The 72,089-nt window shown below is 39.9% G+C and overlaps 3 protein-coding genes across 4 annotated transcripts in view; 1 reads left to right on the forward strand and 2 right to left on the reverse strand.

Annotated features, from left to right (window-relative positions):
- Nucleotides 1-10,913: 10,913 nt before the first annotated feature.
- Nucleotides 10,914-46,852, reverse strand: LOC102158214 (butyrophilin subfamily 1 member A1-like). Its single transcript, XM_084970544.1, has 6 exons — nt 46,774-46,852; nt 22,761-22,781; nt 18,195-18,278; nt 17,156-17,176; nt 14,250-14,276; nt 10,914-14,076 (listed from the first exon to the last, which is right to left on the reverse strand). Exons 1-6 carry the CDS (start codon nt 46,850-46,852, stop codon nt 13,550-13,552), a joined length of 759 nt encoding a protein of 252 aa, XP_084826670.1. The 3' UTR covers nt 10,914-13,549.
- Nucleotides 46,853-51,354: 4,502 nt separating this feature from the next.
- On the reverse strand, nt 51,355-59,285 carry LOC100513868 (butyrophilin-like protein 1). Its single transcript, XM_013977688.3, has 9 exons — nt 59,144-59,285; nt 57,842-58,192; nt 56,751-57,032; nt 56,414-56,614; nt 55,536-55,556; nt 55,420-55,446; nt 55,215-55,241; nt 52,745-52,771; nt 51,355-52,037 (listed from the first exon to the last, which is right to left on the reverse strand). The coding sequence occupies exons 1-9, from the start codon at nt 59,271-59,273 to the stop codon at nt 51,535-51,537; spliced, it is 1,569 nt and encodes a 522-aa protein (XP_013833142.2). The 5' UTR covers nt 59,274-59,285; the 3' UTR covers nt 51,355-51,534.
- Nucleotides 59,286-65,113: 5,828 nt separating this feature from the next.
- Nucleotides 65,114-72,089, forward strand: part of LOC100513291 (butyrophilin, subfamily 1, member) — a 9,675-nt gene continuing 2,699 nt past the window's right edge. The window contains 9 exon segments of one of the 2 annotated variants that reach the window (NM_001244799.1): nt 65,115-65,377; nt 65,841-65,969; nt 66,533-66,880; nt 69,196-69,477; nt 69,885-70,052; nt 70,410-70,430; nt 70,522-70,548; nt 71,341-71,367; nt 71,577-71,603. In NM_001244799.1, coding sequence (NP_001231728.1) covers nt 65,891-65,969; nt 66,533-66,880; nt 69,196-69,477; nt 69,885-70,052; nt 70,410-70,430; nt 70,522-70,548; nt 71,341-71,367; nt 71,577-71,603 — 979 coding nt within the window. In that variant the 5' untranslated portion in view covers nt 65,115-65,377; nt 65,841-65,890. 2 annotated transcript variants of the gene reach the window in all.

A 72,089-nucleotide genomic window follows, 5' to 3' on the forward strand; every position in this document is an offset into this window, starting at 1 on the left:
GCTAGTCATGCTAGTTTTTTGGTTTCCCAGTGCATTAAAAGTTATATTTACACTGTATTGTAGTCTGTTAAGTATTAAATAGGATTATATCTAAATATATATATATATATATCTTAAGTTAAAAATACTTCATTGCTAAAATATACTTATCTGAGCCTTCAGCACATCTTAGTCTTTTTGCAATAGCGGTAACATTAATGATCGCTGATGACAAATCACCTTAATATGATTTGTTATGAATATGATCACAATGAAAACCTTTGAAATATTGCAGGAATTACCAAAATGTGACACAGAGACATGAAATGAGAAATGCTCTTGGAAAATGGCACTGATAGACTGACTCTGTGCAGGATTGCCACAAACCTTTAATTTGCAAAAAACAAACCAGCAAACAAACAAACAAACTGTGTCTATGAAGCACAATAAAGCAAAGCACAATAAAACCAGGTATGTGTGTACTTTAACTTCAGCGAATTTTACAGTCCTGCTTTAATAAAGTCGTTTGAAAATACTCTTTTTCAGTAAAGATTTTCTAATTAATGAAATATGAATTAAAAATGATCATTTGCTGTTGTTATTCTGCTTCTTTCTTTTCTCTGCCTTATTGTAACCCATGCCTACTTCTATTTGTTTTCAAGGCAGTTAAAAATGAGTAGTTGTGATCATGGTTAATGAACTTTTTTTGGAGTTCCCTGGTGGCTCAGTAGGTTAAGGACAGAGCATCATCTCTGCTCTGGCTCTGGTTACTGCTGTGGCATGGGTTTGACCCCTGGCCCAGGAATTTCCATATGTCTTGGGTGCATCAAAAAGATAAAAATAGGGAGTTCCCATTGTGGCTCAATGGTAATTAATCTGACTAGTATCCATGAGGATACAGGTTCTATCCCTGGCCTCGCTCAGTGGGTTAAGGATCCAGCAGCGTTGCTGTGAGCTGTGGTGTAGGCTGACAGCTGCAGCTCCGATTCTACCCCTAGCTTGGGAACTTCCATATGCCTCTAGTGTGGCCATAAAAAGCAAAAAGAAGTTACAACCTCTCTTTTCTCCCTCTCTCACTGTATTTCTCTTGCCTTTTCTTGCTTTCTTCCTGAAAAACATGAATGCTACTTTATATTTATAAAATAAAACATGTCAAGGTCATAATGAATTTTCAGAGGAAAGAGACTGTTTTTTTTTAAATGCTGTTCTTCTCTTTTTTAAAAAATAAATTTCATTGGAGTATAGTTGACTTACACAGTTGTGTTAGGTTATTTTCTTTACATAATTCTGTTAGATAGAAATAGTTGGCTGGTTGGATAAAAGGTCCTTGAACAATGCACTCCCTTCGTCCTCACCCAGCCTTGAGGCTCAGTAGGAGCTAACAGACAAAGGCCAGGAGGCATGGAGATGGCAGCCTAGTACTGTGCTTCTTAATCCTGGGTGCACTGCATAGTCACTTGAGACTGTCATTAAATTACTGATTCATAGCCCTGCCTTCTTTCCCTCCTCTCCCCCTCCCCATTCCCAAGGGGAAAAAAATCTTTTTAGGGCCACACCTGAGGCATACGGAGGTTCCCAGGCTAGGGGTCCAATTGGAGCTGTAGCCGCTGGCCTATGCCACAGCCACGGCAAGGCCAGATCTGAGACATGTCTGGGATCTTATCCAGCTCACGACAACGCCGGATCCTTAACCTACTGCGTGGGACTAGAGATCTAAGCTGTGTCCTCTTGGATACCAGTCAGATTTATTTCTGCTGAGCCACAACAGAATGTCCCCTCCCAAGAAATTTTTATCTCATCCAAGACAGGACCTGGATGAAGTCACTTTTTATAAACACTTAGGGTAATTTGGGGCAGGACTAGCCTGTGCTCCATTCACACATATTACATGTGAATGAATAATCAAAAGGACGGGAAGTTTTTAAGTCTTTTGACAATACTTGAAAAAAAAGGGAATTATTCCTCTTTTCTCTGAAGGTCTTCATAATCTGTTGATATAGAGGAAAAACTTGACCCAAAAGATTGTCTTCATTGGTGTTAATTTCCAAGAATGTTCACCCAAAGACTAACACATAACTTATCTGTGTGCCTGTCCCAATTCTCCTTAGGAAACGGCTACTGGAGAATTACCCTTTTTGAAAATTCTTACCTTTGCAGCTTTATGGAAGAAGGTTATGTATTCTCCTTATCTTCTCAACTTTGTAGAAAAATGAGAAGTAATACTAAGGCAGTCCCTATTATTTCCATGATTTTTTTTTTATTGAAGTATAGTTAATTTACAATAATACGTTAGTTTCAGGTGTTTGGTATAGTGATTCAATATGAAACTGAGCAGGGCCCTGTGGAGCTTCTGGACACAACAGCCTTTCCCTGTCCCCCATTTCCTGTCTGTAGGAAATAGGCCTTATTCAGCCTCCATGACCTCCCCTGAGTTCCAAAGGGCAGGTTCAAGCAGCTGTTAATTAGGGAAGGGAGGGGATGCAGAGACCAGGGAGGAAGAGTCAAGTGCCGCTTTGGGGCCGGGGTTCTGTTTCCTCTATCAAGGAATACATGGAACAATATCTTTGAGCTCTTCTGCAGAGCTAAAACCCCCAACACATGAATGATGCTAACTACTTGGTGAAGCATTCTTCATTCCAGAAAGGAGGACCCCAGGAACCAGTCCCAGGGCCACTAAACACCAGCTTTGAAGAAGGATGAAAACTTGCATCTACCCTGATCCTTATCTCCAGCCCTATTTTCTACTCTCAAACTGTAAAACCACTTCCTAATTTCTCCCAAGGGAGGGCATAGTCTTTAGGGCATTCGCCTGCTGTGCGCTCCTTTGCCTGGCAAAGCAATATTTTCTCCTAGGCCCCAAACTCTGTCTCTGAGTTTCTATTCAGCCCCGGTGGACAGAGGCCAAGTTTGAGTAACAGGACTTCCACCTTCCCTCTCCCTGTTGGTAACCACTGGTTTGTTTTCTATATCTGTGAGTCTGTTTCTGTTCTGTTATATACATTTGTTTGTTTTACTTTTAGACTTCCGCATGTAAGTGTTAATGTATTTTCCTTCTCTCTCTGAATTTTGTCACTAAGCATAATACTCTCTAGGTCTATCCATGTTGTTGCAAATGTCAGAATTTCATTATTTTATGGCTGAGTAATATTTCATTTTATACACACACACACACACATTGATACACATACACACATTTATATGCCATGTATATTCCAAATCTTCTCTTTTATTCATCTGTTGATAGACATTTAAGTTGCCTCCATATCTTGGCTATTGTAAATAACGCTGCTATGAATATTGGGGTATATTTTTTTTTTCAAATCAGTGTTTTTGTTCTCTTCAGATATATACCCAGAGTGGAATTGCTGGATCATATTGTAGTTGTTTTTTTTGTTTTTTGGCTGCCCCACAGCATATGGATTTCCCTGGCCAGGGATCAGATCTGAGGCACAGTCGCAAAACCTAAGCTGCAGCTGCAGCAACGCCAGATCATTAACCCACTCTGCCTGGTCAGGGATTAAACCTGTGTCCCAGGGCTCCCAAGATGCCGCAAGTCCCATTGTGCCACAGGGGGAAATCCCATCTTTAAGTTTCTGAGGAACGCCCATGCTGTTTCACATAGAGACTGCACCAATTTACATTCCTGCCAACAGTGTATAAGGGTTCCCTTTTCTCCATAGCCTCACCAATATTTGACTTGTAATAATCGCCATTCTATCAGGTATGAGGTGATATTCCACTGTGTTTTGATTTGCATTCTCTAATAATTAGTGATGCTGGGCATGTTTTCATGAGCCCGTTAGCCCTCTGCAGAGGGTGTCTTGACTTGGGCCATTTCGTAGCATCTCTTAGCCATCTTGGATGGAATGAGAAGACAGGGAATGAGGTTAGGAAAAGAACCACACAATTCTTCCATTTCATAGCCACCAAAAAGTATATAATTAATTTTAAACCATGCTTTGCAGGGATATAAAAATCTCATTTTTGGCCAGCCAACCAGCCTTGTGTCAATCTTTATTGTTATTGCTGAGAACCTCATATTCTGACTGTGCAGTCAATGTGTGTCAAGGCCCCTTTGGCTACTTGAATTGTTTAAAATATTAACCCTATTTCTAGATCAACTGATCTCAACCCCAGGTACCATTAGAACCAGCTAAGAGCTTTTAAAAAGAACCATTGCCTGGTTCCCACCTCAGACTAATTAAATAGAAATTTCTTGGGAATGGGAGGAAGAAAGAGAAGGCAGGGCTATGAATCAGTAACTTAAAATACATTCTCAGGGGATTATACTATGCAAGGCAGAATTAAGAAGCACAGTCCTACCTGTCTCCCATTCCTCCTATCCCTTATCTGAGAGCTCCTGCTGAGCCCTCAAGTCAGGGTGAAATGGAAGGGATTGTATTGTGCAAGGACCCTCTTATCAAACCAGCCACTTCTTATCAAAAGAAATATTTTGAACTCCCTTTCAACCACAATTAACCTAGTGTTCTTGACCCATAGCACTATCTTCATGGGTATAAAGATATTGTGGTGCCTCACCCAAAAGTGTTATGTGCCACTAAAACTCATGAGGGTAGTTAATGTTACTGAAACTCAACCTCTGCCTACTGTTGCCGAAGTTTTGGGTGAGTTTTGGGAGTTTTGGGTGAAGGAGAAAAGATAGCTTTATTGCTTTGTCAGACAAAGGGCGCCACACCAGACTAATGCCTTGAAGACTGTGCCTCCTTTGGAAGAGATTTGGAGGTGGTTTTTTGGTTTGAGAAGTGGAAAATAGGGCCACAGATAAAGATCAAGGTTGCAAGCTTGCATTGTCTTTCAAAGCTGGTGTTTTGTGGCCCCAGGACAGATTCTAGTGGTCCTTCTTCTTGCAGGAATGAAGAATGCTTCATCAAGTAGTTCTTCCATTTGTTGGAGGTTTCAGTTCTTCAGAAAGACTCAAGGAAATTATTATCCATAGTCTTTGAGGAGGAACCAGGACCTGCCCTAAGGCTGCACCACCTTGACTGCTCCTCCCTGGTCTCTGCAGGCCTTCCCTTCCCTGATTAGCAGCTGCCCTTTGGAATTCACAGAAGGTCATAGTGGCTGAGGCTTATTCCCTAAAAACAATAAATGGAAGACACAGAAACTCTTGTATGCCAAACAGGCTCGGTTACATTAACGTATAATTGACCTTTGATTAAAGGTAGGGCTGAGTTCTTTTGAGGCAGAATATTAACTCAGGGAGTCAGTGTAGGAGCATGGGCTCCCATGCATTCTTTGCTATGGCTATTGATTAACATTTGTAGCTTAAGGGCTCTAGGGAGTAACATCCCCACAGGCCTTGTTTACTATAGGCAGTGTACCTATGCCCAGATGGTCATTAATCTCTAACCCCCTGTAACTCAGTTTACAGGAAGAAAAGAGCAAAGAAACCCTGAGACATATGGGACATTTCCACCTCTAGACCCATATAGGACAGGAACTGATATAGGTAATTGGGCAAGGCCAATGGGAGAAAACCACATCTTTCTGGACCCCACGTTGGTACCCCTCCCCATCTTTAAGAGATAAAAACTCCTATAGGACAATAGAGAGGGGGGACACTTCTCCCCCCTCCCAGCTGTCCTGGGAGCTATTTGCTTTCCTGTAATAACGACTTTGCTTGCTTGCTACCTGTGTGTTCACAAAGTTCATTCTTCAGCTGTGTGAACAAGAACCTGATCCCAATAACATCTTTCCAGCATCAGTTTGACTTCATCTCAGATGTAATATTTCATTTTCCTTATTTTCTAAATACTCTGACTTCAAAGAATATATAAAGCAAGGGTGATCTTTGAAATAAGATTACAAGAATAAGAGCTCTCTTGTGAAGAAATTGAAGGTCATTACTCTGTGATTACACCAAGTAAGATTTAGTCACTTTATAAATACAAAGAAACCAGTCCAGAGTTCCCTGTATCTAGTCTATTTCATTTCACATTAAAAATTCATCATAATTTAATATGTCCTAATTGGAATTTAATCTAATTTTTATTTTAATGGTTGCCAATCCCAAACATAAAACTTACTCTTTTGCAATTCACAGAATAAAACAAGGCAAATCTATAAATGAGTGGAATATAAAAATGTATTCATTGTCCTGGCTCATTGTAAATATTTTGAATACTATCTTTGGCTGTGGTTCAAACAATTTCTTTTGTCTCATAGCTCTCAGTTATTTATGTAGTTCTATATTATATTTAGGCTCCATCTATGATACTTGGCAGTTCAGGCCTGAAGTCCTTCAATAATTCTCTTTTAGAAAATATTATTCTTTAAAATTATTTTAGTCATCCTAATCTGATGTATCTTTCTTATGTTGTCAGGAGTCATATATATGTTTGGCAAATCTGGAGTCAGATCTAGTATCCCCAAATGGAAACAATAACGTGTGCTCACACATGCACACACACATCACCTTTTAAAGTGTGCTTCATTAATGTGCTTTCATTTATGTACACCCCATTATAGTCTGAACAATTTTTAGGTACAGTTTTTAATCCTTGAATAGAACTTTTTGCCACACGAGAGAGAAAGAGACCATGTTAAAGAAAATAAATGAATGAATAGGAATGTTGTAGGTTAGGTTTTCTTATTAAAAATAATCCATATTATTTTAAAAGAGAAATATGGTGGCAAGAGTATGAAATATAAACAGGGGCTGGAAAGAAAAAGCTATAGAAAGTAACAATTTTTGGCAAAATATAAAATGTAAACATCTTGGAAACCTAGTACAGTTGCACAGGAGGTACACTGCACAACCCTATAGCTATCAATCCTGTAGACTAGAAGTCAGCATGTTTATTCTATAAAAGGTCAGAAACTAAATTGTTTTAGGCTCTGTAGTCTACATATAGTCTGTGTCATATATTTGTTCCCTACATCCCTCTAAAAATGTGAAAAATCTTCTTGGTTATATATTATACAAAAACAGACTATGGGCCAGGATAGGCTCAGGGACTGTGATTTGCAAAACTCTTCTATGGACTATGACATCTGGACTGGAGAGGTGGAACATGGTGACCCTTTAACATTAACATCAAGGTTAAGATTAGGAGAATTATTTAAGTCTATTTTTTTTTCCCCAAAAGCAGGCTAGCATTTATATCCATGTCAAACTTCTGCCTGTTTGGAAAATGCAAACCCAAATCTCTAATGAGATTATTAACACTTAAGCAATTTTCAAAGGAATACCAAACTGAACATAAACTTGGGGATCTATTTATAGAGACACAACTAGGAAAGACTTGATATTCCAAACACAGCAAAAGTTCTTGGTATAAAAGTGTATGTTATGTGTATAGAGGTCTGATTCTTCAGGGTACATTCAAAAGATTATTACTCACTTCTTCACATAGGCATGAATATATTTTTTTAATCATAAAGGTATAATAAGATAGATTGGAAAATATATCTAGGAATATGGAGCTTCTTCACCTCTTTTCCAACCAAAAAGGCTTTGAGTCTACAAACAATGTAATCTTCAGAAAGCATTTTCATATGTCAGCAACTGCTCTGTATTCCTTCCAGGTATACAAGGCAGAGGTGATACCTGTCACTGTAAAAGGATACTTATGGATATATTCAACACATGCATCATCTAGACTCAAAGGTTTTTATAAGAGCTCAGATCTCAATTAATTACCATAGATATTTTTCACATTTTTAAAAATAGCAATGCTTCAACATGTGGTTGTGAGATTGTACAATTTTAAATCTTTTTCCATTTATCCACTTATGAGGTTATTTCTTGCCCACAAATGACTTTTTTCTTTTTAGGGCTGCACTGGCAGCATATTACTATATCCAATCTTATACTATAGTAGTGTGCATATGCCAATCACAAAATCACATGAGGAGTTCCTGTTGTGGCTCAGTGGTTAATGAACCCGAACCCAACTAGTATCCATGAGGACGTGGACTTGATCCCTGGCCTCGCTCAGTGGGTTAAGTATCTGCTCAGTGGATTAAGGATCCGGCATTGCCATGAGCTGTGGTGTAGGTCACAGAAACAGCTCAGATCTGGCATTGCTGTGGCTGTGGCATAGGCCAGCAGCTACTGCTCTGATTCAACCCCTAGCCTGGGAACTTCCATGTGCTATGGGTGCAGCTCTAAAAAGACAAAAAAAAAATCATATAAGCTTTTAATGGTATTGCTGTTAATTAATTACACATCTTATGAGGATATTCACTCTCGACTTTCCTCCACACTTTCTCCCTATTGCCCACTCAAAAGTACTTGACTGTTCTTTACTCAGTTACACCACTTACACTTTTACTTCTATATTGTTAAATATATTAACACTGATATTTTTCCCTGTACACACAAGAGTCTATTCCTTTTGTTCATGGTTATCTCTAAAATCTTTCGAGTACTGACCGAAAACATCTATGATTATACAAATGTTGCTTGTTTTCCAAACTCAGTATACGTACTGGGTCACGTGAGGAAGTCTATTCCTAGTATCAGACTGGATTATTTATCTGTTCTTATACTTCAGCAATTGCTTAAACTCACACTTTATACTTCTTTAAAACACATCAATTTTTCTCATACTATGTTTTCTACTAAGTTCCCTGCTTCTACATATATTTGATCTAGGATCATTTTTCCTCTAATCTTCTACACCCACATCACAAACAAATGTCATTTGTGGCTTTGCACCCTTTTGAACACTGTCCCTGCTTATTTTTTTCCCACTTTAATAGGCTCTCCTCTCCAGGTAGAGTGCAGATAAAGGTGGTACATGGTGTTTTCAATAACAACTTCCATAATGGTTATAAGTTTTATTACTGTCCATGTTCATCAGAGTCTAGCAGAAATGTTTACCATGTACTCTGCATGGCCATGCAATATCCTTTATAAATTTATATTTATTTATTTATTTACTTACTTACTTATTTCCTTTTTATGGCCACACTTGCAGCATATGGAAGTTCCCAGGCTAGGGGTTGAATTGGAGTTGCAGCTGCTGGCCTATACCACAGCCATAGCAAGGCCAGATCTGAGCCATGTCTGCAACCTACACCACAGCTTGCAGCAATGCTGGATCCCTAACCCACTGAGTGAGGTCAGGGATCGAACCTGCATCCTCATGGATAATAGTCCGGTTCCTAATCCATGAAGCCCTAACAGAAACTCCAAAATGCCAGTGTTGACATGATGTTCTCCCTGTGTACATACCTGTGTCTAAATTTCCTTTTTTTTTTTTTTAAGGACACCCAGCACATTGGATTAAAGACTTTTATCTTTCCTAATTACATCTGAATGTCTCTACTCCCAAATTAGGTCATATCCTGAGTACTGGAGGTTAGGATTTTAATGGAGGACTTGCAAGGGGGCACAATACAACCCATAACATTGAGTATACTGAGAAGGAAATAGAAAACAGGGGAATGAAACTAGACTATTTAGATAAGTATCTTGAGAAGATTGATTATGGAAAGAACAATAGGAGTGTGTATAGGAGGATATATCATTCATGGTACATCACAAATTGTTCATAGTTATACAGTAATTTGATCGTGTGGTGACCTGAAGTATATGCTGATGTCGAAGTCACTATGCATTCATACTGAACACCAAAGAGTTGATGGAAAATTCTGTGGTTTTGATTTTAAGATGGGCAAGGTTTTGAAAACTTGAAGGCTCATGGGAAGAAGCTAGTACAAAAGCAGAGAGGAATAACTGATCCCAGGACCAGAGAGGGAGGTTTGAGATGGCTGGGGACGATCAATGGACTGGTGATCTCCGTAAAGGAAGAGGAATACCTCTCTCGATGTGACAGTGAGTGAGGAGTACTGGAGAAGTGCAGGTTTAAATATGTTTGTTATATTCATCACTGCAAAAATCAGGCAGTCCCCTGCTGTTGTATTTTAATTATTATAATTTTTTCAAAAGGAAAGACTGTTATATATTGAGAAGAAGGGAGCACTATAGTTAAAAATTTTTAAGAGGAGATTTTTATGAAAATGACAGTGCAAAAGTAAAAAAAAAAATGCAAATCACTGGAGAGACATGGGAGAATTACCAAGTAATGCTGGCCTCCAACTTGTGAGAAATGACTACACATGTATAGAAAAACCAATCTGCTGATATGTGTGGATTTTTATTTTATTTTATTTTTTATAATGAGTCTAAAGTATTAGTATTGATTTTTTCCAGTTTGATTGAGATATAACTGACATACAGCACTGTATCAGTTTGAAATGTGAGGCATAAGGATTTGACTTACATAAATCATGAATGATTATCACAAGTTTCATGAACATTTATCATCTCATATAGATACAAAATTTTTAAAATAGAAAAAGAATAGGGAGAAAATGTTTTTTTTTCCTTCTAATGAGAACTCAAGATTTACTCTTTTAACAAGCAGCAGTGTTAATTACATTTATCATGTTGTATATTACATCCCTAGTATTTATTTATTTTATAACTGGAAGTTTGAACCTTTTGACCACCTTATCCAATTCCCTCTACCCTACCCTCCACTTGGGATAATCACAAAGCTGATTTTTTTTTCTATGAGTCTGTTTGTTTTTTGAAGTATAATTGACACCATTTTGGTTCCTGTTACAAATGTAGTGATTTTTTACATTCTCCTCAGCTTTACATTTTTAAAGCATGTCAAGCAACTGATATGAGGAAGGATAATTAGATTAATCCATATTTGAAGTTTTGGCAAGTGGATGTGAAAGAAGGAAAATGACACATGGGATGTTTGTTTTTTAGTAAATTATGAGGGTACCTAAATAGGAAAGAGTAGAAAAAGAAGTCAAGAATAACTGATGGCTCAGAGGAAACTGAAGGACCCTAATGAGACTAACTCACTGGAGGAGGAGATAAATAATCAAGAACAGGACTTTAAACCACTGTTTTTACCTGCACAGTAAATGGTGGATGCCATCTGTCATATTTTTTTTGTATATGATTTTTATTTTTTTCCATTATAGCTGGTTTACTGTGTTCTGTCATTTTCTACTGTACAGCATGGTGACCCAGTTACACATACATGTACACATTCTTTTGGCTTACATTATCATGCTCCATCATAAGTGACTAGACAGAGTTCCCAGTGCTACACAGCAGGATCTCATTGCTAATCCAGTTCAAAGGCAATAGTTAGCATCCATTAACTTCAAGCTCCCCATCCACCCCACTCCCTCCCCTTTCTTCTTGGCAACCACAGGTCTATTCTGCAAGTCCATGATTTTCTTTTCTGCGGAAAGGTTCATTTGTGCCTTATATTAGATTCCAGATATAAGTGATATCATATGATATTTGTCTTTCTCTTTCTGACTTACTTCACTCAGTATGAGAGTCTCTAGTTCCATCCATGTTGCTGCAAATGGCATTATTTTGTTCTTTTTTATGGCTGACTAGTATTCCATTGTGTATATATACCACAACTCCCTAATCCAATCATCTGTCTATGGACATTTGGGTTGTTTCCATGTCTTGGCTATTGTGAATAGTGCTGCAATGAACATGCAGGTACATGTGTCTTTTTCAAGAAAGGTTTTGTCTGGATATATGCCCAAGAGTGGGGTTGCTGGGTCATATGGTAGTCCTATGTATAGTTTTTTAAGGTACTTCCATACTGTTCTCCATGTAGTTGTACCAGCTTATATTCCCACCAACAGTGCAGGAAGGTTCCCTTTCTCCACACCACCTCCAGCATTTGTTATCTGTCGACTTATTAATGATGGCCATTCTGACTGGTGTGAGGTGATATCTTGTGGTAGTTTTGACTTGCATTTTTCTAATAATCAGGGATGTTGATCATTTTTCCATGTGCTTGTTGGCCATTTGTGTATCTTCCTTGGAGAAATGTCTACTCAGGCCTTTTGCCCATTTTTCCATTGGGTTGTTGGCTCTTTTGATTTTGAGTTGTATAAGTTGCTTGTATATTTTAGAGATGAAGCCCTTGTCAGTTGCATCATTTGAAACTATTTTCTCCCATTCTGTAAGTTGTCTTTTTGTTTTCTTTTGGGTTTCCTTTGCTGTGCAAAAACTTGTCAGTTTGCTTAGGTTCCATTGGTTTATTTTTGCCTCTATTTCTGTTGTTTTGGGAGACTGACCTAAGAAAACATTTGTAAGGTTTATGTCAGAGAATGTTTTGCCTATGTTCTCTTCCAGGAGTTTGATGGTGTCTTGTCCTATATTTAAGTCTTTAAGCCATTATGAGTTTATTTTTGTGCATGGTGTTCCTGTGTGGCTCACAACATCCACCATCATTCTTAAAAGAAGAGTGCACCAATTAGGGTTAGATTCAATCACAAGTGACAGTTATCCAACATATAAATGACTTAAAGGTACAAAAGCTTATTTTTTCACAAAACATAACTTGGGAATTGTGCAATAGAGTAGTTCTCCAAAGCTGTCAAAAATTCAAGCTCTTTTTGATGATGGCCATTGTGGGTAGTATAATGTTGTACCTCATAGTAGTTTTGATTTGCATTTCTCTAATAATTAGCTATGTTGAGCATCTTATCATGTGTTTTTTGACCATCTGAATGTCTTCCTTGGAGATATGTCAATTTAGGTCTTCTCTGTTTTTTGATTGGGTAGTTTGGGGTTTTTTGATATTGAGCTGTCTGAATTTGTATGTTTTGGAGATTAATCTCTTGTCAGTTGCTTCATTTGCAAATATTTTCTCCCATTCTGTAGGTTGTCTTTTCATTTTGTTTATATTTTCCTTTGCTGTGCAAAAAATTTTTAGTAAAGTATAGTTGATTTACAATGTTTCTTCAATTTCTGTTATTCAGCAAAGTTACCCAGGCACACAGAGTTCCCTGTGCTATACAGTAGGACCCCACTGCCCATACATTACATGCAAAAACTTTTCAGTTTAATGAGGTCCCATTTGTTTATTTTGGTACATGGAATGACTGGGCAATGGAGACCTGCTGTATATAGCATGGGGAACTCTACTCAATATTCTGTGATGGTCTGTGTGGGAAAAGAATCTGAAAAAGAATGGATGTGCATACAAGAATGGTTGAACACTTTGTCGTTGTATAGCAGAAATTATCACAACATTGTAAATCAATTATACTTTAATAAAATTTAAACAAAACCTCAAGCACATTCTATCTTCTCTGCCTTCCATGTCATGGCACCTGATCTTAGATGTTCTTTGAGTTTCATCCATCATGACATATTCCAGCCAGCAGAGAAGTAAAAAAAGTAAAGAAAGGCACAATTTCCCTTTAAGGACACATCCCAGGAGTCATACAGAATAATTCAGCTTATAAAACACCAACCCTCCTTAGTCACATGTAGCAAGGGAGACTAGGAAATCTAGTATTTATATGAGACTCTCATAGGACAAGGTAATAGAAAGAAGTCTATAACTAATATAGGAGGGAGAACTGACATGAGAGGCATTCATCAATCCATGTCCCAGGGCTTCATTCTCAAAGAATGAGCCAGTAAGGGGGAGAAAAAAAATCAATTTGTATCTCACCAGGGAAAAATTGTGATCATCATTGGGAACCAAAGTAAATATTATTCATGGAAGGTTTGCATATAAATTACAACATTGGTCTATTCTTCACCTGGACAGATGGTTAGGAAGCCTGAGTCAGAGGACCAAAGCCTAAAAAAAGGCTTTAGGACACCAGAGAATTTGTTCTGGGAAAAGCTGAAAATGTGGGATCCATCTGTCATGTTATAGAAAGATACATATCCAGCCTCATAATCCAGGAATATCCCCACCTTAAGGGGTTTTTCTTTTAGAGTAAGAAGGGTTACTGAAGAGGTGAGGGCCCAGTAGTCCCCATCACAGAGCCTAATAACCCAGAAACCTTTCTGCGGGGACATGGTGAACTCCTCCTTCTTTGTTACATTATCTCTACAAATTCCCAGGTCCCAGCAACTCGCATTCCCAACCTCCACCTCCCAGTGGGACTTCCCTGAGCAGATGCTTAGGTGACCCAGCACATAGGGAATGGAGTTGAATCTCTGTGTGGATCTGGGTAGATCTTGACCTGTTCCTTTCCAGGTGACTCGTCTCCCATTCTTAGATAGGAGGAGGGCAGGATGGGCTGTGGCTGCATCCAGGATCACATTTACTGCAAAGACAAATGGACTATCATGTTTCTGGGGAGGGTCTCAGTAGACCAGGGTCAGAGGGCTCCCATTTTGTGAGGCCTCCTCTGGCCCTGAGTAGATCCAGCTCACTTCCACCCATCTTTCCCTGAAACTACCCTGCCAGAAGTAGGATCCTGGACCATTACAGACTCACCAGCTTTGAATTCTTCTTTCCTCCAATCTGTAAAAAACAAATAAAAATAAAAACCCATCATCTAAAAGATAAAGCTGCCTGTATGTCCAGAATACTAGAAGTATAAATTCCTCAGGACTAATTCAGGAATAATAGCAACCAAAGAAAATACTATTTCATATACTTGAACCTCTTTTTATAACCCACCAAATCATGCCCAACTGAAGACCTGAGCCATTTCTAGGCTCTCCTCATCCAACATTCCCACCGGATAACTATCTATAATCTATTTAGGATGTTTGAGAGGAAATAGGAAATATGGTGACTCTGACCACATAACTGACTTTTAGCTTGTTTCCTCAGATTTTAGATGATAACCACTTTACCTACATTCAAAACACAATGTGAGTTACAATTAAAAATAATAAAAACACTAAAAGTTAACATTTAAAACACCTGTTAAAATGTTGAATAATCTTTTGAGTTCATGGAATAAATGCTTGGAGTTTCTTTGATTTTCAGCATATAATTTTGCACACACTATATGTTCATTTACCATATCTTTGAATAATAGAATTTCCTTCATCATAGTGCATTTCTCCCACCAGGATATAATGGTGCTTTGCTCCAGGCTGCAAAAGAACAACTTAGGAAAGCTTTTCCTTTCTTGCCTTCCTTGTTTTCTCTCACTGTCTTTTCCATTTCTCCCTTAGTTATCTTTCTATCCAATGTTATCCTCATATTTCATTTGTTCAAACATGATAACAAAAATGATCATGTATAGGACAGATAGAATTACAGAAGCAACAAAAGTTAGAAGCGATGGAGGAAGAGAGAGACGAGAGACGAAATAAACATAGGAAAAAAGGACCACAGGAAGAGCATGCTGAGTCACTTGTGGTCTGTCCTTCAGAGAGAATTTATTGAAACGACTGAAATTTGGAAAAATAATGCAACAAATGCTTTTTTGCCAACAATCGATATTTTTGTTGTATTTCTGCTTTCTATCTACCGCTATAGAGGCAGGACCCAGGAGAAATAGAAGAATGGAGCTTTCTGAGAGACAAGCATTTCTCACCAGACCTATATTGAGCCTTCCTCCTATTTGAGGAAAGATACACAAACACACATATATCAGGTTTTCTTAATATCACAAGGAAGATGCAATTAAAGCCACACATCCACCAATGTTTTTGTCTGCATATTGATCAAGTAATGCCCATTTTAAAAGTTATGAAAGAAATCTCTAAAATTCATTCCATATGAAAACTTCACTGCATTTTGAAGAATACAACTTTATATGTAGGGACATGAGGATTTGAATAATTCTTGTACTAAAAAGTAGCACAGGAATATCATAGAAAATAGCCTTAGGCTTTAAAGATATATTAGCAATGCCATTTACTTGAAAGAAAAAAATGGATGTATAAAATACTGAAGGGAGAGCAATTTGCTGAATTAATAAATGAATTAAAATGAGAGTAGAGTAATCCTTATAGTTGGAAAAAAAGAGGCAAAATCATGCAAAAATATTTATATACCTTTGCTCACCCGAGTTTAGGGGGAAGAGAAGGTAATTAGCATATCTCAGGACTACACTTGACATCAGTAATATACAAGGTGTGCAAAAGAGCAACAAAAGAGTAACTTAACTCAGTAGCTTTGGAGTCTGAAACTTTCCATTAAGGACTGAGACAATATCATGCGTAAATCAATAGATACTCCATCTCAGAACGCATGTTGAAGAACCCAAGAAAAAAGGAAAATTTCTATTAAATGAAGAAAAACATGTTTTCCTTAGCCTAATCCCCTTCATCCTACTACCTTATAATTAAATTATGGCAATCATCCAGATGATAAAGGAAGCCTAAGAATATAGGAAAGGAAGAAATAAGAACAAAGATAAAAATTTCTAAGAAAAACATTAGTCAAAAAGAATGTAAAGGAGTCCATAGTGGCTCAGTGAGTTACAAACCCAACTAGTAACCATGAGGAGGCAGGTTCAATCCCTGGCCTTGCTCAGTGGGTTATGGATCTGATGTGGCCATGAACTGTGGTGTAGGTCACAGACACAGCTCAGATCCCACGTTGCTGTGGCTGTGGATGTGGCTGTGGCTATGGCTGTGGCCAGCAGCTGCAACCTCTGATTCAACTCCTGGCCTGGGAAATTCCATATGCCACAAGTGCAGCCATAAAAAAAGCAAAATAAAACAAACAAAAGAATGTAAGAAAAAAAAAGTTATCAATTTCATTCTGAAATACTTCTGAAAAATAAAATGAAAAAAAATACATGTAAATGTCAAGGAAAACTAATACAGAAAATAAAGAGGAGTTTAAAATTTAAAGTGCACTGAAAATCACACAATTATAGAAACAAAGAAATATTTTAAAATGTCAAGGAGGCAAATATTTATGTTCAAAAGAAAAGGGAGTAAATTTTCCCAACCAGGAGTTCCCGTCGTGGCGCAGTGGTTAACGAATCCGACTAGGAACCATGAGGTTGCGGGTTCGGTCCCTGCCCTTGCTCAGTGGGTTAACGATCCGGCGTTGCCACGAGCTGTGGTGTAGGTTGCAGACGCGGCTCGGATCCCACGTTGCTGTGGCTCTGGCGTAGACCGGTGGCTACGGCTCCGATTAGACCCCTAGCCTGGGAACCTCCATATGCCGCAGGAGAGGCTCTAGAAATCTAAATAAATAAACAAATAAACAAATAAATATAAATATGTGTCTGTTAGGAGTCCCAGACAGTTGGAATAAGGAGGGGTGGGTGGTAAAAAATATGTGCGTGTGTGTGTGTGTGTGTGTGTGTGTGTGTGTGTGTGTGTCTATTAGAATTAAGGAAGATGATCATTGAGATTTGAAGACAAGGGTGCATGAAACATGAAAGGAGGAAAAGGTCCACCATGCGATACCTTACTGGTACTTGCCTTTTTTCTGCTCAGTGTCCGCTGAAATGTTAAAAAAAGAAAGAAAGAAAAATCCATATCAAATAAAGATACATTGTCAAGAGGGAGGAGGACAAAAATTTGAAACCTTATCACAGTTTACTCTGTGTTGCAAATTGACTCATATTTGTGGTAACTGGAACCTTATAGAAAGTTCCAAAGGACATGCCACCAAGCAGAGGCAGTGCTGTTTTTCAGCACACCCCCCCAACACCCCGCCCCGCTCCAGACTCCTTGGTACAAAGGGAGCTAAGATGGGAAATGACACCAGGCAAGGAGGAAGCACAGCACTTCCGCTAGGATAAACACTATCAATCTCTCATCTTTCATTGAGCCATCACCTGCTTCTGAATAAAAATGCAAACACACACATACACACACACTTATGCTCGGGTACTACTTAGAAAGTGATGAGGAAGCACACTGTAAAGGCACGCATCTGTCCGTAACTGTATACGTAGCAGTCGCCGTAGGAACCCTGCTCTGTATATTGAACAGGTATATTCCTAAATTCCATTCCCATGAAAACAAGAATGTGACTGAAAAGTGGCATTAGAAAAGGATGATTAAAATTTAATGATTAGGTTAGGTGGCTTTTAAAACACATCTCAGCACAATCTATTCTTGTATTTCTCATATAAAACCTTCTGAATTGAGAGCTATGTTATGTTAGGACTCCCCTTAAGACATATAATCCTGCTACAAGCATTTAAAAGAAGTTGCAGTTTGCAAATTTGTTAATTTTGTCAGTTAAATGCAAATGAATACATTACAGTTATTAAGGTTGGATAGCTCTAAAAATGAGTAAAATTATGTGAAATGTTTAGATACGTGGGAGCCCTTGGGTAATATGTTCAAGGGCAGTGAAAGAGTGACCCTCAAGATCACACTTGATGAACGACTGATATTCAGAACCGCTAAGATGTGAAGTCTCTATTGATTTTATCCTTCCTCACCTGTCTCCTTTACCACTCATACTATGGCTGCCTCCTATTTAACTGTATTTAATCTTGAAACTTACCTTTTTTAAAATACTTGTATAGGAGGAGAGCTGCTCCAATGACAAAACTCAAGAAGAATACAAGATTAAAAAAATTGGATTTCTCTGAAAATAAAAGCAAAACATAGACACATAAAATTAAATGGAATGTTTATTCCTATTCCCCTTCCATATCAAGAAAGCACTTAGATTTTTCTACTCTTATCATAGTCAGTTAAAGACCCCTCTCTTTGTTCAAATAACAAAACTTGGTTTTGAGCAATACCTAATTTTATGAAATTACATTTGTTGTTATGGGAAAATCACAGACATAAATGTTACCCTTGTGTACAGGAAGTTCCAGGTGAGTTCTATAATGTGGTTGACACCCCTGAGATTCTTTAAAACTCAGGTGGAGTTTTAGAAAGAGTCTGTAAATTTAATGTAGCCATTGATAACTGAACCATGAAAGGACCTTGCAGAGATAGTGATGGAGGAGTTTGCTTGACTCAGTCAGTCCATGCTGATTATCCTGAAAGTGGAAACTTGCACTACTCTGTATCAATATTCTGCGTGCAATTCTGAGAAAGGCTGTGCCACCAATGCCTCTCATTCCATTTTTTTAACTTTCTACTTATCCTATCTCTTAATTTCCTACCTCACACCTCTCTGTAGCCCAATTTACAGCTTAAAATGTAAAATCTTCTTATTAACATTTTTCTCATAATCTCATCTCTAGGCATTGCAGATATTGCCCTCTGACTACTCTTTTCCTGTCATTCTCTTTTCTGGTTCTTTTCATTATTTTTAAAAATTGCAACCTCCATCTAATTACCAAAAATAAACATGCCACCAAACACACAGGGTTTCGCAATTTTCTCCCATGAAGTGACATTAGGAATTTTCTAGAGTAATACTACCTATCCACACTCTTTCAAGGAGAAGCTATTAATTTTCCACCAAATTCCTCCACCCTGTTATCATCCTATTAGATCTCGCAGGTTGCTTCCAGAATATTGTATTTACACACTAAATTAACAAATCCACTTCCTTTGCTCTGTAATTCAGTCTCGATACACTTTGCTTCTTTGCACAAATTATTACAGATAAGGGCCTTATTTCTATATCTAATAACATGCATTATAAATCAGCAAAAGAGAAGCCAAAAGTCAATAGAAAAAAGAAGCAATGAATAGAGTTCACAGTACTGCTAAACATGTAAGGAGCTCACATCCTTTATAATTAGGGAAAAGCAAAAGAAACACAAGTTTTCTTGTGATATGTAAAATACATATCAGTGGAAAAAGATGTGATCTCGATGTTGAGTAAATGTATTCTCTTTTCTTTTTATTTCATTTTAAAGGAAAACTTATGTTAGAAAAAGTCTTTTTTTTTTCTTGCATTCATCTTAATATTTATGTACTGGTTTTTACAGATATATCTAAATATTTTCATTAACCATCTGTTTATTTCTCATGTCATTTACGCAGGGCTTACTTTCCCTTTTTATGATAATAACAAGTTCGAACACAAGTACAGAGAAAGTTTTGGACAAGCTTTAGCCTCAGTCTTAGAGAGAGAGTAGCACTGTTTTCTCTGTGTCTTCTTTCTCCTCACTTTCTTTCTCCTCCTTCCTCTTTTTCTTCCTTTGCTGCTGCTTCTTCTCTTTACCTCCTCCTCCCTCGTCATTCCTCTCCCTCCTTCCCTCCTTCTTCTCCTTCATCTTCTTCTCTTCCTCTTCTTTCCTCTTTTTTTTTTTTTTTTTTTTTTTTTTTTTTTTTTTTTGCTTTTTAGGGTTGTACCCAAGGCATATGGAAGTTCCCAGGCTAGGGATCGAATTAGAGCTACAGTTGCCACAGCAACAGAGGATCTGAGCTGCATCTTCAACATACCCCACAGCTCACAGCAACACCAGATCGCTGACCCACTGAGCAAGGTCAGGGATCAAACCCGAACCCTCATCCTCATGGATACAAGTCAGATTCGTTTCTGTGGCACCACTACAGGAAGTCCCTCTTCTCCTCCTCCTCCTACTCCTTCTCCTCCTTCTTTTTCTTGTTATTCTTTTATTTTCCTTCTTTGCTCACTGTTGATCCTTCTCTATGAATGCCAGTATTTCCTACCAGATTTCTGTATTTGTATTCCCTTTTAATTTATGCCTTACTTCTCTTTCACAGATTTTATATGGCTTTAGCAGAGAGTTTCTCATTAAAAGAAAAGTTCATTGTGCTACGTAAAATATTTTCCTCATAGACTATTAGTCAATCCTTCATTCTTAACTTTGAAAAATCCCGTAATGATTATCATGCCTTCCTAATTATAATATGGCTTTACAAAAAAATAAAAAAATAAACTATTTGCAGTGAATTTTCTTTGACTCTTTTCAGATAATTTTCAAATTATTTAAAGAAATGGAAAAATATAAATGGAAGTGGTACCAAGAAAATCTGGTGGTAGCCTGCAGTTGAAGGCAGTAAGATCAGTTTCTGTGGGTAAAGGGAGCTGGAATTTGTATAGCTGAGAAGGGGAACTTGATTCCCTGAGGAAAAAGCTTTGCAAAAAAATAACTCCAAATATCTGCTTAGAGTTCTACCTTGATTTTCTTGTCAAACATTAAGCTATGCATGTATAGGATGAAACTAAGGAAGCGAGGAATATAATGGCCAAGGATCTGTAAGATAAAATATTTACAGGGCTTACATAGGGCTGGCAAGCATTCAAGTTTATACCAGCTAGAGCAAAGAGTTTTCACTGAACATATAGGGCACTGAGCAGATGCCAAAAAATGGGCCCATCTAGTGGTAAGACAAAAGGAATCACATGCTAAGGGCTACTCTATGCCTGTGCTGACGAAGTTTAAAACAAACCTTAAAATAATCAAGTCAATTTTCGAGTAACTTCCTGTACCAGAACAAAGTCAATACTCAAAAAAGGGGAAAAAAATCCACTAACTCCATAAGTCGAAGGTATAACATTCTTTTTTTTTTTTTTTTTTTTTTTTTGTCTTTTTGCCTTGTCTAGGGCCGCACCTGTGGCATATGGAGGTTCCCAGGCTAGAGGTCGAACCGGAGTTGTAGCCACCGGTCTACGCCAGAGCCACAGCAACACCAGATCCAAGCCACGTCTGCAACGTACCCCAGAGCTTATGGCAATGCCAGATCCTTAACCTACTGAGTGAGGCAAGGGATCGAACCTGCAACCTCATGGTTCCCAGTTGGATTCGTTTCCACTGCACTACGACGGGAACTCCAAAGGTATAACACTCTAAATATCCAACATCCAACAAAAAAATTACTAGCTAGATAGAGGAGAAAAATATAATCCATAACTAGGAGAGAAACATTCAAAAGAAACGACCTAAAGTGGCAGAGATGGTGGAATTCAATAATGATTTTAAAACAGTGTTTTTTATTATCAATACATTCATTAATTTATAAAAACACCATTAAAAATACAAAGTACAAAAGGAGACAAGTAGAACTCTTAAGAATTAAAAACACGACTGTCAAGGAGCTCCTGTCATGGCTCAGCAGGTTAAGAACCCGACTGGTATCCATGAGGATTTGGGTTCTGTCAGTGGGTTAAGGATCTGATGTTGCCATGAGCTGCAATGTACGTCACAGATGCGGCTCAGATCTGATGTTGGTGTGGCTGTGGTGTAGGCTGGCAGCTGTAGCTCTGATTTCACCCCTAGCCCAAGAACTTCCATACACAGAGAGTGCAGCCCCAAAAAGAAAAAAGAAAAACAAAATAAAAAACAAAAAAAAAACCCACAATTTTTGAAAATTTTAATTTATTGGATAAAACTATATGTTACACTACAGAAGTAAAAATTACTAAAAATAGTGACATAAAAATGAAATACTAACCACACTGAAGCACAGAGGAAAAATGGCATCAAATGAGTTAACATACATGTATTTCAGATCCTAAAATCTGTGGTAATTAGCAGTGCGAATGAAGAAGAAACAGTTGTCCAAATTTTTCCAAATTTTATAAAACTGGAAAGGCATAGCTGGCCCTAAGCCAACTTAACCAAAAGAATTCCTTACTAAGAACCTTTTTATTTTTAATCTGGAAAATGGTTTGAGAAAAAGACATTTTACCCAAAAAAAAAAAAAAAAAAAAAAAGATTTAAGGGTAAATTTCTTAACAGTACTTTGTCCTTAAATATGCAAACCAGAAGACTATCAAGTCACAACTTGAAACTCTGAAAAGGAAAAAAAGAAAAAAAATAAAATTCTAAAGCCAGTAATAATCTTTCAAAAATGAAAGGGGAATTAATTATTTTTTCAAAGAAACATAAAGACATTTTTCACTAGAATAACGCCACCACACTATAGAAGAAGCCAGTGTTTATATAGAAGGGATGACATAAAATGAAAATAGGAGGAATAGGAATGGATGGAAAGTAGAGAGACAGAAATGACCAGACCTTAAAACAGGGGAAGTCCAACACCATAAAGTCTACATGCGAATAATAGACATCCAGGAGCACCGGAGGCCAACAGACGGCTTATACATTTTTTAAAAGGCAGGGAATCATAAAGACATCAAGAAACCAGTTGTTTTAAAGGGCTTTGGGGAAAGGGGTATTAGAAAACTTACCAACTTTTTTCTGAAGTTCTTCTGAAAAATAGAAATGCAAAGATCAATGTAAATCTCATGAGCTAGACACAGGGTGTGAAGTTCAAATGTATTGAAAAAAAATTAGTATTTAAAATGCACACTCTCAGAATGCAGAGGGTTGCTCTCACATACACACAGAAACCAAGCCACACAGACAGTGAATCTGAGCTCACTTATTATTTGGTTTGTTAGCTTCAATTTGGTCTTTGGCTGGGGTTAAATATATACAGTAGCTACATTGTGTAAAGTCATCTTAAATATAATCACTGCTCTATAGATTATACAGAATTAGCTTTCTGGGTGTCTTTATGCAGTTTTGGTCAACCAATTAAAATGCCATAATTGAATTTAACTCATGTCTTAAACTTATCCTCACTAAACCCCATGAATGGGGTTTATATATATATAAATTACAAAGTATTATATGGCAGTGAAGGAGGTTCTAAATTAAATGATCTAGGTCTTTCTTGGAGAAAATTTACAATTCAAAACCCTTAAAATGCCCACATATCAAAGGTATTATACAAATAAAACATACTATACAGAAAGAATCTGTTTCTTTCATTGCAAAGAAAAGATAAAAGAAAGAAGTAATAGTGGGGGAAATGGAATTGCAAATCAAAATGTGTAACCTTAATTAGAAGATAAAATACCGAGGCAAAAATCCTATGAAAATATGTGTCTGGAGTTCCCGTCGTGGCGCAGTGGTTAACGAATCTGACTAGGAACTATGAGGTTGCGGGTTTGATCCCTGGCCCTGCTCAGTGGGTTAAGGATCCAGCGTTGCCACGAGCTGTGGTGTAGGTTGCAGACGCGGCTCGGATCCCACGTTGCTGTGGCTCTGGCGTAGACCGGTGGCTACGGCTCCGATTCGACCCCTGGCCTGGGAACCTCCATATGCCGCAGGAGAGGCTCTAGAAATCTGAATAAATAAACAAATAAACAAATAAATATAAATATGTGTCTGTTAGGAGTCCCAGACAGTTGGAATAAGGAGGGGTGGGTGGTAAAAAATATGTGTGTGTGTGTGTGTGTGTGTGTGTGTGTGTGTGTGTGTGTGTCTATTAGAATTAAGGAAGATGATCATTGAGATTTGAAGGCAAGGGTGCATGAAACATGAAAGGAGGAAAAGGTCCACCATGCAATACCTTACTGGTACTTGCCTTTTTTCTGCTCAGTGTCCGCTGAAATGTTAAAAAAAGAAAGAAAGAAAAATCCATATCAAATAAAGATACATTGTCAAGAGGGAGGAGGACAAAAATTTGAAACCTTATCACAGTTTACTCTGTGTTGCAAATTGACTCATATTTGTGGTAACTGGAACCTTATAGAAAGTTCCAAAGGACATGCCACCAAGCAGAGGCAGTGCTGTTTTTCAGCACACCCCCCCAACACCCCGCCCCGCTCCAGACTCCTTGGTACAAAGGGAGCTAAGATGGGAAATGACACCAGGCAAGGAGGAAGCACAGCACTTCCGCTAGGATAAACACTATCAATCTCTCATCTTTCATTGAGCCATCACCTGCTTCTGAATAAAAATGCAAACACACACATACACACACACTGATGCTCGGGTACTACTTAGAAAGTGATGAGGAAGCACACTGTAAAGGCACGCATCTGTCCGTAACTGTATACGTAGCAGTCGCCGTAGGAACCCTGCTCTGTATATTGAACAGGTATATTCCTAAATTCCATTCCCATGAAAACAAGAATGTGACTGAAAAGTGGCATTAGAAAAGGATGATTAAAATTTAATGATTAGGTTAGGTGGCTTTTAAAACACATCTCAGCACAATCTATTCTTGTATTTCTCATATAAAACCTTCTGAATTGAGAGCTATGTTATGTTAGGACTCCCCTTAAGACATATAATCCTGCTACAAGCATTTAAAAGAAGTTGCAGTTTGCAAATTTGTTAATTTTGTCAGTTAAATGCAAATGAATACATTACAGTTATTAAGGTTGGATAGCTCTAAAAATGAGTAAAATTATGTGAAATGTTTAGATACGTGGGAGCCCTTGGGTAATATGTTCAAGGGCAGTGAAAGAGTGACCCTCAAGATCACACTTGATGAACGACTGATATTCAAAACTGCTAGATGTCAAAAAAAATTTTTTTTCCTTTTCATGAGAATACCCAGGATTTACTGTCTTAACAATTTACATATATAACATATACAACAATTTTCATATATAACATACGCCACTGTTAATTATATTTATCATGTTGTACATTTTATCCCTAATGCTTATTTATCTTTTATTTTTAGGACCACACTCAGGGCATATGGAGGTTCCCAGACTAGGGGTCCAGCTGAACCCACTGAGCAAGGCCAGGGATCAAACCCATGTCCTCATGGATACTGGTCGGGTTCCTTACCGCCAAGCCATAACGGAAGTCCGGAAGTTTGCACCTTTTGACCACCTTCATTCAGTTCCCCTTCCTCCCACCCCCACCTGTGGCATTATCCTTCTTCACTGTCTCTTGTACCACTCATACCATGGGGCTCCTCCTCGTTTGATACATTTTATCTTGAAACTTACCATTCTTCAAGTACATATATAGAAGTACAGCTGATCCTATTGTGAAACCGGAAAAGAGTACACGATGATAAAATAGGGTAGATTCCTCTGAAAATGAAAGCAAAACATAGACTCATAAAATTAAATGGAATTTTGATTCCTATTCCCCTCCCACAATAGGATAGGAATGCACTTCTCTTTTTCTACTACTATTGTAATGGGTTTAAGAGTGCTCTCTTTGTTTAAATAACAAAAGCATCATTCTGAACAACGCTTAATTTTACACTTGTATCAGCGTTGCGCTCAAGTTGCACTCAAGTTGTATAATATGGTTGAAACTGCTGAGATTCTTTATTTTGAAGCTCAGGTACAGTTGTTTTAAAAAAATGTATAAATTTAAATTAGTCATTATAACTGAACCATAGAAAGAACTTGCAGTGATAGGCATGGAGGAGCTCGCTTGACTCGGTCAGCCCATGCTGATTATCTTGGAAGTGGAAACTTGAACTACTCTGTATCAATATTCTGCCTGCAATTCTGAGAAAGGCTTGTGCCACCAATGCCTCTCAGTCTATTTTTTAACTTTCTACTTCTACTACTTCTTAATTTTCTACCTCACTCATCTCTGTGATATACATTTACAGCTCAAAAGGGATGCCCTGCCAAACCTTTTTATTAGCATTTTTCTCATAATCTCATTTCCAAGCATTTCAGACACTGTCCTCTAAATTATTCAAAGGGTTTCATCACTTTCTCACACTAAATGGCATGGGGAATTTTCTAGAGTAACACGACCTAGCCACACCCTCTGAATGAGAGGCTACTAATTTTTTTTTCTAGAACTTATTCATCTTTTTAACTTTTTTCTCCCAGTGTTATTGAGGTAAAATCGACATATAGCACTGTATAAATTCAAAGTGTACAGCATAGTGGTTTGACTCACATACCTCGTGGAATGATTATCACAGTAAGTTCAAGGAACATCATCTCATATAGTTTAAAGAAATAGAAAAAAAAATTTCCTTGTCATGAGAACACTGAGGATTTACTGTCAACAGTTTTTATATAACATTCATTAATGTTAATTATATTATCATGTTGTACATTTCATCCCTAGGGCTTATTTATCTTCTAACTGGAAGTTTGTCCCTTTTGAATACCTTCATCCAGTTCCCCCTCCTCCCACACCCACTTCTGGTCACCACAAACCTGACCTCTTTTTCTATAGGTTTGTTTTTGAAGTTTAATTGACCTACCACACTATGTTAGTTACTGTTCCACGACATAGTGATTCCATATTTCTATACATTTCAAAACAATCACCACAATAAGTCTAGTTACTCTGTCACCATACAAAGATATTACATAATTATTGACTATATTCTCCACACTGTACATTTCATACCGTGACTCACTTATTATGCCTCTAGAAGTCTGTACCTCTTACTCTCCCTCACCTTTTTCCTTCCTCTGCCCTCTCCCTCCCATCTGGCAACCACCCTTTTGTTCTCTGTCTCTATAACTCCATCTGTTCTATTGCGTTTATTCATTTGTTTTGTTTTTTAGATTCCACATTTAAGTGAAAGCATGCAGTATTTGACTTTCTCATATCTGAGTTATTTCACTTAGCATAACGCCCTGTAGGTCCATCCATGTTGTGGCAAATGCCCAGATTTCATTCTTTTTATGGATGAGTAGTATTCCTATGTATGGATGGGGCTGTGTTCCTGCCTGGCTGTGTTCCTGTTTGGCCTGAGGCATCCTGGTACTGGTGCCAGCAAGTGGTGGGTGGGTCCAGGTCCTGGTGCTGGATTCCAAAATGACACTTGCCAGCATTAATGCCCTCATAGTAGGTGATTCCCAAAAATGGCTGCCACCAGGGTCTGTGTCCCTAGAGTGAGCGCCAGTTGCCTCCTGCCTTCCCAGGAGGCCTTCCAAGATCAGCAGGTGGGTCTGACCCAGGCTTCTTTTAAATTACTGCTCATGCCCTGAGTCCCGGGGTGTGTGAGATTTTTGTGTCTGCCCTTTAAGAGTGGAGTCTCTACTCCTGGGATAGACCATAATGGAAAATAATATTTAAAAAATAATGCATAGATATATATATATACACACACATACACACACATATACACATACATATATGTATGTATATATATACACACACAATACATATATATAAGAATGTGTGTGTGTGTATATACATATGTATGACTGAGTCACTTTTTTTTTTTTTTTGCTTTCTGGGGCCTCAGCCATGGCATATGTAGGTTCCCAGGCTAGGGGTTGAATCAGAGCTGTAGCTGCTGGCCACCGCCACATCCACATCAACACAGGATCCAAGCCACATCTGCGACCTACACCACAGTTCATGGCAAAGCCAGATGCTTAACCCACTGAGCAAAGCCAGAGTTGGAACTTGCATCCTCATGGATGCTAGTCAGATTCGTTAACCGCTGAGGCACGACGAGAACTCCTATGACTGAGTCACTTTGCTGCACAGCAGCAATTGGCACAACAGTACAAATCAACTATACTTAAATTTAAAAAGTGGAGAGAGAGGACAAGATGGCGAAGGAGTAGGGGGACACGCTCGCCCTCTCCCACAAACACAACAAAAAAAGCACATCTACAGAATAAATGACTCGCACAGAACAGCAACCAATCGCTGGCAGAGGAACCTAAACTCCAATAATGGCAAGAAGTTCGTGACATTACTGGGCAGAACGGGAGAAAAGAGGAGAGTGAGAGAAGGTGAATCTGAGCGGGACAGGCGCTCCCGAAAGGGAACTGCAGAGGAGAAAGGGATCCCGCACCCTGGAAAGTCACCTACACGGGGGAAAGATCAAACGAACTGGAGGAATCTCCAGATGCAGAGAAGAGTGTAGCAGTAAGTTGGAGTACGGAAAAGCTGATCAAGAACCAAACGGACCATCTGAACTACGGGCACAGTCACCAAAAATTGAGACGCCTGGGTGGGGGCTGGGCACCGAGTCCTCAGCTCCAGAGGTTAGTCCCCGGGAAAGGGCCGGGGGACGCCTGGGTGGGGGCTGGGCACCGAGAATCGCCTCCGAAGATTAGTCCCCGAGAAAGGGTCCGGGGATGCCTGGGTGGGGGCTGGGCACCGAGACCTCGGCTCCAGAGGTTAGTCCCCGGACTGGCGGGGCCGGGGGGTGCTGAGCAGAAACTGCTTGGGAGGTCTAGAAACCATTTGACGGGGCAGAGACTGCCTGGGAGACTAGAAAACAAAGCTGTTGCACAGGAAGGGAGCAATACTCTAGGGCGAGGAAGTGGAAAGCCGCATCAGAGGGAACCTGGGAGAAGAGCCTGGTCTGCGCCCGTGCTGGGGAGGGGAGAGAAGAAGGGGTGGGTCCCCATAGAATACCACCTACGCCACAGCAAGCTTACAGGCCCGCTAGCTAGCTGAAAGCTGTGCTTCGCAGTGCATCCCCTCCCCCCACCCCCCCACCCCCTACGCTCTCGCCCAACCTGGGGTTGCCTGCCATCCAGGAGGGCTGGCCTCAACAATTGCCTGAAGCCTATCACCGCAGGGGCCTCTTGGGTCCCTGCACAGGCTTCCTTGCCCGTTGGAGGGGCTACACTTCCGCAGAGCAGCACCAAACACCACCAGCCCCCGAGAAAAGGCCTGCAGCCCAGAAAAGCTAGAACAAGCCTAGCCAGGATGTGAATAGATCTGTCTAATTCTCAGACAGTTTTTCTGAGTCGGGCTGTCTGGGGAGGAGCCTCAAGGGTTGCCAACAGCCCTGCTACCCGCCCAAGCACCCAAGGGGTGCCCTGGTGGATCAGCTGCATAGGACTGCCAGCTCCAGGCAGGACCCCCTGCAGCCCAGAAAAGCTGCAACAAGCTTAGCCGAGTCGGGAAAAGATCTCAGACGGTCTTTCTGAGTCAGGCTGCCCTGGGGAGGAGCCTCTTGGGTTTCCAACAGCCCTGCTACCCACCCAAGACCCAAGGGGGTGCCCCACTCCCACGGAATAGCTGCTCAGCACCACCAGCCCCCTAGAAGAGCCCCTGCAGCCCAGAAAAGCTGCAACAAGCTTGGCCAGACTGTGAAGAGATCCGCTTACATTCTCAGGCCGTCCTTTTGAGTTGGGTTGATGTAGGGAAGAGCCTCATAGGTTCTCAGTGACCCAGATAGCTGCTCCAGCCCCCAGGGGGTGCTGCACTCCTGAGGAACAGCTGCCCAACACCACCAACCCCCTGCAAGAACCCCACAGCCTAAAAACACCAGAGCAAGCTCTGCATGACCAAGTGAAATCTGCTACCATCGTGGTGTGGACCTCCCAGTCCTGTCTGCCCTCAGGAAGCCCTCCTTTGCTTCAAAGAAACACTGTTAGCCCCAGCAACACTCCAGAAAAGCCACACTGCCTCAAAAAAGACTAACCAACAAGGCCAGCCCTCAGGAAATATTCCACAGCAGTGACAAGGCAAACACTGCCAGATAACGGAGAGTACAACTCCCTCAGGAGAAAGAAAACAACAAGCAAGATGAAGAAGCTGAGAAACCACCCCCAGTCAAACCAACAGGAGAACTCACCTAATACAGTCAGCAATAAAACAGATCTCTGCAGTCTGACAGACCTGGAGTTCAAAAGAGAAATAGTGAAAATACTGAAGGAATTAAGAGAAGATATGGGAGTTACCGTCGTGGCGCAGTGGTTAACAAATCTGACTAGGAACGATGAGGTTGAGGGTTCGGTCCCTGCCCTTGCTCAGTGGGTTAACGATCCGGCGTTGCCGTGAGCTGTGGTGTAGGTTGCAGACGCGGCTCAGATCCAGCGTTGCTGTGGCTCTGGCGTAGGCTGGTGGCTACAGCTCCGATTCAACCCCTAGCCTGGGAACCTCCATATGCCCCGGGGGGTGGCCCAAGAAATAGCAACAACAACAAAAGACAAAAAGACAAAAAAAAAAAAAAAAAAGAGAAGATATGAACAGTAATGCAGATACCCTCAGAAAGGAACTAGAAAATATAAGGAGGAGCCAAGAAAAACTAGAACACTCACTTGCAGAGATGCAAACTGAACTAGGGGCAGTAAAAACCAGAATGAATAATGCAGAAGAACGAATCAGTGATATGGAAGATAGAATAATGGAAATCACTCAATCTGGTCAACAGACAGAAAACTGAATCAAAAAAATTGGAAAGCAATATAAGAGACCTATGGGATAATATAAAGCGGGCCAATCTATGCATAATAGGAATTCCAGAAGGAGTAGAAAAAGATAAGGGGATGGAAAATATATTTGAAGAAATTTTCAATGGAAACTTCCCAAATCTAAAGGATACTGGGTTCAAGATACAAGAAGCACAGAGGGCCCCAAACAAACTGAACCCAAACAGACCCACACCAAGACACATCATAATAAAAATGGCAAAAGTTAGCGATAAAGAGAGGATCCTAAAGGCAGCAAGAGAAAAACAGAATGTTACCTACAAGGGAACCCCCATAAGAATATCAGCTGATATTATCAACAGAAACACTACAGGCCAGGAGGGAATGGCAAGAGATATTTAAAGAGCTAAAAGGAAAAAATATGCAACCTAGAATACTCTATCCAGCAAGAATATCATTTAAAATAGAAGGGGAAATAAAAATTTTTTCCAACAAACAAAAACTTAAAGAACACAGCAACACAAAACCCAGGTTAAAGGAAATATTGAAAGGGCTTCTCTAAACCAAAAAGAAAGGAAGGAAAGGGAAGAAAAAATAAAAGAAAAAAAAAAGAAGAAGAAGAGGAAGAACTAGGACTGAGGAAACCGCAATCAGAGAGCAGTCACTCAAATAAGCCAGCATACAGATTTAATCATGAACATGCTTCAAACAAAATAAAATTAAAAAGAAAAAAATAAAAAAGAGTCATCAAAACCATAAAATGTGGACAAGGGATGTTAGGAAGTAAATAACCCTTTTTGTTTGTTTGTATGTTTCTCTTCTTAATTTTAATATAGTAATGAAGTGTTTGAACTTACAGGACCATCAGGCTGAAACACACAATTATGGGAAGGGGTTAGCATACTTAAAAAACAGGGCAACCACAAGCCAAAACCAAATATTGCATTTGCAAAAAATGAAAAAAAAATACACTCAAGCAGATAATAACAGGAGACCATCCAACCAAAAAAAAAAAAAGAAAGGAAGAATGGAGAACCATAGAATCAACTGGAACACGAGGTTCAAATGGCAATAAATAATCATCTATCAATTATCACCTTAAATGTCAATGGACTGAATGCCCCAATCAAAAGACACAGAGTGGCTGAGTGGATAAAATGGCAAAAACCTTCAATATGCTGCCTACAAGAAACTCACCTTAGGACAAAAGATACATATAGATTGAAAGTGAAAGGGTGGGGAAAAATATTTCACGCCAATAGACATGACAGAAAAGCAGGAGTCGCAATGCTCATATCAGACAAAATAGACTTTAAAACAAAAGACATAAAGAAAGACAAAGAAGGACACTACTTAATGATTAAGGGATCCATCCAAGGAGAGGATGTTACTATCATCAACATATATACCCCAAATACAGGAGAACCCAGATACATACAACAAATATTAACAGACATAAAGGGAGATATTGATGGGAATACAATCATAGTAGGAGACCTTAATACCCCCCTCACATCAATGCACAGATCCTCTAGACAGAAAACCAATAAAGCAACAGAGATCCTAAAGGAAACAATAGAAAAGTTAGACTTCATTGATATCTTCAGGACACTACATCCAAAAAAAAGCAGAATACACATTCTTCTCAAATGCTCATGGAACATTCTCAAGAATCGACCACATATTGGGACACAAAGCGAATCTCAATAAATTTAGGAGCGTAGAAATTATCTCAAGTATCTTCTCTGACCACAATGCCATGAAATTAGAAACCAACCACGGGAAAAGGAAAGAGAAAAAACCTACTCCATGGAGACTAAACAACACGCTACTAAAAAACCAATGGGTCAATGAGGAAATCAAGAAGGAAATTAAAAACTACCTTGAAACAAATGATAATGAAGACACAACCTCTCAAAATCTATGGGATGCTGCGAAAGCAGTGCACAGAGGGAAATTTATAGCAATACAGGCCTTTCTCAAAAAAGAAGAAAGATCCCAAATTGACAACTTAACCCTCCACCTAAACGAATTAGAAAAAGAAGAACAAAAAAGTCCTAAAGTCAGCAGAAGGAAGGAAATTATAAAGATCAAAGAAGAAATCAATAAAATAGAGACTCAAAAAACAATAGAGAAAATTAATAAAACCAAGAGCTGGTTCTTTGAAAAGGTGAACAAAATTGACAAAGCCCTGGCCAGACTCACTAAAAAGAGGAGTGAAAGAACCCAAATAACCAAAATTAGAAATGAAAAAGGAGAAATCACAACGGATACAACAGAAATACAAAAAACCATAAGAGAATACTATGAACAACTATATGGCAACAAGGTTGACAATCTGGAAGAAATGGACAATTTTCTAGAATCTTACAGCCTGCCAAAACTGAATCAAGCAGAAACAGACCAACTGAACAGACCGATCACTAGAAATGAAATTGAAGAGGTCATAAAATCACTCCCTACAAATAAAAGTCCAGGACCAGATGGCTTCACAGGTGAATTCTATCAAACATATAAAGAGGAATTGCTGCCCATCCTCCTTAACCTCTTTCAAAAGGTTGAAGAAGAAGGAATACTCCCAAAGACATTCTATGAGGCCACCATCACCCTCATTCCAAAACCAGACAGAGATACCACCAAAAAAGAAAACTATCGCCCAATATCATTGATGAATATAGATGCAAAAATTCTCAACAAAATCTTAGCCAACCGAATCCAACAACATACCAAAAAAATTATACACCATGACCAGGTTGGGTTCATCCCAGGTTCACAAGGATGGTTCAACATACGCAAATCAATCAGCATCATACACCACATTACCAAAAAAAAAGTCAAAAATCATATGATCATCTCAATAGATGCAGAAAAACCATTTGACAAAGTCCAACATCCATTCATGATCAAGACCCTCGCCAAAGTGGGTATAGAGGGAACATTCCTGAATATAATCAAAGCCATTTATGAGAAACCCACAGCAAATATAATCCTCAATGGGGAAAAACTGAAAGCCTTCTCACTCAAATCTGGAACAAGACAGGGATGCCCACTCTCACCACTGCCCTTCAACATCGTTTTGGAAGTCCTAGCCACAGCAATTAGACAAACAAAAGAAATAAAAGGCATCCATATAGGAAGAGAAGAGATCAAACTGTCACTGTATGCAGATGACATGATACTAGACATAGAAAACCCTAAGGACTCAACCCCAAAACTCCTTGAACTGATTCATAAATTCAGCAAAGTAGCAGGATAGAAGATTAACATTCAGAAGTCAGTTGCATTTCTGTATACCAGCAATGAAATACTAGAAAAGGAATACAAAAATACAATACCTTTTAAAATTGTACCTCACAAAATCAAATACCTCGGAATACACCTGACCAAGGACCTATATGCCGAGAACTATAAAACTTTAATCAAAGAAATCAAAGAAGATGTAAAGAAATGGAAAGATATTCCATGTTCCTGGATTGGGAAAATCAATATTGTAAAAATGGCCATACTACCCAAAGCAATCTACAGATTCAATGCAATCCCTATCAAATGACCCATGACATTTTTCACAGAACTAGAACAAACTATCCAAACATTTATATGGAACCACAAAAGACCCAGAATCGCCAAAGCAATCCTGAGAAACAAAAACCAAGCAGGAGGCATAACTCTCCCAGACTTCAAGAAATACTACAAAGCCACAGTCATCAAAACAGTGTGGTACTGGTATCAAAACAGACAGACCAATGGAACAGAAGAGAGAATCCGGAAATAAACCCTGACACCTATGGTCAATTAATCTTTGACAAGGGAGGCAAGAACATCAAATGGGAAAAAGAAAGTCTATTCAGCAAGCATTGCTGGGAAACCTGGACAGCTGCATGCAAAGCAATGAAACTAGAACACACCCTCACACCATGCACCAAAATAAACTCCAAATGGCTGAAAGACTTAAATATACGACAGGACACCATCAAACTCCTAGAAGAAAACATAGGCAGAACACTCTCTGACATCAACATCATGAATATTTTCTCAGGTCAGTCTCCCAAAGCAATAGAAATTAGAGCAAAACGAAACCCATGGGACCTCATCAAACTGAAAAGCTTTTGCACAGCAAAGGAAACCCAAAAGAAAACAAAAAGACAACTTACAGAATGGGAGAAAATAGTTTCAAATGATGCAACCGACAAGGGCTTAATCTCTCGAATATATAAACAACTTATACAACCCAACAGCAAAAAAGCCAATCAATCAATGGAAAAATGGGCAAAAGACCTGAATAGACTGTTCTCCAAAGAAGATATACAGATGGCCAACAAACACATGAAAAAATGCTCAACATCGCTGATTATAAGAGAAATGCAAATCAAAACTACCATGAGATATCACCTCACACCAGTCAGAATGGCCATCATTAATAAATCCACAAATAACAAGTGCTGGAGGGGCTGTGGAGAAAAGGGAACCCTCCTGCACTGTTGGTGGGAATGTCAACTGGTACAGCCACTATGGAGAACAGTTTGGAGATACCTTAGACATCTATACATAGAACTTCCATATGACCCCGCAATCCCACTCTTGGCATCTATCCGGACAAATCTCTACCTAAAAGAGACACGTGCACCCGCATGTTCATTGCAGCACTATTCACAATAGCCAGGACATGGAAACAACCCAAATGTCCATCGACAGAGGATTGGATTCGGAAGAGGTGGTATATATACACAATGGAATACTACTCAGCCATAAAAAGGAATGACATAATGCCATTTGCAGCAACATGGATGGAACTAGAGAATCTCATACTGAGAATCTCTGAGTGAAATGAGCCAGAAAAGCAAAGACAAATACCATATGATATCACTTATAACAGGAATCTAATATCCAGCACAAATGAACATCTCCTCAGAAAAGAAAATCATGGACTTGGAGAAGAGACTTGTGGCTGCCTGATGGGAGGGGGAGGGAGTGGGAGGGATCGGGAGCTTGGGCTTATCAGACACAACTTAGAATAGATTTACAAGGAGATCCTGCTGAATAGCATTGAGAACTATGTCTAGATACTCATGTTGCAACAGAAGAAAGGGTGGTGGAAAAAATATAATGGTAATGTATACATGTAAGGATAACCTGACCCCCTTGCTGTACAGTGGGAAAATTAAAAAATATATATAAAAAAAAAATTTTGGGAGTTCCCGTCGTGGCGCAGTGGTTAACGAATCCGACTAGGAACCATGAGGTTGCGGGTTCGGTCCCTGCCCTTGCTCAGTGGGTTAACGATCCGGCGTTGCCGTGAGCTGTGGTGTAGGTTACAGACGCGGCTCGGATCCTGCGTTGCTGTGGCTCTGGCGTAGGCCGGTGGCTACAGCTCTGATTCAACCCCTAGCCTGGGAACCTCCATATGCCGTGGGAGCGGCCCAAGAAATAGAAACAACAACAACAACAAAAGACAAAAAGACAAAAGACAGAAAAAAAAAAAAATTTTAAAAGTTGAGTCTATTTTAAACAGCCCTCTGGCTCTCCCGAAGTAATTGAGTCCTGACTAGCCCACGTCTCTGCTCCTCCTACACTCTCAGTGTGGTTTCTTCTTCATATCTTTAGTTGTAGAAGGTCGCTTCTGCTAGTCTTCAGGTCTTCCTCTCAATACTGTCTGTGTAAGTGGTTGTCATTTTGGTGTGCCCATGAGAGGAGATGAGCTCAGGGTTTTCCTTCTCCATCATCTTGGCCATACCCACTCATTTCTCCATTAAATAAAAGACGTTAAATTTATAAACACCTTCAGATAACTTGGGAAATATGCAGTAAAACAGAATCCTACAAATTACAAAGATTTTGTTAATATGCAAACTGCCAATCCATCTAATGGGCATATCCAATCTACTTAACTGATTTATTTAAGTGGTAATTTTTCTAACAAAATTTCATTTGGCAGATGAGTGATGTATTTGATAAAGATAACAAGTGTGGTATTGCTGTGGTTGAGAAAAGAATATAAATCCTGGTTATCTTATTGTTCCGGCTCATCAAAACTCCATAAACATGTGATGTTCTGCCGGGTCCAGTGAGGTTAGGCAAAAGTGAGAGAAGGTGTGCTGGGCTGACACATGTTTTTATCATATAACCTCCAGTTGTTCTTCTTCAGCTCCATTAGGAAAATATACAGGGGTTGGTAGATTTTTACAGAAATCCTAATACACAGAGTTTAGAGTCTCTGAGAGGCTACCAGACTCTTCTATCCTGTTTATAGAGGGAGGTTGTCACCCTATTAGATCTTGCAGGTTGCTCCCAGAATATTGTATTTACACACTGAATTAATGAATCTGCTTCCTTTTTTCTGTAATTCAATCAGCATTTTTGATTGAGATAGCTTTAAAACTAAACCTTCTCTGTAGCATTTCCTGCCAGATTTCTGCATTTTGTTTCCCTTCTTTCTTTTGTTTCTGCCTTTCTCTTCCCTCTCTTCTCTTTGAATTTATGCATTACTGCTCTTTCACAGATTCTTACATGGCTTTAGCTGGGAGTTTATCAATAAAAGAGAAATCCATTTTAATATATAAAATATTTTCCTCAAAGACTATTAGTCAATCCTTCCTTTTTAACTTTGAAAAATCCCTTAAGGATTACCATGCATTCCTAACTATAATATCACTTCACAGAAAAAAAAAAGGAAAAAGGAAAGAAATTAACACTTGTAGTAAGTTCTCTGTGAATCTCTTTAGAAATAATTTTCTAATTATTTAAAGAAATGGAAAAATGTCATTCTCAAATATTGTCTTAGAATTTTGGGATTCCTAAACAAAAGCAGACAAATAGGTTGAGTCTTATAAGATACTGGTTTTTTGCCTTGGGGCACAATCAGGACTTCAATCAAAAGAGGAGGGATACCAAGAAAATCTGGTGGTAGTCCTCAGTTGAAGACAATAAGATCAGTTTCTGTGGGTAAAAGGAGCTGGCATTTGTATAGCTGAACACTGGGAGGAGTAAGCTATGCAAAGAAATAACTTCAAATATCTGCTTAGAGTTCTGCCTGGATGCACTTGTCGAATATTAAGCTATGTGTGCATAGGGTGAAGTGGCCTAAAGAAGTGAGGCATGTAATGGCCAAGGATCTGTAAGGTAAAATATTTACATGGCTTATATAGGGCTAGGAGGCACTCATGTTAGATCAAAAAGTTGTCATTGAACATATAGTGCACTGAGCAGATATCAAAAAATGGGCCCATCTAGTGGTAAGACAAAAGGAATCATATGTTGAAGGCTATCTATGCCTGCTCTGGAGAAGTTTAAAACAAATCAAAATAATTTAATCAATTTTTGAATAACTTAACTCTGTGCCAGAATAAAGTCAATACTCAAAAAAGGAAAAAAAAAATATACACTAAATCCAGTAGTCAGAGATGTAATAGTCTAAATAGCTAACATCCAACAAAAAATTACAAGCTAGATAGAGAAGAAAAACATAATCCATAAGTAGGAGAGAAACATTCAAATGAAAAGACTTAAAATGGTTGAGATGGTACACTTCAATAATGATTTTAAAATAGTATTTTTGTCTGAATTAATAATATATTCATTAATTTAAAAAAACACCATGAGTGGAGTTCCCGTCGTGGTGCAGTGGTTAACGAATCTGACTAGGAACCATGAGGTTGCGGGTTCAGTCCCTGCCCTTGCTCAGTGGGTTAACGATCCAGCATTGCTGTGAGCTGCAGTTTAGGTTGCAGAACGTGGCTCGGATCCTGTGTTGCTGTGGCTCTGGCGTAGGCCGGTGGCTACAGCTCCGATTCAACCCCTAGCCTGGGAATGTCCATGTGCCGCGGGAGCGGCCCAGGAAATAGCAAAAAGACAAAAAAAAAAAAAAAAAAAAAAAAAAAAAAAAAAAAAAAAAAAACCACCATGAGAAAAAAAAACACAAAAGTACAAGCAGAAAAAAGAGACAAGTAGAACCCTCTAGGATTAAAATGCAATATTTCAAAACTGATTTGCTAGATGGAAACAGTACATGAGACACTGAAGAAGCAAAAATTACTAAAAATGGAGACATAAAAATAAAATATTAAACCCACTTAAGCAAAGAGAAAAAATGGCATCAAATGAGTTAATATGCATGTATTTCAGATTTTAGAAGCAGTGTAATGAGCAGGGAAAATAAAGAAGAAATAGTTGTCCAAACATCCAAATTTTTGAAAATAGAAAGCCACAGCTGGCCCCAAGCTGGGTAAACATAAAGAGTTCCTCATTAATAAATATTTTTTTAAAAACCTGGAAAACAGGAAAAGACATTTCACCAAAAATAGTTTGTTATTTTTAGGGCTGCAGCCACGGCATTTGGAAGTTCCCAGGCTGAGGGAGAATCGAAGCTACAGCTGCAGGCCTACGCCACAGCCACAGCAACACCGGGGTGAGGCCAGGGATTGAACCCGCATCTTCATGGATCCTAGTTGGGTTCATTAATCACTGAGCCACAAAGGGAACACCCCCCTCCAAAAGAGATCTGAGTCAATTTTTTTTGCAGTTTTTTGTCAGTAAACATGCAAGTCAGAAGACTATCAAGTCACAACTTGAAACTCTGAAAAGGAAAAAAGAAAAAACTAGAATTCTAAAGCTAATTATGTATCTAATGGAGGGAGGATGAATTATTTGTTCAAAGAAATGTAGAGGCATTTTTCAAGAGAATAACACCACCACACTATAGAAGAAGCCAGTGTTTATATAGAAGGGATGACATAAAATGAAAATAGGAGGAATAGGAATGGATGGAAAGTAGAGAGACAGAAATGACCAGACCTTAAAACAGGGGAAGTCCAACACCATAAAGTCTACATGCGAATAATAGACCTCCAGGAGCACCGGAGGCCAACAGACGGCTTATACATTTTTTAAAAGGCAGGGAATCATAAAGACATCAAGAAACCAGTTATTTTAAAGGGCTTTGGGGAAAGGGGTATTAGAAAACTTACCAACTTTTTTCTGAAGTTCTTCTGAAAAATAGAAATGCAAAGATCAATGTAAATCTCATGAGCTAGACACAGGGCGTGAAGTTCAAATGTATTGAAAAAAATTAGTATTTAAAATGCACACTCTCAGAATGCAGAGGGTTGCTCTCACATACACACAGAAACCAAGCCACACAGACAGTGAATCTGAGCTCACTTATTATTTGGTTTGTTAGCTTCAATTTGGTCTTTGGCTGGGGTTAAATATATACAGTAGCTACACTGTGTAAAGTCATCTTAACCAGCCACAGCAATGCAGCATCCAAGCCACATTTGAAACCTACACCACAGCTCACAGCTACACCGGGGCGAGGCCAGGGATTGAACCCGCATCTTCATGGATCCTAGTCAGGTTCATTAACCACTAAGTCATGAAGGGAACATCCCCCAAAATAGATTTGAATCAATTTTTTTGCAGTTCTTTTTCAGTAAATAAGTAAACCAGAAGACTATCAAATCACAACTTTAAACTCTGAAAAGGAAAAAAGAAAAAATAGATTTCTAAAGCTAATTATGCATCCAATGGAGGGGGAATGAATTATTTTTCAAACAAAGAAATGTAGAGACTTGTCACTAGAAGAGCACCACTATGAGATAGAAGAAGCCAGTGTTTATATAGAAGGGATGACATAAAATCAAGTAGGAAGAATGGGAATGGATTGGGAGGTATCGGAACAGAAATGACCGGACTTTAAAACAGGGGAAGTCCAACACCATAAAGTCTGCATGTGAATAACAGACATCCAGGAGCACTGGAGGCCAACAGATGGCTTATACATTTTTTAAAAGGCAGGGAATCATAAAGACATCAAGAAACCAGTTTTTTTTTTTTTTTTTTTTTTTTTTTTTTTTTTTTTTTTGTCCTTTTGCCTTTTCTTGGGCCGCTCCCGCGGCATATGGAGGTTCCCAGGCTAGGGGTCTAATCGGAGCCGTAGCCACCAGCCTACGCCACAGCCACAGCAACGCAGGATCCGAGCCACGTCTGCAACCTACACCACAGCTCACGGCAACACCGGATCGTTAACCCACTGAGCAAGGGCAGGGACCGAACCCGCAACCTCATGGTTCCTAGTCAGATTCGTTAACCACTGCGCCACGATGGGAACTCTGAAACCAGTTGTTTTAAAGGGCTTTGGGGAAAGGGGTATTAGAAAACTTACCAACTTTTTTCTGAAGTTCTTCTGAAAAATAGAAATGCAAAGATCAATGTAAATCTCATGAGCTAGACACAGGGTGTGAAATTCAAATATATTGAAAAAATTAGTATTTAAAATGTACACAGAATGCAGAAGGCTGTTCTCACATACACACAGAAACCAAGCCACACAGACAGTGAATCTGAGCTCACTTATTATTTGGTTTGTTAGCTTCAATTTGGTCTTTGGCTGGGGTTAAATATATACAATCAATTCTTATACTGCGGTAGCTACACTGTGTAAAGTCACCTCAAACACTTTGTTAGAGTGAACAGAATCACTGCTCTATAGATTCCTAAAACACAGTTATGTTGCTGGGTGCCTCTATGCACAAAAGTTTTTGTCTATCAATTAATATGCAATTTTATTGAATCTGAGTTTCTGTTTTAACCTAGCCTGAATAAAGCTTATCTTCAACTAAATGACATGGGCAGAGGGCAGGGGAGGGCAAAAAGTATTAAATGACAGTAAAGGAGGTTCTAAATCAAATGACCTTAATCTTTCTGGGAGAACTCGTACATGTCAGAAATATTAAATATGCCCAAATTTCAAAAGTATTCTGATAAAATTTACAAGAAAGAAAAGATCTGTTGCAACTAGAAGACAAATCAAAGCAGTAACAATGGGGGAAACTGAATGGCAAACAAAGATGGGTAACCCCAGTTGGAAAGATAAATTAACAACATAAAACAGAATAAAAATATGTGTCTGCGTAACTTGAGAAAGGCGATCCTCACTTGTTGAAGGCAAGGGTACGAGAAACAGATGAAATAATGACAAGGTCCTCGGTGCAATACGCTATCGGTACTTGCCTTTCTCATGGTCACTGCCCTCTAAAAAGTAGGAGGAAGGAAGAAACTATCCATTCCAAATGAATCTATTTTGTCAGGAATGGAGGAGGACAAAATTTAAAACCCCTTTATAGTTTACTCTATGGCACATATTGACCCATATTTATGAGAATTGATACCTTAAGATTTCAAAGGGCATTCCAACAATCAGAAGTTGTGTGTGTGTGTGTGTGTGTGTTTGAGTGTGCGCGTGCGCGTGTGGGTGCATTTGTTTGTTTGCATCACTCCACTCCTTGGTGCAAAAAGAGCTAAGACGGGAAACATGAGAGGAAGACTGACAGGAATTCTGCTGGGTTAAATGATGTCAGTCATTCCTCTTTCGTTGGCCCTTTTCAGAATAAAGAGCAAATATGCACACATCCATGACACAGTTACCACACAAAAAGTGATGAGGAAGCACACAGTAAAGGCACCCTTTTGTCCAAAGCTGAGTATGTAGCAGTAGTCACATAAAACCTGTACTATACATTGACAGTAGATACTCTTACATTATATTCTGGATGGAAACAAGAATATGATCTGAAGATATCATTAGAAAAGGAGAATGTTAAAATTTATGATCTTATTAGGTTTTCTTTTGGAAACATCCCAGGACCATAGTTATAAACATTCCTCATATAAAACTTTCAGAATCAAGAGCTGTTATATTTGGACTTCCCTTAAGACATATAGGCCACTACTAATATTTAAAAGGGATTGAGTTTGCCAATGTGATAATTGTGTCAAAAAATACAAAATAATTAATTATAAGTATTATGATTGGATATTTTCTCAAAAGTGAGAATTATGAATATATTTGTAAATGAAAGGATCCTAGATACTTATTCACAGCCATATGAAGATGTAAATATTTCCAATAAAAGTAATTACAAGGGAAAATATACCATCTAGCATTATTTATAATTTTGGTTTGTAACTCCTTTTAAAGATATTTCCACAAGATGTAAAAGCAAATGCATAAAATAATAAGTCTGTGTTAATGAGTACACAATGTAGAAAGATGTAATGTGTAACACTGATTACAAAAGGGGGGTAGAGCTTCACAGAAGTAGAGTATTTCTGATGCATTTGAAGTCACATTGCTGTCAAGAGAAAATAGATTGTCAAAACTTTAGGATATTAGATACAACTCCATGGTTTCCACAAAGAAAATATCCACGGACTACACAGAAAAGGAAATGATAAGTAATCTCAACGTGCCATTAAAAAAAAAAAAAAAAAGGCCAACTGATTCAAAGGAAGAAAGCAATGCAGGAAATGAGGGACAAAACTGCTATAAGACAGAAAGCAAGTAGTAAGAAGCTACAGTCTTTCTCAATCACTAATTATATTTAAAGCAAATAAGTCAAAGATCCCAATCAAAAGACACAGATTGGGCACATAGATTAAAAAAATCCAATAATGCTCTAAAAGTAAATAATTTTGATATAAATACACACAGGTTGTAAGTGAAACAATGGAGAAAGACATTCCATTCAAATACAAACCAAGAGAGAACTATCCTATTATCAGAGAACTGACCGTAAGACAAAACCTGTTAAAAATAATCAAAGAAGGACATTGTATATTCATAAAAGGGCAAATCGCCAAGAAGATATAAAAAATATAAGCTTGTATACACCAAATAACAGATGCCCAAAATATACAAAGCAAACACTGACAAAGCGGAGGGAGAAATGGGCAGATTTACACTATTGGTTGGAGACTTCAGTACTCCATTTTTAATAATGGATAGAATGACCAAATAGAAGATCAATGGAGAAATAGAGGGTTGAACAGCATTAAGCCAATCAGATTTAACAGACCTATACATTAAATTCTATGAAAAAGAGCAGAGTGTGTACTTTTTTCTGTAATGAACATAGCACATTCTCTAAATAGACCATGTGTTGGGCTGTAGAGAAAAAGTCTTAATAAATTTTAAAGTTGATGCAATACAAAATATCTTTTCTGATTACAAAGGAATGAAGTTAGAAATCAATAATAAAAGGAAATCTGAAAAAAATCACAATTATGTGGAAATTAAACAACACACTCTTAGGAGTTCCCCGGTGACTCAGCAAGTTAGGGATCCAGTGTTTTCCCTGCTGTGACTTGGGTTGCTGCTAAGACACAGGTTGGTTTCCTGGCCTGGGAACTTCCACATGCCATGAATATGGGAAAAAAAAGCTCTCAGAAGAAAGAAAATAATAAAGATTAGAAAGAAGATTAACAAAATAGTAGAAAAGTAATGATGAAAGGCAATGAAACAAAAAGTTGGTTCTTTTTTTTTCCAGTTATTCACCATTTGAAATAAGATGGCCTTTTGTTTTTTTAATTTTTTTAATAATGATTTTTATTTTTTCCATTATAGCTGGTTTACACTGTTGTGTTAATTTTCTACTGTACAGCAAGGTGACCCAGTCATGCATACATGTTTACATTCTTTTTTTTCTCTCGTCAATCATGCTCCATCATAAGTGACTAGATCTAGTTCCCAGTGCTATACAGCAGGATCTCATCACTTATCCATTCCAAGGGCAATAGTTTTCATCTATTAACCCCAAATTCCCAGTCCATCCCACTTGCCCCTTCCCCCTTGGCAACCCCAAGTCTCTTCTCCATGCTCCATGTCCATGAGTTTCTTTTCCGTGGAAAGGTAAAGATGGCCTTTTAAATTTTTCTTCTTTTTTTTTTTTTTTGTCTTTTTGTCTTTTTTTAGGGCCGCACCCATGGCATATGGAGGTTCCTGGCTAGGGGTCTAATCGGAGCTGTAGCCACCGGCCTACGCCACAGCCACAGCAGTGCGGGATCTGAGCCACATCTGTGACCTACACCACAGCTCATAGCAACCCTGGGTCCTTAACCCACTGAGCAAGGCCAGGGATCGAACCCTCAACCTCATGGTTCCTAGTCAGATTCGTTTCCACTGTGCCACAATGGGAACTCCAAAATTTTCAATACTTATTCTGATTGCTGAATATTAAGGACTTCCAACATTTGAAAACAGCCTTTACCTTCTCCAAAATTGCCTCCATTCAAAGTTAAATGTCCTTAGAAAATTCCATCTTATTCCAAGTATTTAGACCCTTCACAATTCTGTATATTATACCTCTGACATGTTCCTCTTATTTAATTTTTTTTTCAAATTCAGTATCCCAGCACTAAGCAGAGAACTCTAGCTGAAACATGACCACAGAAAAGCACACTGACATCTCTTGCTTGGAGATTACTTCTGCACTGAGAAACTCAGAGTGTGCTCTTCTCTGTTCTCAACTCAAGGGTAAACTCTTTTAAGGAGTGGGGGGGATGCTCCCTTTAGCTCACAAGATGACTCTGACTATCTTCATGTGGTTTCTTACACATGAAATGACAATATATGATTACTATCAGGATGGAAATATATATGGCCTGACTGATATTGCATAAATTATTCCAAGACAGAGATTGGAAAATATTCACTCTTGATATGTTTATGACTCACTGACCAACCAATGCAGCTTCTTTGTTCCTTCATTTCAAGGACACTCTAGATACAGAGTCAAGCTTGGGCCTCCACCAGAGTTCAGACAACCCCCCATCTCTCTCCAGAAAGGAAAACACTGAATTGATACTGGAGAGAGCTTGGGTCAATTGATAAAGGACTTTGTGGGTCTAACCCTGACTGTGTTAGTTCACATGAATGAGAGCAAGTGAAGACAGCATGTCTACTCTCAGAGGAAGCTTCAAGCAGTTCCCAGTGAAAACCGTATCTCTGTAGGTGGAAAGAGTACATAAATCTTACATGAGGGTGACTTGAATATACCCCACTAATGGCAAGAAATAGTTTTTCTTATTGGGGCAAACTTTTCCTCATTCACCAGTTGTATGTGAATATACACTGGTGACTTACACACTTGATCAAATCATCATTTTTCAAGACAGAAAAGGTTCATCACTTGTCCAAAGTCTCATTTTATATATTTCTCAGTACTTAATAGGAATCAGAATTATAGTCACTAGAGACTGGATTTCTACTCCACTCTCAGAACCTCCAAATAAATGCACATTATGATTTTTGATCATGCACATTAATACCCACCTATAATTCCTTGTCAATGTATTATTTAAAAGATTTTATTTCATTACTATGCCCAGTATGAGAGTATTGGTTTTCAATTTTACAAGGTGATTTTTCAATATTTTTAGAATATAAAAATAAATGGATTAGAGTGAGATTACTCAAGGAGTTTGAATTGTGAGTTTGGAGTAAAGAGAAAAAGACCCAGAATATGCAAGAAGCATATTACCAAAAGCATCACAGATCCAAAGAAGAGAAATACGGGAAGAGTGATAGTATCCAAAAATTAAAGTGTACTGAAAGAAGTGAGATAGAAGAATGAGGTGGAAGAAAAAAATCAACATATAATGAGAAATAGATTCGTGAGGTAAAAACTGCTTAGAGATCACTAACTAGGGAATGAATAGACAGTTTGGGCGGATCTAAAAGTAACAGCCCCAACCCCTGGCTTTGTACCTTGTGGTCTGCTCTCTCTCTGCGGCTCAAATATACTCAAACACACCTACACATATAAACACAAACTATAGCAGTAACAAAAATAAAACTTACCTTCTCCAGAGTTTGTAAATAGTCTCTGAAACCAACTCATTGTTTGAGTTACCAGCTGAGAAGTGAGTTTGTTTCACGTCTGTCACTCTTGGTCCACAAGAAATTCCCAGATTTATGCTGATCTGGGTTGTAGAGCTTGAAGTCCCCTTGTGCTTCCTATGCCAGGACAGAAGGGAGGCACAGTACCACCCAGGGCTGTATCCTTGAGCCAGCTTCAGTCACAGGAACCAGGGTTCTGGCTCCCAAGCTCTACAGCCAGGTAGATTATAGTTATCTCAGAAGCAGGGAAGGAGACTCTGGACTTTTGTCCTCATGGGACGATATTATCTTAGTTATGAGCATAAATTTTCTTACTTGAATGCGCATTTACATACAAAGTTCAATTGCTGCGTGGTTAGTTAGTTTGTTTTTCTTCAAGCAGATAAACCCCAGTGAGACTGTCTAGTGCTGGAGAAAGAAGAAATTTTATGTTCACTTGACAATCTGTGAGAACCAATTAAACTTAAGCCAGGATTGTTACAGAGTAGGCAATAATTCTGGGTTTCTTTACTTGTTGATTCCAGTCCTTGCTCCAAGACTATACTTCTGCCATCCAAATTTAGTACTAGCTTCTATTCTTCTCAAATTTGGTGACTTTCTGAACTCTGCCTGACAAGGTAAACCTAGATTCTGTTATAGTCGTCTTGGTATCTTTCTAATCCTTACCTAGGTCCACAATCCTTTCATAGTGGAAAAATATGCCATCGTGTGGCAGTACCCAAATTTTGTTTATCCGTTCATCCATCGATAAGCATTTGGGTTGTTTGCACTTCTTTGGCCATTATGATAAATACTGCTATGAACGTTCGTGTACACGTTTTTATGAATATTATAGCTTTATTTATTTTGTATATAACTTAGAGTGAAATTACAGAGTTACGGTAATTCTACATTTAACTTGTGAGAGTGTAAATGACTGTGTCATTTTACATTCAACCAGCAATGCGTGAGTTTCTGATTTCTCTATATCCTTTCCAACACTTGTTATTTTTCCATTTATTTATTTTTTTGGCGGTGAGGGGGGTATAGGGAGGGCATAGGACAGCGATCCTAGAGAGAATGATGTGATATTACACTATGATTTACATTTCCCAAATGACTAATTGTGTTTCACATCTTTTCATGTGCTTGTTGGCCATTTGCATATTTTCTTCAGAGGAATGTCTTTTCACATCATTTGCTCATTTTAAAAAAACTGAATTGCTTTTCTTTTCATTGTTTACTATTAAGTCTTTATATATTCTTCATACTAAACTCTTATCTGATAATTTATAAAGATTTTTTCCCTTTCTATGAATTGCCTCTACACTATTCTTTTTTTGCCACACCTGCATATAGAAATTTCTGGCCCAGGGATAAAATCCAAGCCACAGCTGTGGCCTAGGCACAGCTGCAACAATGCTGGATCCTCAATCCACGGTGCCACAGCAAGAACTCCTGCCTCTTCACTTTTTCGATAGTGTATTTTTGTGCACAAAACTTCTAATTTCAATAAAGCAAAGTTTATTTATTTTTGTTTGGTTGTGTTTTTGTTGTAATATCTAAAGAAAAAAAAAAACACAGTATAGTATAGCAAGATTTACACCTGTGCTTACATTTAGATCTTTAATATTAAGATCTTTAATTACTTACTTAACTTTTTATATATGATGTGAAATAGAGGTCCATTTCATTCTTTTGCATGTGGATGTTTACTGTCCCTTCAGCATTTATTGAAATGATTATTCTTTTACCATCATATGGATAAATTGATTTTTTTTTTTGATCCTTGTCAAAAATCAATTGGCCATAAAAGTATGGGCTTATTTTCTGGATTCTCAAGAAATTCTACTGATTTATATTTTATTCTGTTTTTTAAATACAATTTTATTTTATTTTTATTTATTTATTTATTTATTGGGTTTTGCCATTTCTTGGGCCACTCCCATGGCATATGGAGGATCCCAGGCTAGGAGTCGAATGGGAGCTGTAGCCACCGGCCTACGCCAGAGCCACAGCAACTCGGGATCCAAGCCTCGTCTGCAACCTATACCACATCTCATGACTCACGGCAACACCAGATCCCTAACCCACTGAGCAAGGCCAGGGATCGAACCCTCAACCTCATGGTTCCTAGTCGGATTCGTTAACCACTGTGCCACGATGGGAACTCCTATATTTTACTCTTATGCCAGAAACACACTGTATTGACCAGTGCAGATTTGTAGTAAGTTTTGAAATTGAGAAATGTAAGTTTTGCCTAGTAATGCCATCTTAAAAATACTAAGTTTTTCAATCCATGTTCATGGAATGTCTTTATCTATGTCTTTGATACTTTCTTCCAACAATATTTTGTAATTTTACATTTATAATCTTATACTTTCTTCATTATATTCATTCCTAAGTATTTTATTATTTTGATCTACTATAAATAAAACTTTTTTCTTAATTTTATCTTTGGATTGTTCATAGTGTGTAGAAATACAACTGAAATTTGCGTGTCGATCTTGCAACTTTGCCGAATTTGTTTTATCTCTAACAGAGTGTGTGTGTGTGTATACAATATATATTTTCTGTACATAAGAGGCTTTGACTCTATAGATGATGTAGACTTCGTGTTTTTGTGTGTCAGCAGCTGCTCTGCAGTCCTTCTTAGTGCATAAAGCACAGGTGATACCTAACATATTTCTGAATACATTCAACTTAACAAAATGCACGTTCAAAGTTAACTTAAGGAATTTAAAGAATTCTTATATTTAATACACATGTCATTTAGACTCTGCAGTTTTTGTGAGGTCTCAGTTGGTGACCATGGATATTTTCCATACATTTAAATGTGACAATGTCTCAACATGTGGTTGTGAGATTGTACAACTTTAATTCTTGTTCACCTTAATGAACAGCCTCTAGAACTGTGAGAAATAAATTTATACTACTTACAAGCCATGGGGTCTTTAGCGTTTTTTTACAGCAATCTGAACAGACTAAGGCTAATTTTCGGATCTGGAGCTTATAATGGTCAAATTTAGAATATATTTTAGGTTCTCATTTTTCTCAAATCTTTTTTCTATCCACACACCTTTCTCTTCAAGGTCTACAATTACCTTTGTTTTATGCCCTTTAAAGTTTTCCATCAAATCTCTGATACTCTTCGTTTTATAAATTATTTCTTTCTGTAACTTTAGGTAGTTTGAATTTCTACATCTTCAAGGTCACTCATCACTTATTTCTTCAATGACTTATCTACTGTTACTCATATCCAAAGAAATTTTCATCTCACACACTGAACTTTTCATTGCTAGAAGTCCATTTTGGGGCTTTGTTTTAAATGTTTATCTCTAATGAACTATTTGAACATTTGGAATACATTATAACTTCTGTTTTAATATTCTTGTCTATACTGAGGGTTTGGTGTGAAATGTTCTAAAATTAGGTTGTGAATGGTGATGGTTGTACAACTATAAATATAATAAAATTTGTTGAATTATAAAAAAAATAAAAATAAAACCAAAAAAATTCTTGTCTATAAATTTGAACACCTGTACCAGTTCCATGTCAATTTTAATTTATTGGTTTTTGGTTCACTGTATGTCATATTTTCCTGCTTCTTTCCTGAACTGGGAGTTTTTGATTGAATGCCAGACAATGTGAATTTTGCTTTGTTGAGCTTTGCTCTGAGATGAAGTTTAGATACTTGAAAAGAATTTGGTGAAGTTCCCATTGTAGCTTAGCAGTTAGCAAACCCAACTAGCATCCATGAGGATGCAGATTTGATCCCTGGCCTCACTCAGTGGGTTAAGGATCTGGCATTGCCATGAGCTGTGGTGTAGGTCGCAGATGCGGCTCAGATCCAGCATTGCTATGGCTAGGGTGTAGAATGGCAGCTGCAGCTCCGATTATTCCCCTAGCCTGAGAACCTCCATATGCCATGGGCCTGGCCCTAAAAAGACAAAAAAAAAAAAATGGTTGAGTTGAACCTTGCTTTTAAATCCCCTCATCAATATTGGATCAGTTTTTAGTATGGTGCTAATTATTCCCAGTTACTAAGGCAAGACTTTTCTGGGTACTCTACACCATGGCCACTGCATTTACAAGGTTTTCCAGCCTGGCTGGTAGGATCACACTTTCTTCTCATCCCTGCTGAAGCCCTGGTTACTGTTTTACTCTAATCATTTCATTTTAACATGATAGATAGCTCCAATAATAGAGAGAAAAGAAGGGTCTTTCCTTATCTTTGCTGGGAGATATACTTAGAATTCCCAAGAATTCAAAGTAGTAATTCTCCTTATTAATATCTTAAACTAATCAATCAAATTTCTCTCTCATCATTCAATAAGATAATACCTAAAATTCTCTCATTTGATTCTGATTTCCCCAGACCTCTATCATGTTGACATCAGATCAGTATGTTTGTTAGAATCAATCAGATTGTGATTGATATATATTTTTGCTTTATCAGATTATCCTTGCATTTAAGATACAGCTTAGCTCATTATCAAATTATAGTTTAAATTTTCTCCTTCCATATTTGAAAATAGAACTCTTTGGGAGTTCCTGTTATGGCTCTGAGGGTTATAAACCTGACTGGTATCCATGAGGATGTGGATTGGATCCCTAGCTTCACTCATTGGGTTAAATATCCAACACTGCCATGAGCTGTGGTGTAAATCACAGACATGGCTCAGATCCTCCGTGCTAATATAGTGTTGCTGTGGCTGTGGCATAGGCTGGCAGCTGCAGCTCCGATTTAATCCCTAGCCTGGGAACATCCTACAGTATGCCTCAGGTACAGCCTAAAAGGGAAAGAAAGAAAGAAAGAAAGAAAGAAAGAAAGAAAGAAAGAAAGAAAGAAAGAAAGAAAGAAAGAAAGAAAGAAAGAAAGAAAGAAAGAAAGAAAGAAAAGAAAGAAAGAGGAAATAGAACTCTTTTGCCATTTTATTCATGTTGCTGTTGAGAAATGTGAAGAGGTATATCTAATTTTTATTCCTTAAACAGTGCTACTAAAATGTGACCCATGCATAATTATAAACTGTTTCCTACTAGTTCTTTACGAAACTAATACAGAAATAGAGGATTACAAAACTTTAGAGCAAATGGACAGAAACTTTTAGGTATATTGTATCTAATAATAAAATTACCACTTGTTACCACAATGTTTTTTATTCACTTCTTTGTTTCCAGTAATTTTTCAGAAAAGTATAAATCTGTGATATATAATTTATAAATCAAGAAACATTTACAGCAATAAACAAAAGGAAAAAAAAGATTCTTCTCTGTAGATTGTTTGAGAAACACTGCTTAATGTGGTTGGAAACTTTGGTCATGCAGACTCAGACCCTTAAGCCAAGAAGCATCCTAATTAGTGGTCCTGAAGATACTCTAGGTCTGGAGTCAGAGTTTACAGAGAATGGGCTACTGTCTTCACGGTTTATAGGTTCTTCTTCTAAGTCACTTAAATTGGTGCAGATAGGATTTAAGCTTGAAATAAGGAGAGATTTGCCCAAAAAAGTTACAGTGGGTGAAGGAGTAGATGTGGGCACCATCAGTCATGCTGTAGAATGAAATGTCACCGTCCTCATAACCCAAGAAAATCACAATCTTTTGTGGATCCTTTTCAATCTGGACAAGCTCTTCTTGGGAAATGTCTTGGTTGGAACAGATGAGAGCCCTGTAGTCCGGTCCCTTCTTCTCTAAGACTCTGAACTTCTTTGGTAGATCGTTGCATTCCCCCTCCCCCTGCATGGGCATCTCATAAATGCCTAGAGTCCATTCATCAGTGTCCTTAATATCCACTTCCCAGTAATGTCTCCCTGAAGTGAATGCTTCTTGTTCAAGTGTGATAAGGTTGCAGTCTCTTGGTGTATCACTAGGTGCTTCCTTTCCGAAGTTCTCTTCTCTCACTGGGTCAGAATCGCCCTCAGAAGAGTTTTCATGATTTAGAGTTATAGGAGCTGGAAGAAAAAAAAGGAGGGGGGGATGAAAGGGCCAATGTTGTATATTTCAGATAACTATTGTACAGGGGAAATCATCAAAATAGAGCAAATGTGTAAGGAATGGTGAAAAAAACACCTCTCCTCTGAATGCCTGTGTACTGGGGGAGGTGGTGCTGGGGGTTTTGATGTACTCTGTCTTGAGTTCCATGCTGCTTATCTTGTCTTATCTCCGCTATGGTCAGTGTCTTGGCAGAGTGCCAGAGTGAGAAGGGGCCTTGAAGTGTTTATTGGAGAAGAGTGTTCTTTCCATGTTCTCTACAAATTAGACCTACGTTCCTCAATTAGTAACAGTCTCCATAGAAGCTGACCTCTCTACAAAGAACGACTGAATTACTCTTGCTGTTTTGAGTAATTCAACAGCAGTTGAATTTTTTTAACTGAGTTTGGGGTCTCCTCGTTGAGGTGTATATTAATTTCTGTTTCAGAACCAAGTGGACCCCACAGACAAGAAAGCTGTGTCAGTGTGTGAGAGTGGATGCATGACCAGAGTAGCTAATCCTAGCAGCAATTTTCAGTTCGGGATAATATTTAATAATGTTCACGTTCTTCCCTCTCTTTACCAGAACAATGGCGCCTCTGTCTTTTCAACTGGGAGATAATGTTAAGAAGGAAAAATGGGGTCTCAGCAGACTGGAAGGGAGCCAAAAAGATAAAGACCTGCTTACCAGGTTTGAAAAGTTCCTTCCTCCAGTCTGAAAAAGAGAAATACAAATTGAGATGGAAGCATACTCATCGAATGAAAAGGAGGTAAGACACTTCCTTCTCTGACTCATCCGCATCACCTTCTCCCCTCAACATTCTCTTCCTCCTCTAAAAGCCTCAAATTCTGGAAGTGTCCAGAAACTACAAAACAAATACTATGTTTTCTGTGCTCTGTCTCAGATTAGAACTGTCTCATAATTCAGCCCCAAACTGAGGCCTATTCTCCAGTCTGAGCCAGATTTGGGAACACCTGAAGCAGGCTATAATGCTCTGCATGCTGCTCTACTATGCTCTCAAAACTTTATGGACCTCCTCATTGATAATGTATTTTTAAATTTACTTTATTTTATTCTATTGTATTTATAGTTTTTCTAGCCTATGACCTCCTCAGAATAGAGTTTAAGATTACGACTATGGCCCTTATTAGTTTGACCCAGATTATGATCAAATTACTTATATTTTTCTCCAGAGACAAATTCCTCTTGGGAAATAGAACTGCATCTGCTTCTGCCTTGGCCACGTCTCTTACTGCCAGTGTGATTTTGTGGACTTTATATAAAGATTGTACATTCTCAGAGGGTTTTGGGACAATAGGCAGATAAAGACATATCCATAATTCTTGATTGGAGCAGCACTGTGGTCTCTCACTAACTGCCCTCCTGTAAGAAGTGTCACAGTTGGAGGTACAGAATCTATGAATATGAGTTGCAGAGGATCTCTGAGATCATGTATTCCAGACTCTTCCTCTTAGTGATGAGGACACTTAGGTCAAGAGAGAGAAAATAACCCGACTTATCAGTGGTAATTGATAGAGCAGAACTGAAAGTCATAGGTGATCCTCAGGACTTTGCTCACTCCTTTGGAAACATGGAAACCCTTTTCAGCATCTCATAAAAGAAAACTCATAAAAGAAATTGCTTAATCAACTATAATCCTTGGGAGGAGTTCCTCCAACCTCCTCTTATCAAAGCACTTATCAGGCACATGTAGTTGCCTGGTTCTTAGCTTACCTCCCCAATGGACTTTTAGTTCCACAGGATCAGAAATAACGTCAGAACAACTTCTGGCATATAAAACCTACACACGTATATATTCAAAGAATGGCACAGTATGTTTTTGAGGCCCAGCTCTAGATTACACATCCATCCATCCATTCACACACGTGCATGTTATCAATCCACACAATACATAGACATAGATTGTGTGTGTGTGTGGCTGCACTCAGAGCATGCAGAAGTTCCTGGGCCAGCGATCAAACCTTCGCCACAGCAGTGACCTGAGCTGCTACAGTAACAATGCCAGATACTTAACTGGCTGCACCACCAGAGAATTCCTAGACACAGATTTTAGAAGGTATCTAGAATTCCCCCTACTACCAGATAAACGTAATTTTGCAAATGATATTAAAATATTTTGAAAGATTGTTTTTCAGCGTTTTCAAACATAAGCATTTGTCCCTGTACATTGAATTTTACTTTCTTTATTTCAAACAGGTAAAATAAGTAAAAGTCCTAGTTAATATATGGCTCCAAACATAAAATACAATATATTTACTGCTCTTTTGCTCTTTGAAACTTTATTTGTAGACTAGAAATGCTGACATAATATAGAGAATTCTTTTTTTTTTTTTTTTACATCTGCACCTGCAGCATATGGAAATTCCCAGGCTAGTGGTGAATTAGAGCTGCAGCTGAGGCCTACACCAGAGCCAGGGCAACACCAGATCCAAGCTGCATCTACAAACTTGTGGCAATGCCTGATCCTTAAGCCACTGAGCAAGGCCAGCGATTGAACCTGCATCCTCACAGAGACTGTGTCGGGTTCTTAACCCACTGAGCCACAGTGGGAACTCCAAGAATTCTTTATTCTGGAGTTCCCTTCATGGGTCAGTGATTAACAAACCCGACTAGGATCCATGAGGATACAGGTTCCATGCCTGGCCTCATTCAGTGGGTTAGGGATCTGGCGTTGCTGTGAGCTGTGGTGTAGGTTGCAGATGTGACTCGGATCCTTCATTGCTGTGGCTGTGGTGTAGGCCAGCAGCTACAGCTCTGATTCGACCCCAAGCCTGGTAACTTCTATGTGCCAAGGGTACGACCTTAAAAAAAAAAAAAAAAAAAGAATTCTTTATTCTTCCCACATTTCATCAAAATCACTCTGAGTTCCATCCTTTTTTTCTCCATAGTGGATGGGCAGACAATTCATGTCAGGTCCTACCATAGATATGTTACAGAATTGACCCGTTAGCAGTTGTTTCTCCTTTATCATTAGCTCTGGAAAACAAGTGATTATTTGAGCCTCCAAATACAAAATATTACAGAGTGATACACAATAAATTTTCAAGTGTGTGTGTTTGTGAGTGTTTATGACTCTGCTTATTATGCTCAGAACACCATAGGCGCTTGACAAGACAGGGGCCAGAGAGTTACGTACCAGGATATAGCAGGGCCTTTTTCCAATCTAAAATAGAACAAATACAGGTAAGACAAGATGCAATGATCTGGAGGCTCATATTTCTCTTCCTTTCCCTTATTTCTCTTCTACTAATCATCAGGTCATTTAGTCTTTTCCTCTAAGGATAGGGAACTGAGCAATTGGTGGACATCAGGACATCAACTGACATGACAGGGTCTCTTACCTTCCTTGTATAATGCCTTTCGCTGGTCTGGAAAAAGAAAAGATTCAGTGAGAGACCCAGAACAGGGTAAAAATGGGAACAGATTTACACAGGGCACAAGAAGACGCATGACTTACCGAGCTCTGCCTTGAGTTTCTCTGAAAGGAGAAGATATAAAATCCATCAAATTGGGGTCTAGCTTCTCCTGACTTTGGGGGGTAGCTAAATGAATTCAATCTGGCCTTCCCTTAAGGGTCCCATAGCGAAGCAGGTGAGAAAGATTAGCAAACATGTTATGTCAAATGTGAAAGGACAAGTGCTAAGAAAAGTTACATGGGAAATAACATGGGATCACCTGGGAAGGAAACCCAGGTGATCTTAAACTTCATGGGAGGGCAAAAATGGAAGAGAAGATAAGGGAAGACATTTCCCCAAAGAAAAACAGGTTAGAGCACAGAGGCACGAAAAGGTGGAGTGCAGATTGAGCTGCAATTTGGAGGCTTCATGACCACGGCGCACAGATGTCCACACTTCCCACTCGGTGTTCTCCTTTCCACACATCTCCCAGCTCTGTGGAATTCTTGGTACCCTGTTTTTTTTTTTTTGTTTTTTTTGTTTTTTTTTTTTTTTGTGTGTGTCTTTTGTCTTTTTGTTGTTGTTGTTGTTGTTGCTATTTCTTCGGCCGCTCCTGCGGCATATGGAGGTTCCCAGGCTAGGGGTTGAATCAGAGCTGTAGCCACCGGCCTACACCAGAGCCACAGCAACGCAGGATCCGAGCCGCGTCTGCGACCTACACCACAGCTCACGGCAACGCCGGATGGTTAACCCACTGAGCAAGGGCAGGGACCGAACCCGCAACCTCATGGTTCCTAGTCGGATTCGTTAACCACTGCGCCACGACGGGAACTCTGGTACCCTGTGTTTTATTTGCAGTTCCTGGGCAAGCTTTTATTCCCCATCCGCCCTGCACAACCTGTATCTGGAACCTCTGATTTGACCTGCTGCCCTGACTTACCTTTGGCTGCAAGTGCTCGTTCCTTGTTGCTGCTCATCTCCTCTTTTTCCTGAGATTCTTTCTTCCTTTCCATGACTTCTCGCTCTTTGGCTTTATGTTCTCTCCAGCCAAAGTAGCTCATCCCGATGAGGAGAAGCACCAGCACAGGGAGTGTCCCAGCCAAGGCTTTTTTCCATGGCGACGTCCTGGGGAAGAAGGGCTCTGACACAGGCATGTGGAGACACAGTGAGAGGCTCATCTGGAGGAAGCTTTTCTCCAAGGCTCCCTTCAGCCCTTCTTCACTCCTCCCTGCCCTTAACACACCCCAGCTCTGCCTTGGGGTTTGTGCTTTACTGACCTGGGAGGAAAAGGGCTGACACTTTCTCCTGGCCAGAGAGGGGGTTCTGGAAGGAGCAGGTCACATTGCCCAGAGAGCTGTCCGTGACCACGAGAGACGCCTCCACATGGAAGAGCCCATCTCCATCTTGGGACTGGGACTCAGAAAGGGAAGGAAGCTTCGCTCCTGCCATACCGCTCCATTGCACCCTGGGTTTGGGGAACCAGCCACCTGAGGAGCACAGAACTCGGATCCCGTCATCCTCGGGCCCCATCATGTGAACGTGAGGGGCAGCGCCCAAGCCTGAGAAGAGAAAGCATGTGCTGGCCCTTGGGACTCCAGAGTCCCTGAGGCTGAAGGTCCAACTGCTCTTCGTTGGGCTGAGGAGCAAACTGAAGCTCAGAATTCAAAACCACTCACAGCCAGTGTTAGGCTTACCTGTGATTCAGTTTTTAAGTCAACATAATGCCTTTGTGCTTTACGTGGACTGAGAGAGCTTTGAGGTCATTCCAAGAAGAGAAAAAAAACAGGGACAATTCAAGACAGAAAAAAAAGGAGTTTAACATTATTGCTGTTTTTCTCTCCTGATTGGGTAAAAAATACTTGACGGTGTCAGGACCCATGTGAATTATTACTGGTTAATTAATTTTTGAGATCTTTTTGGATACCAGAATATCTTCAGAAACATTGCTATTGAAAGGCAAACAGCATGTGGTCTTATCCTCGCTGTACAGTTTAGGAAATTGACGTTCTGCAAGGGAAAGCAGAATATCAACATATGGAAGATCGCAAGAAAGGCCAGCTTGGGAATCCAGATAGTGTCACCTTTCCCTTTGCTTTTTAAAAAGTTATGTATTTTTAAATTGTTAAACCAAACAAGTTTTTTATTAAAGTATAGTTGGCTTCCAGCATTGTGCCAAAATCTGTTACACAGTGATCCAGTTATACATGCACACACATTCTTGTTTATATTCTTTTCCATCATGATCTATCCCAGGAGACCGGATATAGTTCCCTGTGCCGTGTACCGTAGGGTCTTGTCGTTTGTCCCTTCTAAACGTAATAGTTTGCTGTGCACCGTGACACATGCACTCTATGCCATGTTAACATACCTATAACATGCAGCTCCACGATGGCTTCTTGGGAGATGTAACCCTCCTTAAAATGACACCGATACTGGCCATCGTCAGAGGCACGGATCTGTTGGATCAGCAGGGTCACGGTCCCTCTGCCAATGGAGTCCTGCACCAGCTCTGTCCTGCCACGGTACTCCAGCATTTGCTCCCCGCCTTGTTCCTGCCCATTCTGGTACACAAGCACAGCTGGGGAGAACTGAGCTCGGTACCACCGGATCTGCATGTGGGCTGCACTCTGCTCAGGGAACAGCTGGCAGGGCAGAGAGGCATCTGCCCCCAGCAGGACCAGGATGGGCTGAGCTGGTCCCTTCACGGAAAACTTGGACACTGCACGAAAATCAGAAACACGTTGGAGGAAAGAGTGAGGGGGAATGAGATGGCAAACGCACCTGCATTTTGTAGGGACCCAAACATACTTCCTTCTTTTTTGCATTACTTTGAAAAAAGTTATATGTGCTATGTACATGTGAAGTGCTACAACCAATGAAAAGAAATAATTCTGTTTCATGAAAACGGGATCATTACATATAAATTTCTCCAATAAGGAACCATTGTAAGACATGCAGTCAGCTCTACTGATTGTCTTGGTCACTGTTTAAGCTTTTCCTATATTGGTGAATATTTCCATTGCCTCCACTTCAGTGTTACTACAAACATTCCTGCAATAAGCATGTTATACAAATACACATATAAATGTGGGAGAGCTTTCTTTGGGATACATTATTATAGAGCTGCTGAGCCAACATGTATAGGTAGTAAACATTTTGATACTCATTGCCTGACTTCACATTAAAGAGACAATAACAGAAAATATTATTGCAACCTCATAGCTGGTTTCTCTTCAAACCTGGAGTCTGAAAACTTCATCATGAGGGCACCTTTTATTTCATGAAGGAAGAACTCATGTCCCAGAAAGAATGAATTGTGTGTCCAAGATTATAACCAGACAGAGTTCAGGCATCCTGAGTCCAGAGAATCTGGACTCAGACTCGGGTTTTCTTGGCAGTGTAAACATTACAAAGTATATTTTAACAAACAGTTACATCAACTTTAAACAGGCTAAGATCACTCCTACTTAATCAAGATGTGGATAAATATTCCACTCTGAGTTTCATGGGGTCTGCTCAAGGAGTAAGGGGTGCGCATGGGAAGGAGATCGCCCCAATATAACTTCCTTTGAGAAGGTGCCGAGCTCTGACTGATGGACTCATTACATGAGAAGAGCCATTGAAAACAAGCCAACAACAACAACAAAAAAGCATAAGGGACAACACTGACCCGCAGAACACCACGTGGACATCTGGAGAAGGGCAAGAATGGAGAAAAAGCCAGTAGGAAAGAAGCTGGGAAAATCCGCCATCTTCTTCGGAGCCGAAAGCGGAACGAGCTGGAAGCACAGAACATTCATTCTCAGGAGGAGGTTGCCTGCACGAGAAGGTGGTAAGAAGCCATCTGACTGTTCTTAGAAAAAAACTGCTGTGTTCCAAGACATGCTTTCTACACAAGTTTTTGGCTGTTTGCCCTCACAGACCTTAAAACAAACACCACCAACTCCTATCCCTTCCCAGTGGGTTTTTTTTTTTTTTAACTCCCACCCACCCCCGCCCTTTTTTTATTTTTTTCCTGAAAACCAACTGTTTCCCCAGCAGGTGTGGAAAATTGTTAAACCGTCTTCTTGTGTCCCGTGGGCTTCCCCGCTTATCTGCGGATTCACTTCCTCCCCAGGGCTCTGCTGAAGTTGAAAACTCAATGTTGAGAACTGAAGTCAGACACAGAATTTGTCCACTCCTCTCAGTCTACTTTCCTTCCTTCCTTCATTTGTTAGTTCTTTCACACATGTATTTATTTATTTTGACCACAAATGCTCTCATGGCTTAACTCCTGAAAGAGATGGGAGTTTTCTCACCACATGACCCAGAGCTCAAGCCCTTCTTTTTTTAGGACCCACATGTTCCACAGACACACCTGCACATCTCCACACATTTCTCTCTCTCACCAACCAGATGGAGCCACGGGGCCGGGGGGTCCTGAAAGTCCTGGTCCCCACGGTGCACCTACAAGGCCCAGCTGCAGAGACAATTTGTACCTGGTTGTTCTCCTGGTCAGGATCCAAGGGAGTGGCTGCAGGGGGCTGGAAACGGCAGGTTCCTAACCCATCCCTGGATTGGGAAAAAATTCTCAGGGAGGAGGACGAACGGGGCTGCCAAGAGGGACTCGCATTTCAATGCCTCTCCTAGAAGGGGCTTAACAAGAAAGTCGCAGCCTACCTTCAGCTCTTCTAGCTACTTTGAAAGTGGAACTAATGGAGGTCATCCCGGGGGGACTTTGGACTGGGCTGAGCTGTAGGAGGATAGAGACTCTGAAGTCACTTTGGTGGCGAATGCTCAGCAGAGCTCCCTCCTCCCACCGGCCAAGGGCTGAAATCACATTATTCAGGGGGAAGGAAGCATCTTGCTGTGTAATCTTCAGGTCAGTTGGTTATCCAAGTGCGCAACTTACAAAGTTAAGTGATTTGGAGAATAAACCCGAGAGGAGTGTGTTTCCTCCTCCCACACCGTGACTGCCATCAGAAGCCACGTGCAGAGTTGCACAAGGGAAAACAAGAGGTCAGAGATAGAGGGCTCTGTGCTCCAAAAACCTCAGGGCCCCCCACATTAGAACAGATGTAACAACACAGTTGCTCAGTGCTGGATACTGAAAGCTCAAATGGCAGTTTCTTTCCATTTCACACTCTTTCCACGTTTAATTCATGTTTCTTCATGTCACACAAGGTTTACGGATAATCGGGGACACAAAGAGCAATTCCATAAACATTAGCATGTAAGCCCTTAACAGTCTGGCCAAATGAATACCACAATCTTAAATAAATATTCTCCAGAGACAGTAAGGTACATTCACCTTTTTGAGAAATCAAATGCATTGAGGTATAATTTGCACACCATGAAAGCACGGTTTGAAAACATGCATCTCAATGATGTTTCACAAAAGCTTACAGGCCTGTAACTACCATCTCGATCAAAATAGGGAGCATTTCCGTCTCTTCCAAATGTTCCCCATGCCCACGTCAGTCGGTCTGTTCCAAAAAGGCAAACAATATTCTGCTGTAAATCATCACAGCTTAACCTTGCCTGTCCTCAAACTTCAAAGACAACACAAATGGAGTCACAGTATATAACGCTTTTGTGTTTGGCTTCTTTGGCTAAACAAAATGCTTTTTTGAGATTCAACCACATTTTATCAGTACATTGAAAAGTTTTTATTGCTGCATAATAGTGCATTGTTTGCATATAGGACAATATCCTCTTCTGCCATTGTCTTCGGGGCTGCCTCCCACCTCACCCTTATGCCCTTCTTCTTCTTCTTTTCTTTTTTTAATGATTTTTATTTTTTCCATTACAGTTGGCTTACAGTGTTCTGTCAATTTTTTCCTGTGCAGCAGAGTGACCCAGTCACACATACATATGTACGTACCTTCTTTTTCTCATACTGTCCTCCATCGTGCTCCATCACCAGTGACTAGATAGAGCTCCCAGTGCTGTGCAGCAGGGTCCCCTTCTTCTTCTACTACTCTTTCACACCACACTGGGCAGCCCTCCACCTTCTCCGTAAAGCCCTCCTGTCTCAGTTGGAACCTGACATGCATCTAAGGGATTAGATCTGAAATAGGGGGAATGGGAAGCAAAAACTGAAGGAGACGAGGGCCAGGCTGAAGAGACTACATGCCTCTTTTGTTTATTTTGAAATGTATTATGTATGTTTGTGTGTATTCGCTCTCAAAATGTAAATAGATTAGTATATATTTCCAACAAAGCTAGAAAAATAAGTTTGAAAATTTTACATATGTTATCTTATCTATTTTGAGTAAAGCTAATTAATTTGTGAAAAACATTTGGAGGGAATTACACTGAGTACACACCAGTGTTCGTGTGTTTAAGAGAGAAAGGTGAAGAGGGGGAGAGAGAGAAAGAAACTGGCAAGATATTATTGATATCAAAAAAAAGCAGTTTTTAAAACAGCGTGAACACATTTGAGAAGAGAAGGATAGACATCAAAGTCACGGAAAAATGACAATAGACTACTGATCTCTGAATGGGACAAATATGGGTGTTTCTATTATTGTTGCTTCTCTCTAATTTTCAGATTTCTCTGGTGTCAGAAAAAAGAAGAAAAATTGATCTTTATAGACAAGCCAGCATCCCCACCTTTGAGGTCTGGTTACTGTGTAATGCAGATGCACCCTGCACATGAAAAGGGGAGGAAGGGGACCCAAACAGAGAGAGAATTTTATGCTTCAATTTTTCTTGTCCTGCCTTAAAATATAAATTTAATCTCATCACTTTCCAGAATGGAAACTGGAATTATCTGAGCGGAGTTCCTGTCGTGGTGCAGTGGTTAACGAATCCGACTAGGAACCATGAGGTTGCATGTTCGATCCCTGGCCTTGCTCAGTGGGTTAAGGATCCGGCGTTGCCCTGAGCGGTGGTGTAGGTTGCAGGTGTGGCTTGGATCCCGTGTTGCTGTGGCTCTGGCGTAGGCCAGCAGCTGTAGCTCCGATTGGACCCCAAACCTGGGAATCTCCATTTGCTGCAGGAGTGGCCCTAGAAAAGACCAAATAAATAAATAAATAAAATTTTAAAAATTAAGAAATAGAATTATCTGAGCAGCTGAACTAACATGAAGTGTAAAGGCCAAAGAAAAAGTTCTGGGGTTCCCTGTTGGCTCAGTGGGTTAAGGATCTGGTGTTGTCACTGCAATGGCTCGTGTCAATGCTGTGGCACGGGTTTGATCCCTAGGATCTCTAGGCTTGCTTCCTAGGGCCAAGGAACTTCCATATGCCTCCAGTGTGGGGGGGGAAAGAAGTGAAAAAGAAAGTTCTGGACAAGAAAAGCATCGCAGAAGTTTTCTCCTCCAAAAAACTTCTCTTATAGGACGAGTGCAGGTTGCAGATTTTGAACACAGGGGCTTGGAGCAGGGCGAAGGTATGGGTACTTCTGGGCTACATCCCAGGCTCTGTTTACACCCACCCTGGGGCCACTGTTGAACCAGAATAGAGCGGAAGATAGGTGATTTGGCAGATGTTGTCTGTTGACCAGTTCCTAGGAATGGAAGAATCACCAGCTCACTTAATCTCCTTTTTTTCAATAGCTTCTCCCAACCAAGCAGCTGCCTCCAAGAAGACTGTGTGGCTTTCCTGTGGCAGTAATTTACTTCACACTTTTAATAGTTTCCACAAAGTATGATAGCATCATTCATACTCACGTCAAATCCCTGCCTGTTTAGGAAATGTAAACCCAAATCTCTAATGAGATTAAAGACTTAAGCACAGTTTCAAAAGGAAAACTTGGAGTATTCCTTTTGGTGTTAATTGTAGAGGCAGACCTGGGAAAGTCTTGCTTCACCAAGCAGTGGAGAGAGGGGTTAGATAAGTATCACACAGGTCATTCTACTAATCCATCTTAATTGCCTTAAATGGATTTCATTTTCTTTCTTTCTTTCTTTCTTTCTTTCTTTCTTTCTTTCTTTCTTTCTTTCTTTTTCTTTTTTTATCTTTTTAGGGCCACACCCACGGCACATGGAGGTTCTCAGGCTAGGGGTTGAATCTGAGCTGCAGCTGCCAGCCTACACCACAGCCACAGCCACAGCAACACCAGATCCGAGCCTCGTCTGCTACTACACCACAGCTCACGGCAACACCGGATCCGTAACCCACTGAGCAAGGCCGGGGATCAAACCTGTGTCCTCATGGGTGCTAGTCAGATTCGTTTTCACTGAGCCATGATGGAAACTCCCTGAAGTGGATTTCTAGTCATCAAAAATTAAGAGAAGTTGTTGGATCTCATCAAGTCATTATGTAAAAGATTCGATGTGGCATAGCTGTTATATCACTTAAACCTCTACCGTTTATATATATGTTCTGGAATGCTTCTGTTCATTTCTGCTTAATTATGACTGTAAAGTGTTTTGAGTTCCCAACTGATTTTTCTTTAACTCTACTCTGTGCTGGTAGTCCCATGCAATCCTTGAAAGCCACGTGCGTTAACAGGTCCTCTTTGAAGAGACAGTCCTGTTCCTTGGAACTATTTCTCTCTGAACGTTATTTTTATTTTAAAATTAATATTGTCATATCTCAAATTTTGTTAGAATATGTCTGGCTTACATTTGTTTAATTTCTTGTTTTACTATGTTTGTTCCAACCATATGTAGATGTTCAATCTTGGATCCAGAATTTCAAAAATGTAAATTAGAGCTTTTTTCATTCTTTCAGGCTCTAATTTAGAATGGCTTTCTGTCATTCTAAGCAAGAAAGACAATTATTCTCAAAGTCATAGGATTTGAGATCTTTGTAACAAAAATGAATTATCTAAACAGAGGATAGCAATATTATCTTCAGCTCTTCTCAAGGTTTCCAGTATGAAAGGAGGATGAAAGTTTTCAGAGAATTATTTTAGGAGTTTTATATTTTTTATTTTATTATTATTATTATTATTATTTTATTTCCCAGTACATTATTTTTTTTTCTACTATACAGCATGGTGACCCCGTTACACATACATGTAAACATTCTTTTTTCTCACATTATCGTGCTCCATCATATAGTGACTAGACATAGTTTACAGTGCTGTTTGGGAGTTTTATACTGTTCTTCTTTCATTCTGGTCAAGATGGATCTTATCCCAGATGTCAGTGGAAGAAACTTCTATGTCCGGGAGAAAGTATGAATGGGCCCGTGTCTTTTTGATTTCCTGTCTCTTGGAATGAGGGGCCTAATCAGTAGATGAACATTTATTATCAGAATGGAGATCTACTGTAGTGAATTGAACAAGACATTAAAATAAAAATTTCCAACACCTGCAAAGAATGTCACAGTTAGTGACCGTCCTCTAAGTGCTTTACAGACATTAATTCAGGTAATCCTCACAAAAACTTAGGGTAGGCACTATTATTAAACCCTTTGTCAGATGAGGACATTGAGACACAGCAAGCTCGCAAAACTTGCTCAAAACCGTGAGCTTGTAAATAGCCTGCCCAGGATTTTAACTTAGGCGAATCAAGTTCTAATACTTACGTTATTACCCTGGATATTATCCTTCTCAAAGAAAGAAATCGCTCTTTTGGATCCTCTGCTTATAATAATATAATAATCCTCTGCTTATCAGATAGACTTACTATTCATGCCAGGTCAGAGTTCTCTTTCCTTATCTTATGTTACTTTCAATTTTGAATACGTTGGTGTGGCCGAGGAGAAACACTCTGCTGAGAGGTTTCTGAGCAGGGAGCGCCTCTCTTCCAGGTTTCCGAAACCCTTTTCACAAACACCCAAGGCTTCCTTCCGGGCCCAGGGTGTCTAACGTCTGATAGTCCCTTGCATCTTGAAGCAAGTTTCACAAGAGAGACCTGTCGGCAGCCAAGAGAGGGTACCCGGGAGGCATGGCCGAGGGAAGGTATTCCTGGTGCTCGCGAGGGTGAGAAGTTCCAGGGTGACTTCACCTCTGCAGGAAGAACCTGACAGATGTGAGTGGGGCATTTTGTTGGTGAGGAGCAAGAGGGAGGGAAGTGAGATGACCTGGGCCAGGACCCTGAGGGTGGACAGAGTTCTCTCTGCCCCGTCCTCATCTGGGAACGTGCGGAGAGAAAATGCATTGAGGCCAGAGTAACGTTCGTTCGTGCTAAAGCGCTCTGTCTCGGGGGCTGCTCGTGGCTTTTCTTGTCTCTCTGTCGTCCATTGGTTAAAATGTTCCCCTTGTGAGAAGCGTTTATGGAGAGACTGTGGTCAGATTTGTCCTGCAGAACGTGGTCTTGGAAGAGGGAAACAGAAGGTCTTTTCTCACGGGAATGTCAGAGGCTTCCCTGAGGTTCCCTGAAAGAGACATCGCAGTCGTTGGAGAGCTTCAGGAGGGCATTTCTTGGAAGCACTGTGAACCACCTTAGCTAGAACCTTTTTACCTTGTGAGTCCCATTTTTGTCTTTACACCAGCTGTTTTCAGGACCTCCCTCTGTGTCATACCATCCTCTGATCTGGGAAAGATGGTGTGTTCCTGGGACTTCTCTCTGCCAAGAGGCCTCTTCTTTATCCTGCTTCTCCAGGTGTCCATGTGGGGCTCCGGTGAGAATATTTTATATTTTCAATGCCTGGATTCTCTTGCTCCCTGAATAGAGAGATTAAGCCACTCCATGTCTCATATATACTTGGGTTAACTCCAAATCTTTTATTTTGACACAATAATGTATTTACCCATAGAAGAGGGCAAATAAATTGGTATATGATTATTTCAGAGGGAAGGACAACTAGAATTACTTTACTGATGCTGTCTCATTCATTCAGGTCTCAGCTTCTGGAGGAATGCTTTTTCTGATGCCTAAGACCTGATGACAAACTCTAGCTTCATGAATTCCCAGTGCTCTCCCCTCCTCCGTTGAACTGACCCCCATTGCAATTTAAAAATCATCTGTTGCATACAGATCACTCTGTTGATTGGAAGCTCCCCAAGGGTAGAAATCCTCCCTGTCTTGTTCACTGCCACCTTTAGCCTGAATGCGAGCTGCAAATTACTGCCCTGCCAATGCGAGAATGTCTGTTGGGCTCGACTGGACCAGTAACGATGCCATGTTCTAAAATGGCCAAGGAGGTTATTCTGATACGGTTTTGCTTGTGGTTCTACCCGGCAGATTCATTTTTGGTGATCGGCCCCTCCGAGCCCATCGTGGCCATGCTGGGTGGGGACACAGTGCTGCCCTGCAGCGTGTCCCCAGCCATGAACCTGGAGACCATGGAGCTCTGGTGGTTCCGCTCCAAACCCTCAGAACCTGTGTACGTGTATCGTGATGGGGTGGAGCAGCCAGGAGAACAAATGGTCGATTTCAAAGGGCGAGCAGAGTTGCTGAAAGACTACATCAATGAGGGGAAGGTGGCTGTGAGAATCCACAACCTCCGAGTCTCAGACAATGGAATGTACAAGTGTTTTTTTAAAAAAGGAAGTTATTATGAAGAAGCCAGTTTGGAGCTAAAGGTGATAGGTGAGTAATTTTCCGAGACGACACATCACTCAGAGGGAAGTGTCAACATTCCGTATTCAATTTGAGGAAGCAGGATGGTGGGCAGGATAGAAACAAAAAGTCAGGTATGCTTGGAGATGGTCAACATCCCAGACATTGGATTTAGCCCCCAATCCTCTTAATCTGTTTATACATGTGTTGTACTTTAAAATTAAACTATCCATAAGTATCAAAAAAAAGAATATCGTTTATTTCCCTCTATGTCTCTTATCATACTTTTTTTTTCTTTTTATGGCTGCACCTGCGACTTATAGAATTTTCTGGGCCAGGGAATGAATCTGAGCTGTGACTTCGACCTACACTTCTGCTGCGGCGACACTAGATCTTTAACCCCACTGCAGCACAGTGGGAACTCTGCAGCAGCTCAGGTTCTTAACCCACTGCACCACAGCGGAAACTGCTCTCATCACACATTTTGAAGGGAGGCACCACAATTACCAAAATGTACCATTACTCTCAGAGACCATAATGCCAGTTGGCTACTGTGATGGACAGAGGCTTAGCTGGGAGGGTTTAGTGGTCGAGCATTTAATGTACCGTTTGGAGGAAGAGACGGTGAGGGTTTGACAGGGTAGACCGAGAGGCTGGTTAGTTTTGCTTATTTTTTTTGTTTGTTTTGTTTTTTGTTTTTTGGTCTTTTTGCTATTTCTTGGGCCGCTCCCGCGGCATATGGAGGTTCCCAGGCTAGGGGTCAAAGCGGAGCTGCAGCCACCGGCCTATGCCAGAGCCACAGCAACTCGGGATCCGAGCCACATCTGCAACCTACACCACAGCTCACGGCAACGCCGGATCGTCAACCCACTGAGCAAGGGCAGGGATCAAACCCGCAACCTCATGGTTCCTAGTTGGATTCGTTAACCACTGCGCCACGACGGGAACTCCTAGTTTTGCTTATTTTTGATTTTGACATACCTGGACACGACTATGTCTGGGCTGTTTTTTTCCACCTCACCATTATGTTTGAGATTTTTCTTACATTTATTTCCTCTGTTTGAGATTTTTCTTACATTTATTTCCCCTGTTCAAAAAAATTGGCAGCTCCCTCAGGCAATTCTGAGAAGGTAAATTATCTTTCACACAGCTTTCTGTTTTCCAGAAATGTATTGCTCCAGGCAGGTCAGGGGTTGGTGGTAAAAATTATTAGCTGTATTGGGGGACATCATGGCTCAGTGTAAACAAATCCGACTAGCATCCAATGAGGACACAGGTTCTACCCCTGGCCCCGCTCAGTGGGTTAAGGATCCAGCGTTATCTTGAGCTGTGGTGTACGTTGCAGATGCTGCTCGGATTTGGTGTTGCTGTGGCTCTGGTGTAGGCAGGTGGCTACAGCTCCGATTCAACCCCCAGCCTGGGAGCCTCCATAGGCCCCAGGTACAGCCCTAAAAAAAAAAAAAAAAAAAAAAGAATTATTAGCTGTACTATAATTTTTAGCCAAAAAAAAAAGGTGATGTAGCTGAGTTTCCTGATGTATTTCCCACACCTGAAGAACTGTAAGAAGACTAAGCAAACATAAGAAGATCTGTACCTTATGATATTAAATTTAAATCAAAATAAGATGTAGTCTTAGAAGCCAGAATAGCCATTATTCTTGAAGAGACAGTGGATTCATCTAGCATTCTGGCAGGTTACATCTTGATATGGGTGGTGGTTATTTACATAACTAGTAGAGCCCCCCTGTGCAGAGGTGAAAAAGAGCAGGGGTGGTGGAGGGAAAAGAAGGGGTCAGAGTGGAAAAGTAAAAACACCTTGACTCCTTCATGGACTCACCTCACCCAGTTACCTTTGTCTTTTAGATAATCTTTCCTCAGTGGAAGAAAGAAAATTTGGAAAAATTACAAAGGGTCATTGTTTAAGGAAAACACCACAAGAAGTCTCAATTTAAGCACAGGAAAATAGTCTTCTTGAGATGGCAATAAATGGAATAGACATATGATACAGATATAGAATAGATATAGCGGGGTTTTTTTTTTCCAAAAGAATTTAACACTGGCAAATTTCAGTCAATTCCTTCCCTATCACCCTTCTACAGCCAATTGCAGATATGCTTGTGTAAAGGAGCTCTGACGGGCATTGGTGGAAGTCCCAGGATCACCTTCAGTGCTCTTTTAATTTTTGAACCTCAGATACTTCATGGGAAAAGTAAAGAAACCCCCTCCTTCCACTGAGAACTATGATGTTTTGTCCATCTCCACCCCCCACCCCCCGCACTGTGAAATATTGGGGACTTCTGGGCCAAAAAAAAATCCAAGTCTCAGATGAATGACTTTCCTCTCCAGGTCTGGGTTCTGGTCCTCATACTTTCATGGTGGGTCCAGAAGATGAAGGAATAAGGCTGAAGTGCACCGGCAAGGGATGGTTTCCCCAGCCGGAGGTACAATGGAAAGATGCAAGAGGAGAGAAGATCCCATCTCTCTCTGAGGACGAGACACAAGACGATGATGGGTTGTTTCAGATTGAGGCTTCCGTCATTGTGAGAGACAGCTCACAGTCAGAAGTGTCCTGTTCCATGAAGAACCCCTTCTTTGGACAAGAGCAAGTAGAAACCATTTTCATTCCAGGTCAGTTTGAGGCATTTAGGGGATAGGACAGGAATAAGGAGGGGATCTTCAGGACTTGGAATGGGAATGGGAAGGCTTACTTGGCAGATGGTTTTGTTTTTGTTTTTGTTTTTTGTTTGTTTGTTTGTTTGTTTTAGTGCTACACCCATGGCATATGGAAGTTCCCAGGCTGGGGACTGAATCGCAGCTGTAGCTGCCAGCCTAAGCCACAGCCACAGCAACACCAAATCTGAGCTGCGTCTGCAACATACCCTGCAGCTCACGGCACTGCCGGATTCTTAACCCACTGAGCAGGGCCAGGGATCGAACCCGCATCCTCATGGATGCTAGTTGGGTTTGTTACCACTGAGCCACAACAGGAACTCCGGGTGTATATTTTTGATGAGGTTTTGGGGGCTCTGTGTCAGAACCCTTCTTCCCTAGGACCTCTCCTTGGAAGGTAGCATTCCTTGTGACTTTCCTGATTCTTGGGATTTTCGTGGGTGCTGTTGTGTATTTGGCTTGGAAAGAACAACAGGAAAGGAAGAAATTATCCAAAGCCCAGAAGGAAAAGGAGGAGGAAATGAATGCCAAAGGTAAGCCTGTGAATCAGACTTGGTGGGATCTGTGAATGTATGGGTTTGTTAACGTGGCTGTGTGTGTGGATGGCATCTTTGGGGAACACAGAGCTACGGGTAAGAATGAGTCACAGTCCCAAGACCTCCAACAAAACATGGAGCCCAGGACCTCCATGCGAAAAAAAGAAAAGTGATATCGTCCATTAGAGAGAGAAGAACATCACTGGTTTAGACATAGTATGGTATATGGTGTAAATCATAATTCTCAATTAAGGTAGCTTTGGTTCTGGGCATATGGAAGTAGGATCTGGGCTTAGTAACATAGCCTAGAAAACAAGCCATTAAGTCCATTTTGTTATTTTCTTTCCTTTTTAGTATCCTTTGAGAAAGAGCTTGGTAAGTTTTCCATTTCCTTTGATCTGACAGAGGAAAGAGCCTTATGCTTTGCTGAATGCCTGGAATCTCACAGGCTGTTATTCCTTTTCAGCCAGAAGGAAGGAATTATATCAGCAAGGTGAGTTCTATGAATGTTAGGGTTGGGTGAACCGTCTCGTCTGCCTCTCTATTTTGGCTGCCTCCAGTTTACCTTCTTGGTGGGGGATGGGTCCCCTACCTTAAAGCGTATAAAACGCAACACCCAACTCTGGACAGATGGGATTGGCAGCAGTTTTTAAATCACATATATTTGCACCCTGGGGGAGAAGGACACCACGCACCGTACAGGACCACATGAAGGTTGCACTTGGGAGCAGAATGAACTAGCGAGGTCTGTGGGCTTTGTAGTAACAAAAGGAAGAAGTGCCCTTGTTTTCTGTAGAAGTTTGTAATCGGCTTGTGGGAATAATTTTGCAGGCTGACAGGGAGGTAAACCTCATTACACTGATGACAGGTGGGGTTCAGCTGTCTTGGCCCATAGGAAAATTAGCTGAATGGGGAGTTTATCCTGCTGGGTGGAGGGCACATCTGGTGAGAGCAAGAGAACTAGGCGTTTGGAGTCCTGTGAGCGCAAAGCCGGCAAGGCAGCCCATAACATTTTAGGCTTTCCCACACACTCTCATAATTCAAGCCTACCTTCTATTTCTCCATCCAGGAAAAACCAGACCCTCCTTTTTATTTCAGATGTAGAATGTGGAAAATGTGAGCAATAAAACAGGAGGCGTAAAAGAGGACAAGTGTATCAGAAATGTATTGAGATGAGCACAGAAATGTAGAACAATCATAAACCCTCGGGTTTTCCGTGGTCACGGCAATTGCATACTCTGAAGGTCTATGAAAGGGAGAGTCTAATTCTTTTGTTTTGTTGCAGACTGGAGAAAAGCAGAGATATATGCTGGTGAGTAACTGATATTGTCTTGGGGCTTCAGGGGCTTTAGGATGTCATGAGGCTTTTCCAGGGCATTTTTCACATAAGTGCCATCTTCTGGAGATTTTGCTTGAATCTGGGGAGTCCAAAAAAATACAAGGGATGAAGGGATAAGCATCTCAATAGTTCGGAGGACATGTCCGTGGCATATTTTCCATATGACATTTTTTCTTTTTTAGACTGGAGAAAGGAACAGTTCAAAGCAAGTAAGTGACTTTAGTACTTTGTCTCTCATCATCTCTTCTATACGAAGGAGAAACTACTCTAGCTGTATAAACTCTCAATAATACCTAACTGCTTATTCATTTCACGGCTTTCATTTCCGTTTCAATTTCATGCAGAAATGCAAACATATTTCTTAGTGTTCTGACACCATTCATTCATTCATTCATTCACTCAGCATAAAATTATACAACGTTTTATTCAGTGCCACATCAATAAAGCAGACCTGGTCTCTGACTTCATGGGAAAGTGCACATACAAACTATGGTGAATAAAGAAGGAATAAAAGGTTGCCATGATGAAAAAAAAGGATGGATTAAAGGAATTCTCCTCAGGAATTGATAATTCATCTGCAACTTCAGTCATCCAGTATCTGTAGTCCCGAGAAGAGCATTGAAAGAGTAGTTCAGTTAGAAGGAAGTCTATTACATAAGTCTGAGTCAGAGAACAGCTTGTTGCATCTCAGTACA

The sequence above is a fragment of the Sus scrofa genome, chromosome 7 (genome assembly GCF_054392235.1).
Source record: "Sus scrofa isolate SSC_HxYL_T2T_F1_AM1 chromosome 7, Sscrofa_HxYL_maternal_Yorkshire_Landrace_v2.0, whole genome shotgun sequence".
In the NCBI taxonomy this organism is placed as follows: domain Eukaryota; kingdom Metazoa; phylum Chordata; class Mammalia; order Artiodactyla; family Suidae; genus Sus; species Sus scrofa.

Coding starts and splice junctions, on each gene's coding strand:
- LOC102158214 (XM_084970544.1), bottom strand. CDS start 46,852: ATGGATGAACGGATAAACAAAATTTGGGTACTGCCACACGATGGCATA. Junction 14,277..17,155: donor GGACACTGAGCAGAAAAAAG/GCAAGTACCAGT, acceptor TGTTTTTTACAG/ATTGGAGGAAAGAAGAATTC. Junction 14,077..14,249: donor GAAAGAAGAATTCAAAGCTG/GTGAGTCTGTAA, acceptor TTGTCTTTGCAG/TAAATGTGATCCTGGATGCA.
- LOC100513868 (XM_013977688.3), bottom strand. CDS start 59,273: ATGAATGTTCTGTGCTTCCAGCTCGTTCCGCTTTCGGCTCCGAAGAAG. Junction 55,447..55,535: donor GAAACTCAAGGCAGAGCTCG/GTAAGTCATGCG, acceptor TTCTTTTTCCAG/ACCAGCGAAAGGCATTATAC. Junction 55,242..55,419: donor AAAGGCATTATACAAGGAAG/GTAAGAGACCCT, acceptor GTTCTATTTTAG/ATTGGAAAAAGGCCCTGCTA.